The sequence below is a fragment of the Epinephelus lanceolatus genome, chromosome 19 (genome assembly GCF_041903045.1).
Source record: "Epinephelus lanceolatus isolate andai-2023 chromosome 19, ASM4190304v1, whole genome shotgun sequence".
Taxonomy (NCBI): Eukaryota; Metazoa; Chordata; class Actinopteri; order Perciformes; family Serranidae; genus Epinephelus; species Epinephelus lanceolatus.
Window position 1 is genome coordinate 16,283,839 of NC_135752.1, and position 71,676 is coordinate 16,355,514.

General features: G+C 40.2%; 1 protein-coding gene and 10 non-coding genes across 11 annotated transcripts; all 11 read right to left on the reverse strand.

Moving 5' to 3' along the window:
• Positions 1-6,506: 6,506 nt before the first annotated feature.
• tmem38b (transmembrane protein 38B) lies at positions 6,507-24,115 on the reverse strand. Its single transcript, XM_033646052.2, has 6 exons — positions 23,667-24,115; positions 14,137-14,293; positions 13,551-13,735; positions 13,363-13,450; positions 9,281-9,398; positions 6,507-7,490 (listed from the first exon to the last, which is right to left on the reverse strand). Exons 1-6 carry the CDS (start codon positions 23,788-23,790, stop codon positions 7,188-7,190), a joined length of 975 nt encoding a protein of 324 aa, XP_033501943.1. The 5' UTR covers positions 23,791-24,115; the 3' UTR covers positions 6,507-7,187.
• Positions 24,116-27,922: 3,807 nt separating this feature from the next.
• Positions 27,923-28,011, reverse strand: trnay-gua (transfer RNA tyrosine (anticodon GUA)). Its single transcript is given in 2 exon segments — positions 27,923-27,958; positions 27,975-28,011. It is a non-coding gene; the product is annotated as a tRNA-Tyr (tRNA).
• Positions 28,012-28,651: 640 nt separating this feature from the next.
• trnay-gua (transfer RNA tyrosine (anticodon GUA)) lies at positions 28,652-28,740 on the reverse strand. Its single transcript is given in 2 exon segments — positions 28,652-28,687; positions 28,704-28,740. It is a non-coding gene; the product is annotated as a tRNA-Tyr (tRNA).
• A 251-nt stretch (positions 28,741-28,991) lies between these two features.
• trnay-gua (transfer RNA tyrosine (anticodon GUA)) lies at positions 28,992-29,080 on the reverse strand. The gene is given in 2 exon segments: positions 28,992-29,027; positions 29,044-29,080. It is a non-coding gene; the product is annotated as a tRNA-Tyr (tRNA).
• Positions 29,081-29,359: 279 nt separating this feature from the next.
• trnay-gua (transfer RNA tyrosine (anticodon GUA)) lies at positions 29,360-29,448 on the reverse strand. The gene is given in 2 exon segments: positions 29,360-29,395; positions 29,412-29,448. It is a non-coding gene; the product is annotated as a tRNA-Tyr (tRNA).
• Positions 29,449-29,560: 112 nt separating this feature from the next.
• Positions 29,561-29,649, reverse strand: trnay-gua (transfer RNA tyrosine (anticodon GUA)). Its single transcript is given in 2 exon segments — positions 29,561-29,596; positions 29,613-29,649. It is a non-coding gene; the product is annotated as a tRNA-Tyr (tRNA).
• A 279-nt stretch (positions 29,650-29,928) lies between these two features.
• Positions 29,929-30,017, reverse strand: trnay-gua (transfer RNA tyrosine (anticodon GUA)). Its single transcript is given in 2 exon segments — positions 29,929-29,964; positions 29,981-30,017. It is a non-coding gene; the product is annotated as a tRNA-Tyr (tRNA).
• A 2,089-nt stretch (positions 30,018-32,106) lies between these two features.
• On the reverse strand, positions 32,107-32,195 carry trnay-gua (transfer RNA tyrosine (anticodon GUA)). Its single transcript is given in 2 exon segments — positions 32,107-32,142; positions 32,159-32,195. It is a non-coding gene; the product is annotated as a tRNA-Tyr (tRNA).
• A 252-nt stretch (positions 32,196-32,447) lies between these two features.
• trnay-gua (transfer RNA tyrosine (anticodon GUA)) lies at positions 32,448-32,536 on the reverse strand. The gene is given in 2 exon segments: positions 32,448-32,483; positions 32,500-32,536. It is a non-coding gene; the product is annotated as a tRNA-Tyr (tRNA).
• Positions 32,537-33,019: 483 nt separating this feature from the next.
• On the reverse strand, positions 33,020-33,108 carry trnay-gua (transfer RNA tyrosine (anticodon GUA)). The gene is given in 2 exon segments: positions 33,020-33,055; positions 33,072-33,108. It is a non-coding gene; the product is annotated as a tRNA-Tyr (tRNA).
• A 252-nt stretch (positions 33,109-33,360) lies between these two features.
• Positions 33,361-33,449, reverse strand: trnay-gua (transfer RNA tyrosine (anticodon GUA)). The gene is given in 2 exon segments: positions 33,361-33,396; positions 33,413-33,449. It is a non-coding gene; the product is annotated as a tRNA-Tyr (tRNA).
• Between the last annotated feature and the right edge of the window lie 38,227 nt (positions 33,450-71,676).

Here is a 71,676-nt window from a genome sequence, read left to right on the forward strand (position 1 = left end):
CTTTTTGATGGACTCAGCCTTTGTTGCCACTCTACGTGTCACATGCACCGACACAGAGGAACTAAAGCACACACACATATCTACATACAATTACCTGGTTTTGCTGTACATAAGAGGACTTTAGGGAGGTCCAGCACACAGTAGAGTCCCTGAAAACCAGTATTCTGTGTCAGAGGACTTTCGTAACATCTGGGAGGTAATTGTAGATGTTTTGAAAGCCATTTTGGATTTTGGTCCATCACAAGAAAAAATGTCCTCATAAGAATAGTGAACAGTCTACAGACAATCCTCACAAGCACAGCTAAACCAGACCACACACACTCACACACGTGCAGGCAGCTACCATTGGCTCTGCAAAGAGGGTCCCCTCCTGTCCCCATCCCTTCTTGCCTGCAGCTGCTGGCCAGCCTGTCAGTTCCCAGGCATCAAGCCATCAGAGATGACGCCTCCTCACGCCACCAAGTGGTAATCACCTGTCCTGCACCTCTCAGCAACAGGGGCTCTGTCCTCCAGGCAGCAGAGGAAGTCAAAGATCCCCTCCACTCAAGAATGGGTTTTTCCTTTGCTTTTGTCCCCTAAAATGTCTGACCTTGACTAGACTGACTTGTAAAGTTTGTCACTAGAGAGGTGTCTTCACATCCCTCAATACTATGTGAAACTTTTATTATATGAAACTGTTTACGCTGCTATTTTGGCCTGAACACCATTGGAAAAGAGATTTGAAATCTCAGTGGGAATATTCCTGGTAAGATAAAGGTTGAGAAAAAAAATCAAATATAAAGGGGAAGATATCTGTGCACTTACCTATATCGTAATCAGGCAATCTAGATTAGGTGCATCACTAATTTAAAAGCTAATCACTGTCTAATATGCAAATGCTGGCAAAGATACCAGCGCAAAGTTGACTTATTACCCGTAATATAAAAATCTCAGCCATGGAATATATCCCTCCGCAAACTTATTACTTAAGGTATAATAGCAACGTGACAATGTGAACATATCGTAACATCATAGCAGATATTATGGTATGTTTCACAACCACTAACGCTGTGTCAGCCATTGCCGACTACTGGTAAACAAACAGCATAAACAAATAAAAGATGCTAACTAACTGATTTTGGTGCACAACAGACTCCTCATTTGAGTCTGGGTCTGTCTGAGGCTCAAACATGTAAAGCTGAATCTCTCTGATGTTTTCTCTAATGCTAACAATTTGCCATCTTGATGCTTACTGCTCTTTCTACAGTCAACAGGGCACAAGACCAGATGCAGAATGAGAATTTTATTTTTGCTTCCAACCCCCTTTCAGTTATTTTTTTGTGTTAAAAGTCATGTTAACCAAAATATCAATCCTAGCAGAGTATTTTTTACACACTTGAAAAATGTGTATGGAGGGAACTTTAGGTTGCCACCACAAGTGTTTATAGCTTTGAGTTTGAACATTAATGTGTGTGTTTAATCTTGGATTAGGGGTTCAACAATATGAAAAGCCACATTATTAAAAAAAGACATGTAATTAGACTGTGTAATAAAGCCATACTGTTACAGCTTCATGTTGGTTGCACCATGGTACCTTTATTACTTTGTGTGACATTTTTGGTAAATCCATCTCTATTTATTGACAGATAAAGACAAGATGTGCCGCTTCGAAGTCATGAGTGTTTCCATCCAAAAAGAGCTACAATTATTATTTTGACCTAGAGTTCTGGGGGCAAATGAATTCTTTTTTTTTTTTTTTTTAATCTTTATTTCAAACATAGATAAAATAGAACAAAATGTAGGTGATCAATAAGGTAATCAGTCATACAAGAAAAACAAAAAACAAACAAACAAAAAAAAACAATCATAGTAACAGAGGTAAATATTTAGCGTTCGAAAAGGAGTAGGTAGAAGTGGTGCACTTATCTTGACCTACCCCTTATTTCAAGTAATGTTGCTACAAATAAATATAGATTCAGAGATGCATAATAGTATGCATACATACATAATCAAAGAAATACAATCACAAATGCGAGTTTATTTAAAGGTGAAAATGAGTTAATGAATGAGCATACTAAAAAATGAAAGCAAATTAAAATTAAGAATTAAAGAAGGCTGGGGATGTTGTAATTTTTTGAGGGTCAACAAATTCTATGAAAAGACAAGCCACCTCTATACTTGTCTGAAACTCCTCTGTGGCTCCTGTTGGGGACATAAATCTGTAAAAATGGGTTGCAAATATAGAGTTTAATAAATATATATATTCAAATTCCCCCTCAGTGTTTCCAAGTGGTTTAATTGTTGGCGCCACTGTCGCAAAGACAACTGGATCGCTTTGTGTTTTCCTGAGAGCCTAGCAAATATTCATACTATTATCTGGGTTACAATTACAAATACCAACACACTTAAGCCTTCATGGAAAGCAATGAACACAGTTAGTATAGGTGAATTGTGAAAAACGAGAGAGAAAGAACGCAGTTGTCTTAATATGATCCCCAACAAACAAAACTGAAATGAAGCCTCACATTGGTGGCTTGATAACGCAGCAGCTCCAATGACATCACCTGGTGACACGTCAGAAAAAGAACATTACTATCGGAATGAAGCAAACAATGTTACATACATACATCAACATACATCAGTACACAAAAGAAGAAATACAAAAAAGAATCCATTGGTTCAACTTTAAAAAATTAAGTCAACAATTTGCATGCATCTTTTTAAGTAGTTCCAACTCAACATTATTGAGCCAATCCAATGAGTCTTATATAATCTGAGAACCTCAGTTAGTTTAGTACAACCAACATGATTTACTTTGACCTCGAAAAGCTTAATTACGTTGGATCAACTTAATAATTATCCAGATGTTGTTTTTATATTTAGTGGTCAAACTATTTTATTTAAGATATTCCAACTTGTTTATTTTAATTCCATCCAACTCAAAAATGTTTCTGATTTTGACCAACTTCTTAAAATAAGTTGTCAACTGACTAAATAACGTTCATGTATCAAACGTAATTTTTTTAATGCTGAAAAAGTTCCATATTTTTAGCATTATCCACTAGCCCCATGAATCATGTTTTAGAGTGAACTCTTTCTTTTGTGCTGTTTATTTAGCCTTTATTTTCCTGGGAGATTGTTCCCGTTGTCAAACAGCATAGTGAAATGCATAGCGAAAATGAGGCTTATAGAGAACAAATCTTACAATTTGCTATCAACATTCACTCCATCCTAAGTTGAAGCAAAAAAACTTGTCGATTTCCACTTTATAGGATGTGATTTGCTGAAATGACTGAGCGCTGTAGTTTCTGACACCAGTTACTCAAACCAAGTAAATGGCGCATCATTGGGTGCAGATTCACTGGTGTGAATTTATGGCAGCAGGATGGTTTATATCAAAATGAACTACAGCGCCATTTCAACAGTAATGAAGGATCCTGTAAGTGGGATTCATTCACTGATGGTTTTGCTCTTTCCATTGGATTTGTTGACATGAGAAAAAATACAGAATATCTCTAGATTTATCCGTAATTAAAATGGTGTGAGACAAAATGAAAAGCAACAACAAGGTCAGAGACTCAAGCTGTCTGTGTCAGACGTACCCTGATGGCCTTCCAGTATTTAGCCAAGCTGTCTTTCTTTCTACTGTGTGCCAGTGTGTGTGTGTGTGTGTGTGTGTGTGTGTGTGTGTGCGTGTGTGGTGTGGGTTTGTTTGTGAGTAGTATGCCATGGTCTTGGTATGTCCCTGACCTCTCCTTAGACTGTGGGTTCAAAGTTGTGTGTGTGCATTCTCTATCCTTGCATTGTGTCTAAATGCATATGTTGTATGATAGTGTGTGTGCTGTGGTTTGAAATGAGGAAAATGTGATATTTCTGAGCCACAGTACGCCACATCCTTGCTATATCCATGACCTCGACTCAGATGCCACTGTGGGTTCAAAGTCAAGTGTGTGAACCAGTTTATTTTAAGGATTAATTTTCTGCACCTGAAAACTGGAAAACAAGCAGAAGTCTAGGGATAAGAAAGCGGGTGAGGAGATGTGCTGTAGAGCAGGTGAAGCGCAGGCGAAAGGCGCAGGGGCTCGGCGGAGGGGGGGCTGCTCAGTTCAGTGAGTAATTGTGGTGAGGGTCACACAGGTCTGGACCTCATTAAGAGAATTGTCTGGGAACTTTCAGGCTCTGAGCTGTCGTCATGTCACCTGCCTTCTTGTCACGGGAGGCAGCGTAAGGAAAACAGCGGCTTATTAACGTGTCTTTCACTTTTCCAGGTCACACAGTTCACCATTAGAGTCAGGGAGATCAACACGCACGCTAACAGAAGGCAGTTTTGCAGCAAACACTTTGAGATACAAGCCTGTAACTGACATGCATACATCTGACGTCTGTGGACTCGAGGCGTATGAAAGGCAGGTACATCATCTCAGCTGCTATCGCTTTTGATCGTCTTTGAACGTCTTCTCTCTTCTCTTGAACACCCCCCACCCCCCTCCCTCTGTTCTTAATTTGTATTCACTGGGGGGTTCTTCGCCGTCTGAGGTTACATAGATGAGAATTGGGGGGGATTTGGGGGATCTCTCTCCAGCAGCTTTTTAAAGAGGCTGAGGTATCAATCAGGTGCTGATGTTACACTGATGCAATGTTTCAGCCTATAGAGGTTACTCCTGGTCGCTTTGCTGCCTTATATCAACTACCCAGCAGCTAATTTAGATATCAGTTACCATTTGACAAATGATACAGTGAGCAAATGTGCTACGACAGCTACATGATGTTTGATTCTGTATTAATTAGGAGCTTCCTTTTGGGGACGCACACATTATAAAATGTGACTAATGATTTGTTTGATGCTTTGAAGGGATAGTTCGGATATTCTGAAGTAGAGCTGTATAAGGTACTCATCCATAGTTAGTGTATTACATACAGTAGATGTCAGTTGGCATGCTCCCAGTTTGGAGAGGAGTATGGGAGTACCACCACTGAAGATAAGCTTTGTACAGCTGTAGATGGGGGTCGGCAACAAAACATATTTTAGGCATCTGAAGAAAAAAAAGGCCTAACAAAAAATTGAATATCAGTCTAAGTGGATGCCATATTAAGAATATTTTCACCACTTTACCTTGCCGTCAGACAGACTGCTCCTCTGGCACTACATTTTCTCAAATGTAGAACTTCCATATTCTCACACATAAGTGCTGCTGTGTGGTAGATTGCGCCTCAGGTCAGCTGTTTGGGTCAGACTTTCAGCAGTTTATGGAGGAGACAACAAATACAAGAAAACCAAAAGACTGAGTGATTATGACAGTGACAATGATGCCGTTCACTGTGGAGACAAAAGGATACCTTAGACATCCAGGTTACAGTAGCCTATACAAAAATTTGCGGAGGGAGGCTGAAAAAGACACGGACCCAGAGAGCTACTGCTGCCATGAATGGGACTTGGTTACAACACAACTTCAGGATCTTTCTGAATCTGAAGATGCCAGCGCTTCACACTTTACTGGTTGTTTCATTTATTTGGAGGTAGTAAGTTATTTAAGCTGATGGTTGGGTACAGCAGTGCTTCAGCAAGTGTCTCTCTGGATTATTTGCTAGTGGTTTTACATAATCCTCTTGAGGGAGATGTTTACTCCCAATACCGAGTTGTCTCAGTCTTGCGGGTGGAGTGTTGATGTCTATATTCAGTGTAACTCGCACCTGCTGTTTTCATTGCTTTATTTGTTTGAACAGCCCGGAAAAACACAAGCACGCACCATCTTTGAAATCCTCAGAAAAGAGAAGATTCGTTTCAGTTTGATCACATAACAACACTCTCTGACCCTGACAGCTGACTTGCAGCATAATACAGCGCACAGCCTAGTTCGGCTTTTGTGGAAGAATATGGAAGTTCTATGGCTCAGAATATGTAGCGTCAAAGGAAAGGGCTGTCTGACGGCAAGGTAAAGCGGTGAAAATACTCTATATAGCGTCCATTTACACTGATGATGATTTTTTTTTAATTTAGGCTTTTCTAAGTAGCTAAAACATGTTTCCCTGCAAACCCCCATCAACAGCAGTACATTGCTCAGCTTCCCTGGTCGTACTCCTGCCTGCTTCTCCATGAAAATGTAATGCACCCCAATTCGCACATATCCTATGTATTTTGACAGGCTGCAATCACGTGACCAGTGCACTGACAGGTGTAAACAAAGAGGCAGGTTAGGGTGGTGGATGGGTCACAAAAACCCAGACCTTCCCTGGGACTTTCCCCTGGAGTTGCGTGTTCGGAACAGTGTGAACTTTGAGTCATGTCATGTTTTTTTTCCTAAACCTAACCTATGTAAGTTTACATCAATTACATCACTGTACGTTGAGGATATCATTTGTGGGACACTAATTCATAGGATATGACATGAACTGTTGCGCATGTTAACTTACAAACCGTTCTGTGAGAAGACGTTGACCTCATAAAGCCCCACTTAAAAAAAACCCAACTATCCCTTTAAAGTGAGGTAATACGGTGCTGCCTCCACAATAGAAATCATCAAAACACATTTTACAGAGCATTTATGACTGTTTATTCTCATGCTTTTGAGTGTGGTTCAAAGCATTCACTAACAAAACAGACACAATAAAAAAATTTAAATGTAATTTTTTCAAGTGTGCAATTATTCAGTATAAATAGAATAAAATATCTGAGTGTCATAGAATATAATCTCTTTTAAAAAAATGTTTTAAAGCATTTCAGAGTAGGAAATATAGCATTTACACGAAGCAGCAAAAGATACATAGACATTCATAGATCAGCAGGTGCACAGCACTGTTCCCGAAACCCAGAAATAAAATCCTCAACAGCTTGTACTCATTATAAATATATATTAAAAATTAAGCTACACATTGTACTGCAAGTGTGCAATCAGAAAGAGGATAGTACGATGTTCACATCCAACAGCATAAATATCACAGTACTTTAAGGACGGGGTGATTATCCCTCAATAAGGTGCAGGGTTGGTTGGAGTCAGCTCTTATTGAAATTCTGTTTCAGCACTCAGATTTAAATTGCATTCTCAGAAATGAAAAAGAAAAATGGTTTTTAGGTGGCAGGGAAAAAAAGCATATTTTTTGATAAAAGAAAAACAACTCATAAAGTTTCAGTCCTGACGTGACGAATCTGAATCAGAAATGACTCCACAACCCTGCTTAGAGGTGAAAAGGCGCTACGGGGCAGAGGCTGACTAGTTGGTCTTCTTGCGGTTTGTTGTCTCTGCGTTCTCTGACTCCTCTTTGGCTTTGAGCGACCCACTTTGTCCCTTGACAGGAGAAACCGGGGTGTGCTTCCCTGCGGCCCCTTTCTCGCTGGACTCTTTGGTTGTGGTGGTGGAGGTCGACCCGTTGGTTGCGGAGTTATCGATACACGCTTTCTTTACCTCGTCAGTGAGGGCGGCGTAAGAGGAGTGGCCGGTGAAGAGGGTCTTGTAGATGGCCGACTCGATGTTAGCGAATGGTAAGGCAGAGGAGCCTGTCAGCATCATCCTTGACTGAAGAAATAAGAGATAAATATGTCAAGACAGAAACAAAATGTCTTAAAGGTCCCATATTGTAAAAAGGCAGATTTCCATATCTTTTTTAATTACAATTTTAATTTCGACAATTTATTTTTATTTTTAATACAGCAGGTGTAGGTACTTTAGAAATACTGTGAAAGTATCAAAACGCTCAATCCACAGAGAAATGCAAGAAGTGAGTATTCAGAAACGAGCTGTCAGGGCTTCTGTGAAGGTGTGATGTCACAACTATATCAAGCCCAGTTCAGACCAAAGATTTGCGATGAGACAAAACCGTTCTAGAACCTTACAGAGAAAAGTTGCAGCGATGTGACCTGGTCTGTCTGAGCTCAAATCAAGCTGGCTGATGGTGGTGAGGCGGCGGTGACTTAGCGGGTAGAGCAGGCTACAAATTATATTCAGCCACAAAATAAACCTGAAAAGCTGCAAATCAGTTGTTGCATAGAGATGATACACCATCTCATCTAGTTGCATTGGTGTGAACCGGCAGGTTTTTTAGAACGTTGCAGAACGGCACATTGCAAGTAGTTGCCAACTCGCCTTGTCGCAAATCTTTGGTCTGCACTGTGCTTAAAAGGTAGAAACTGCTGCTACAGTAACGTAACAGTCATTTCCCCCAGGTGCAATTATGATGCAGATGCTTAAAGCACAGATTGGGAAGACCTGGAAACACCGACCAATCAGAGTAGGCCGGGCTTTTTGAGGAGGGCTACATAGACAGATGTTAAATAGGAACGTTTCAGACAGAGATGGATACATGTATATTCATGCTGACAATGTGAGAAAAGTAATGTGCCTTTTGAATCTTAAAGCACGTCAACCTGTTCTGGTAGAAACCCAAAATACAAATATGAACCTGAAAATTAGCATAATATGGGACCTTTAGTAGGTTTGGAATAGATGTCTAATGATTTCCAAACTGTGGACTGTCCTTCATCACAGCAGCTCTCTTTAAAGGCAGCTATCATCAATACATTTACTTTAGCAGTGGATCCCATGACTACTTGTATGTGAAGGGACTTGCCTGTGATAATGAACCTACGGAGAAGTAACAGCCGACCATGTAATTTGTCATTTTTTCATGGATAGCCAATGTGCTGTTGACCTATTTTACAGATTGGATTGGATTAACTTTAATAATCCCCAAGGGGAAACTGGATTGCCACCATGGCCACCATATTAACACACTAAGTAAGTGGGTAACATGTTTGTATTTACTTCTCATTAGGGGGATGAGAGTATAACATCTGCATCATCAAGAACACAAAATAATAAATAGCAGGTTTAGACCAAGTCTTTAAATCTGATGAAATGGCTCGGTGCTAATTTGACAGATCAGAGACGGAGGGAGCTAACAGAATGAGAGTTGAAAGAAGACATGGTAGATTTATCTGTGTCTCAGTCAAGAGCACAAGTTTCCCAGAGAAGAGAGGATGATGCAAGCTGATGAAAATGATGCAAAAGCCCATGCCCTACGGGTAATACCGAGCTAATGTGAGTCACCGCAGCTAAAACTTAAAAAAAAAAAAAAAGCAGAAAGAGAAAGGTCATTTAGAAGACAAGACGCCACAGATCTGGAGGGAGCTACGGCGACAAAACATTTGTTTTACCTGAGTTAATATCTAATTAATAAACAAAGAAAGGTATTAAATTGTTTTCTCTGCCGTGGGGAAGCAAATGAACCAAAACACACCATCCTGTTTGGCGTATATTCTCATGGTCACAGTGTCAGGTATGAGCTACACAAATTACACCACACTGACCTTGTTGACGACTATGAATACGGTGTAGATGAGCATCAAGTGGTGCCTCTGGAGAGGCAGGTAGTGGGTCTGCTGCAGAGCAAACAGCACCGCGCCTATCAGGGTGATCTTGGTGGGGCTAAACAGACATTCAATGAGAGAGCAGTTATGACACAATCTGTAATAAACAAATATTAAAACGTCTTCAAACATCTTTTATGCTTGAATTATTATGCACAACTGAACTAAACTGAAGATACACATCATCACTGTGGATGTACTTGGCATCCGCTTGAATAAATAACTCAAACTGGTTTTATGTTAGGCTGTTACGGTTGGGTATATTCCGGTCGGACTATTTCTGTCAGGCAACCAGCCAAAAGTGTGACTGCGCCTGGCCAAGAAACGGTCCGGCACAAAACCAGCTGTAACAGCAACATGAAGTCATGACGCAAATGAGCACACTTCTTAATATGTTAAAGGGACAGTTTGCCCAAAATCAAAAACGCATATATTTCCTCTTACCTGTAGTGCTGTTTATCAGTCTAGATTGTTTTGGTATGAGTTGTCGAGTGTTGGAGATATCAGCCATAGAGATGCCTACCTCCTCTTAAATATAATCAAACTAAATGGCACTCAGCCTGTGGTGCTCCAGGGTGTTTAAAGGAATAAGACAGTTAGATTTAATGCTTTTTAAAACCCTTTCAAGACACCTTCTAACCAAATTAAGAACTGATTTTTCGACAAATCATGTTTTACTCATTTAAACGTTATGTAGGCATATGGTTATTAGAGTGAGTTAAGTTGATGTACATTTTGCAAACAGGTAAGTGCAAGTATGATGTAAAATGACGGTATTATAGTTTGTTTTTTTTAAGATTTGTAACATTAGAAATTTGGACTTTTACATAGAAAAGCTTTACTCATTTTTACAAAAAGAAATTAAAAGACGCATAAATGAAATTAGATAAAATGTTTGTAGCAGTTAAACTAGCTCACAAATTCAAATTTAAGACTATTTAATGACTTTTAAGGCCTTATTGTCACAAAACTGAATTTAAGACAAGGACCTGCAGACATGTTAGTAGTAGCATGTAGCATGTTAGCTAGCTCAGTGTTGCTAGGTGAGCTAGCAACAGATGCACACTTCATTCTGCACAGTGATACAGCTGGCAGGCGTGGTTCAGTAGAAAGAAAATAGTTCCTACATGAAAATGCTCACATCAAGGTCTGTGGATTATCTTGAGTAACTGGGTCATGATTAAAATGATCTTCAGATAGACTTCTCTGTAGAGGACTGGGAGGAGACTTGTCTTCTGGCCCAAACTCAAACTATTAACACAAGATGCAAACTGTTACAGTATAAGTGGTTGCTCAGGACCTATATCACACCTGTCAAACTACACCATTTTAATCCCAATATTCCCGACTGTTGCATCAAATGTACTGAAGAAGTTGGTACCCTGCTACATTGTATGTGGAGCTGTTGAAAGGTGCAGATATTCTGGAGAGAGGTTCTTGAACTAATCTCCAAGCTGACAGGAAGTGTTATTCCTATTGAAGCCAAGATATGTTCGTTGCACATACAGGACAGGCCAAAAGTTTGGACACACCTTCTCATTCAATGCGTTTTCTTTATTTTCATGACTTATTTACATTGTAGATTCTCACTGAAGGCATCAAAACTATGAATGAACACATGTGGAGTTATGTACTTAACAAAAAAAGGTGAAATAACTGAAAACATGTTTTATATTCTAGTTTCTTCAAAATAGCCACCCTTTGCTCTGATTACTGCTTTGCACACTCTTGGCATTCTCTCCATGAGCTTCAAAAGGTAGTCACCTGAAATGGTTTTCCAACAGTCTTGAAGGAGTTCCCAGAGGTGTTTAGCACTTGTTGGCCCCTTTGCCTTCACTCTGCGGTCCAGCTCACCCCAAACCATCTGGATTGGGTTCAGGTCTGGTGACTGTGGAGGCCAGGTCATCTGCCGCAGCACTCCATCACTCTCCTTCTTGGTCAAATAGCCCTTACACAGCCTGGAGGTGTGTTTGGGGTCATTGTCCTGTTGAAAAATAAATGATCGTCCAACTAAACGCAAACCGGATGGGATGGCATGTCGCTGCAGGATGCTGTGGTAGCCATGCTGGTTCAGTGTGCCTTCAATTTTGAATAAATCCCCAACAGTGTCACCAGCAAAACACCCCCACACCATCACACCTCCTCCTCCATGCTTCACAGTGGGAACCAGGCATGTGGAATCCATTCGTTCACCTTTTCTGCGTCTCACAAAGACACGACAGTTGGAACCAAAGATCTCAAATTTGGACTCATCAGACCAAAGCACAGATTTCCACTGGTCTAATGTCCATTCCTTGTGTTTCTTGGCCCAAACAAATCTCTTCTGCTTGTTGCCTCTCCTTAGTAGTGGTTTCCTAGCAGCTATTTGACCATGAAGGCCTGATTCGCGCAGTCTCCTCTTAACAGTTGTTCTAGAGATGGGTCTGCTGCTAGAACTCTGTGTGGCATTCATCTGGTCTCTGATCTGAGCTGCTGTTAACTTGTGATTTGTGAGGCTGGTGACTCGGATGAACTTATCCTCAGAAGCAGAGGTGACTCTTGGTCTTCCTTTCCTGGGTCGGTCCTCATGTGTGCCAGTTTCGTTGTAGTGCTTGATGGTTTTTGCGACTCCACTTGGGGACACATTTAAAGTTTTTGCAATTTTCCGGACTGACTGACCTTCATTTCTTAAAGTAATGATGGCCACTCGTTTTTCTTTAGTTAGCTGATTGGTTCTTGCCATAATATGAATTTTAACAGTTGTCCAATAGGGCTGTCGGCTGTGTATTAACCTGACTTCTGCACAACACAACTGATGGTCCCAACCCCATTGATAAAGCAAAAAATTCCACTAATTAACCCTGATAAGGCACACCTGTGAAGTGGAAACCATTTCAGGTGACTACCTCTTGAAGCTCATGGAGAGAATGCCAAGAGTGTGCAAAGCAGTAATCAGAGCAAAGGGTGGCTATTTTGAAGAAACTAGAATATAAAACATGTTTTCAGTTATTTCACCTTTTTTTGTTAAGTACATAACTCCACATGTGTTCATTCATAGTTTTGATGCCTTCAGTGAGAATCTACAATGTAAATAGTCATGAAAATAAAGAAAACGCATTGAATGAGAAGGTGTGTCCAAACTTTTGGCCTGTACTGTATACCCTGAGGATTTCCCAGCAGCTGTAAAGGAACGTAAGTTACTTAATTTCTGTTTGTTACAAGCCAAACGTATGATTGATTTAAAATGGAAGGAGACACAGAGACCCACCTCTACTCAATGGATTACAGAGATGTCATCAAACTTGGCACTGGAAAAACTGACTTACATGGCAAGAGGGAAAATTAAGGATTTTTACAAAATGTGGTCTTCTTTCTTAATCTTTATGAACGATCTAAATGTGCAAATGCCCAGAGTTGGACAAGGACTGATGCCACTGCCATCACAATAACTTGTTGCACAGCTATAGATTTATTGTTGTGAAGTAGGGAAAGAGAAAAGGAGAATGACCGAACTATAGACTTGTGATTTAAACATTGATTTAGGAATATATGTATGTGTGCATATTGAGGTTCATGGAAATGTATGTGAGCATACTATTATTATTATTATTACTATTATGAAGAATATCATTTTATGTACCAAGGATCTTATGTTATCGAGGGTGGGGGGGTGGGGGTGTTTTATGTTTATGTATGTCTGTTTGCAAAAATGGAAAATCAATAAATAAAGTGTGGAAAAAAAAAACTGGGTCATGATTTCTGGAAAGAGACACTGCTGTTGAGTTTTTCAAATGTAGTTTTTGGCACTTTGAGCACCACAAGCTGAGCGCCATCAAGTTGTATTAAATCTGAGAGAAAGCAGACATCTCTACGGCTGATATCTCCAACACTCAGCAACTCACACCAAAACAATCTAGACTGATGAATAGCACTACAGGTAAGAGGAAAAGTATGTATTTTTGATTTTGTGGTGAAATGTCCCTTACATTATTCCTTTACATTTCACATCACACTCAGTACATCACAATATAGTCAAGACTTACTAAGACATCTTGAGGAGCTCATTAGTCTCTGGTCTCCATACGCCTCGAACTAACTGCTCAAAATTACTTATCAGACCACCTCCAGCACCTAGCGGGGATAGGAAAAGTACATATAGTTCATTGTTACTTCGTAGCTTTTACAAAACGTATAAAAAAAAATCCTTCAGCATGCACCATCAGCTACTGACCTTTAGCCCACCCGATGGCAATCATGACCAGCAGACCGTCCTTGTATTTGCTCTGTGCCTGGGTGACCCCTCCGAGCACCTTCCACGTCCTGGTCACTTCCTTCATCCCTGACAGCACCAGCCTGAGAGGCAGCAGGGCGGCACAACAGTACACCAGGTCCATGGGGCAGTAAAACACTAGGTACCTGTAGAGACACATATGGCTCACATAAAGAGTGCACACACGACACACATCTCAGCTACCTGCTGTGAGTGAACTATGTGTTCATTATACACTTTGACAGTGACCTGACAGTCTCTGTCATGTACCTGACTTCACCAGCAGAGGGCGCTATGTATTTCTGAGAGGAGAGTGTGATTATATGTGTCACCAGCAGAGGGTGCCAAAGCCTTCATATTAGGAGAGGGGGACTTGACAATAACCTGTTTTATTTAGTTCCTTCCACATTTCATGCTCCCTCTACAGCAAATTGATATGTTTCTACACAAGAGAATCTTTTCTTCAAAGTAACAGAGCGCCTCTCATTAACCCTGCAACTTTCTGCTTCCATTCTCCATGTGTGTATTTCAGTCTCATGACATTTACCAGACGATGGAAGCGAGCAGAACACTGGTGCTGTTGGACAAAGGTGCAACAGGTGGCTCGGCCAGCATGACGGCAGACAGCACAGCTCCACCGAAACAGAAGAGCATGGAGCTGAACCAGCAGGCTAAGGGGCTGACTTTGGACACCTCAAGAGCACCTGCATGAGAACAGAGGTATATCTATCAGCAGGGTCACTGTCATGTGGATTTCCTTGAGTTCCTTGAACACACATAAGGCATAAGTATTCCCACTGTAAAGGCCTGGGAACACCCTGCAATCACTGTTGTTGAATGCTTACCATAATAAGCATTAAACATAGTCTTCTGTGCAGTGGGGGGATTTATATAATGACAGTGATAATGCCAAAGACGCAGGCTTTGTGGATATGGCCATTTATGATGTCTACAATATTGGTACAGAAAAGTATCCAACTTTAACATCAGGGCGTTAGAAGGAGAGATGGACTTTTCCCTGCATGCTTTCTTCCAATCACTGAAACTGTATAAATATTAACTAGCTAGAGAGAACACACACACACACACAGAGGTTTGTAAAGCACAGTTACAATATTTGCGTCTGGGCCTTCAGGTCAAAGTGCAGAGCAGCGACATTTATGATTACAAACCATATCAGTTCACTACAGATAAAAATCGCCTGCTCAATGCTCCCTCTGTGTTTCCACCCTGCTTTGAAAGATCACTGTGTTCACTTTTCCACTAAAAAAATGACATTATGTTGCTTGATATTCTTACTGGAAACTATGAAAGGGAGGTTTGTTTTTACGGGTTTCACTGACAAAATACAACACTAAGACAATCCAATACTATCAAAGACCAACTTTTCTGACTCTACCGACATTAACGCCACCAACGTTAAGATATATATATAAGATATATAAGATATATGTGTTTCACTTAACCCCACACAGGTAGCGCTCAGTCAACCCTGAGCCACCTGGCCCCGAGTCACTCTGACCGCACATAGGACCATACTGGTAATCTGAGGATTACAGACAGATTATAGACTCCTGGAGAGAGATCGGTAAACCAGGAGGATTTATAACTCTATCTGCCTCCTCTACACAGTCCCAGCGGTGTCCATCTGCACAGCTTACTTTTTAACTTTGCTCTCACTTCTAAAAGAATCAGGAAGTGGATGGATAAAGAAGCAACTTCATTTACCATCATTTAAAAAAATGTGCAAAGTTACAGATTACTGATTTCTAATTTTCTAAATGAGGCATTTAGGAACATTGTCATTTTGAACAGTTTGGATGATAAAATAGAAAGGAAAAATAATCCTGACAATGCCACTATGGTAGGGCTTGACAGTAACGGTTTCTAGGTTGTCATTGGCAACCACTTTGACAAATTGGTAACCAACTTTTGGCCGCAGCAAACAGTAAAAAACGCCCCCCAAAATAAAGACATTTTCAGTATTTGTTGCATTGGTGATATTTAAATATTGCTGTTACACTCCTATCCAGAACCAGACACTCCACGAGACTACGGGTTGACACATGTGTTGGTGCGTTTACTCGCATGTGCACAAGAACAAGGACAAGAACCAGATGAACTTGAATGCAGAACAAAAAGGAAACTTGTGAAGACTTTCTCATGTCTTGCAGCGACTTGCTGGATTCATTTTTGAGGGGTGTGTGGAGAGCATGATAACACTTAAGGGTGGACACCATAACTGATAACGTCTTAAAGGGAAACTACACCAAGTTTGAAATTCATACATATTATTCCTGTGGTCTAAGACAGTCCAGAGAACATGATCTCTCCCAAATTCAAAAACTAAAGAGATAAAACTCAAATGTGTTATGCCATTTAGTATAAAGCCTGGAGCTGCTCCTCCTTGACAGTGACTCGGGAAAGATGTTCTAGATGGGAATGTTCTGAGTATATGGGTACATTTTGTGTTTCAGAACTGAGAACACTAACACAGAATAAAGCTCATTTGGGTATAAAAAAGGAAACAAATATTCTATGGGTCCACAAAATCACTTTATATTTATACCCTATGATGTCACAAGTTTGAGACTTCTCTGGTTCCTGGCTTTGAGTTAGAGAACCTCATATTCACATATGTTGATTGAACTTTTCCAGGCCATGGAAATAACATATTGGAGTTCTTTATTAAGGTAGTGTCTCCCTTTAAGATTCAAACTAAAATATAAAGCATCGGATAAAACACAAATTACTGTAATACACCTTTTAAACATTATGTCACAGAAGCTGACATATAACTGGATAGTATCTTAATTACTCAAAATACAAGGTGACTAAAATGGCAACCATATTTTCAGTTCTGACAATCAAAAGCGGATGCGTTATGGCCAGCCTGGCAGCCACTTTTAAAAGTTAATGTTGAGCTACAGGATGGCCTATAACCTGCTATACAGCGGTGGAAGAAATGTTCCTTTACTAGCAGTACCAATATAACAATATAATAATACATATTCTCAGCAAATTTTACTTAAGGTGTCAAAAGTAAAAGTACTCTGCAGAAAAAGTCCCCTGTGACTAACACATAATTACACAGTACATGACATTATTAGGCCCCGATCACACAGGAAGTGCTTTAGCAGCTGGAGGCAGCTTTTTGTGTTTGAGAATGAGAATTAAGCTTTTTTCTCATTGTTTTGCGTTGCTGCGCGCCTTGCGTTTCAGCACTCTAGGTGCCTGGCGTTTTTACCAGAGCGCTCTGAATTCCTCGAGTTGAAAAAACTTCATCCCCACGTCATCTCTGCTTTTTTTAATTGTCCAATCGGTTGATTTGAAAGGCGGGCCTTCTGTGGTGGTCACGACAACATGTTTACAGTTGGTCAACAATGGAGGAGAAACTGGTGGTAGCGGTTGCTGGATACCCAGAGCTATACGGCCTGACGATAGACAGCAGGTCGTCAAACTGCCCCAAGTCATCCTAAAATATGCCTGGAAATGGCCATCATGGAGGGGAAGCTCCTGGACCAACTAGTGGTACTCCTCATGATCCACCCTCTTTTTTAGGGTCTCACATGCCCACACAGATCTCCGTTTCCCTGTGCCCGACAAACTATTTGCTGACAGCCAGAGCATGTACCCTCTGCCTGAACATTTTAGTAACTAGCTACTAATTACTGTGAAATAAATAAAATTAAAAAAACGTAGATTGATTACATGTGAAGGTTAGTTGTGGTGCGCCTCACATTTTGCAACCTGTAAAATGCTTTCTGTGTGATCAGGGCCTTAGATTGTTAATAGTAATGCAACAATGTGTAAGCAGCATTTTCCTGTTGGTGCTGCTGGAGGTGGAGCTGGTTTAAACTACTTCATATTCAGTCAGGTAACTTTGTCCCGTGGTTACCTCTTTGGGCTTCAGACAGTTATGTAAGTAAAACTTCTCTTTCGTGGAACTGCTACCAACTCATAGACATCTGAAACATGGAATTGTCAATACCTTCACACCTATTCTTTGATGTCTACATGGTCTCCATATCTTCATTACTAGATCACTATAATAAAAAAAGGCATGAATTCCGACAACAGTTGTTAGAGTTGTATTGACCTGTCAGAGTTATATATAGTAAAACACATATATGAATGGATGGAGAGGAGTGTCAGTGTTTCAGGAATATAAGAACCATGTTGATGGGACATTGTGAGCCTTAGTGCTGTCAAAAAAATGTTCATCTAAAAGGAAAAAGTGGACATTAATGGAATTTGAAACTCATATTATTATGAGGATAACCAGGCTCTAAGTTCTATTGCTACAGTTCCTTTAATCTGAGGGCTTTGGGTGATGTAAACAGGAAGTATAATGTTGCCATCTCACCAAGTGAGTTGGTTAGCTGTGGGTGAAAACTTAAGTCCCATTTTTTGCCTACATTTGATCATATTTTGTCAAATAGCACCACTAAAAGTATGCCTAATTTGATATTAGCAGTTGCCATTTGCAGTGTACCCATGGACCTACACACGACTATCACTGAACCACTTTGATGGGATTATTCTCAGGCAAGTTCTGACATGATAAGAAGCACTTTTTTTCCATGACTTCTATGCAGAGTTCTGGACATTTATTTGTTCATTCTATTAAATTATTCAGAGATAATGATATCCTCGGAAAGTCTAAGTCACACAACAGCGTACAAATATGTGCATCCCATGTCTGTGTTTAGATTTGACTGAGTCATGACTCCGAGAGGGAGAACAAATTGACATGCAAATAGTGGCAATTGGGCACCAAGAGATTTAAAGTACCTTCATAGCCTCCACAAACAGACATTGCTGCTCCTCCAACCACTGATGGTGTTGGTGTGTGGGCCAAACTAAAGTAACTAACGTCTTGTTGTGTTTTTAGTAAACTGGTATGCACCTGTCCCTTTCACATCACTCTGTCTTGACCTTGATTCTCTCACTTCTCACCTCTCTTTAACTCTCTCACCTCGCACTCATAATCTGAAACACTGCTGTATATAAGTGGTAACTAGATGAGTCATATAAAATGCAACGGTTCATCAGCTCAGAGCGGGAAGTGCACACAACAGCAGCATGAAAAGCAGAGTGAAGTATTGTTAACAGATCTTAAAGTCCGTGTAAAGCAAATTCTGCTATTTTCTAAACACATTAAATAGGTCATAAAAGTATTCCTCAAAATGTGTAAAAAAGCCTTTCAACCATTTACAATTGAATTGTGGAGCTAGGCTTCACAAACTGTGTTTCTAGGTTTCTGTGTTCTGGATTTACTGGGCGGGCCTTAAATCATAGCCGCGTTACCTAACGGAGCTATCCCTGGTACAAACACGCCCCCTGAGGCTGTAGCAGTATAAACAGAGGGCATCGCCTTGTTGTGTACAAATACTTCCAGGTAGAAAACCAGCAGAGTTTAGCGATATATATCTCTCACATTTTTCACGTCACTATATCACCGTTTAGACTAACTGATGTTTGTAAAGTCTATAAACACAATGATTGAACAAACATTACTATTTCTGTGTGCACGTTTTGTAATTAATATCATGGTTATCGTAGATTAGCTGGGTTAACCGTTAGCTGTTAGCCGTTAGCGGTGTCTGTAATAACTCAGTAACTCAATAAACGGTCTGTGAAAAAAATATTTTTTCCAGCGGATATCTTAGTTACAACATGATTAAGCTAGCAAAGCAGTTTTGTGTTGCTTTGTGTGGTATTTTATTCAGTTTTGGGAAATCACGATGTCTAGAAAGCATCAGTGGCTGCAGCTGACAGGGTCAGCTAACAGCAGCAGCAAAGCTAACATCAGGACGTCATCTGTTAAAAGCCTCCCGTTGTCGGATACGACATGAAACTACTCCAGTTAGCTCAATCATGTTGTAACTAAGACATCCGCTGGAAAAAATATTTTCAGTCAGTGGAGCCGAACCGACACTCTCCCTCCCTGGATTACATCCTCCTGTTCGGCCGGCTGCAGGTGCTGGGTTTACGTCCTTGTACAGTACACAGAGGCGGCTTCCCTCCTGTGAGTGGAGGCCTCCAGCGTTTCACAGCAGAGAGAAGTGCTTGTTTTTCCATGATTTTGAGAGCTAATTTTATATACTTAGCGATTTTTTAATCTTTCAAATTTGGCTGAGTGATTAATGACACATATTTCTGTGATGTGACAAACTTATAACAGACATTTTTTGTTGCTTTACACAGACTTTAACTGGTTTTTTGTTTGTGTTAAGTTTTGCAAGTGACAACAGCGACACAGCTAGACAGTCCCTATCTCTTGTGTGTAGATGACGCCTGATATGATGAACTTTTGTGGTTTGACACAAACTTCCAGTTAGAAGAGGAGGAAGTTTGAAAAAGAAAAGCACACAAATGTGAGACAGGAAAGAGGGGTTGTAAAATATGCAAACAGTCTAGCACCCTGAGTGTCAGACATATCCTTTCCTCCAACACTAATGCTCAATATTAGTGCTTTTGGTCTTACCACAGTTGTAACTTAATCTCAGTTAACATGTGAGGCGCATTGCTTACATAGTAAACAGTGTTTCTTAAACAGGAACGCCATTTCATTGAAGAAGTGGTGATTTTACAACAGGTGCTTTTCAGATAGTTTGCAGATGGTAAAAAAATAATGCTTTGCTTCAGTCTTGCACTGAAATATGGGACTTCTCTGACATGCTGGGCTACAAACACACCTTGTACCGAATCAAGATCCTCCTTCCTGGTTTGCATTTGAAGGAGACACATTTACAAGTCAAATTTGAGGAATACAGGCCAAGTACATTACAGCTGCAACATGTCATACGGGTTGTATTTTCCACTTCCTCTTTCCTTCTCTCTGTTCTTTTCTCTTTGTCTCTCTGTAATGTGAAGGTAGACAGCAGGCCCTCTCTTCTCCACAACTCCAACTCTCCTCAGAGCCAGCTTACTTAATTGTTATAATCTTAGATCAGTTTTGCCCATGAAGGCATTTTCAATCAGAGCAAATGTATCTTGGATAAGTATGTTTGTTGTACATGAGTCTCTTTACAAAAGAACACAAAGGAAGGGCATATGGAGACAAGTCTCGCAGCTGGGAAACAGTTCACTTGCCTGATCAAAAACAGTGATTAAAATCTTAACCAGGACAGCAGATCTCCTACCATACTCACTTATTATCTACGCCTGTGAGTAAGACATCCCTCCTCTCTCCTGAAACTTGATAACTAGATAAGAAAAAAGTGCCTTATCTATGGTTATTTTTGGGCTTGAAGTGAGATCCATTGATTGACATTCAACCACTGCTCATCTTCCACGTCCCTGTCCTCCTGCGTCCTGTGCAATCCACTCACAGCAATGTTTAGGAATCTGCTTAAAATAACTCCACGGTAAACTGTAGTGACAGTGTTGTAAACATATAAAGGGAACTGGTGAGCTTTTTAAAAATGCACTGTGGGACTGGATGCACTGAAGAGCAGGAGGGGAAGATTTAAAACAGGAAGGAGAAAAGACAGGAAGACTTTAGTGGTTCATGGCATTCCTTTCCTTTTTGGGGAACAGGAGACATGGAGCTGGCTCCTGGTTTGTTTGTGTCTTCACTTTTATTCTGGTTTTACTGAATTTCTTTCTTTGCTGTGCTCTCACTAGTGAGGATTTCATGTTGCACTCGCTGATCTCCGGCCTTTTGTTTGTCCGTATATTAACACTCTGTGTATCTCTCTCTAAGCCGCAGAGAGATAGATGGGAGCAGAGGACAAAGGGTTAAAAGGTCGCAGAAGCTCAGATGCTTCGCGAGGCAAGTTCCAAAATAGCCTGTAGATTTAAAGCGGCGGGACTACAATGGACTGCGTGTGTGTTCTGGTATGTTTGTGTGTGTGGAGAGTCGACTGGCTGTGTAGTTAAAGTCCACCTGTCCCTGTGGACACTATCTCAGTGACATAACAGAGCTGGCTCCGTGCCAGCCTTTGGTCTGAGCTGATACAATCAACTATAGCTCAAAGTAACAGTGTGTGCTTTAAAGTTAGATTCATTTAATGGTGACTCTTTGTTTGGACAGTCCAGATGCAAATGATTAATAGAGTATTTGTAACGTTTCAACAGCTTATTCAATTAAACTGTTGTGCTTTGTTTGTAGACGTTCAACAGATTATCTACAGAGCTTATGTGACAAATCAGGAACATATTCTCTGTAAATTTAGCTCAAGATAGTTCAAGTTCAACTGAATAAGTCTTAGAATATGTAGTGAATTGTCACACTCCATAGACAAACATCTACAGACAAAGCGAAACAGTTGAATTGTTGAGTCTCAAACAACAAAGAAAACCCTGCCTTTGTGGCTGCTGCTCCAAAACTTTGGAGTAGCCTTAAACTCTGAGTCAAATGCTCCCCCTTTATTGACACTTTTAACATGTTTTCAGTGGCCTTTGGGTGTTTGTAGTAGTTTCAATATTTTAGTATTTTATAATCTTTTTACTGATGCAACTGTTCTTACTGGTGTTATTCTGTTTTATATTTGTGTACATGTTATATTGCTATATATCTGTTTATCATTCTTTTAATTTGTACAGCACTTTGGTGGACTGCAGTTGTTTAAATGTGCTATATAGATAAACTTGACTTGATTTAAATGAGCTGATGAAATGTCACAAATAGGCCTTCTCTATAAACTGTGGGTGGACTATCCAAATAAATTGTTACCAATATGATTCCTGTACTAATTCATAATGGCAGAATGTTTCTATGTCCCATTATCACCTACTGATTATTTTTGTTTTAAATAAGCTACACCATAAATGTTGTTCAATAAGATTATAAATATTTGTTTTTTGTTAAAAAACAGTTTTTAAGAAGCGTCGATTAAGTAATAATGAATTCACAGAGGTAAATAACAGCGAGGTAGGGCAGGGCGATATGGAAAAAATCAAGCATTACAATACCATACACCAAATACCTCGATATTGATATTGCGATGATATTGTAGGGTTGACTGTTGGTGCTTTCGTAAAATATTTACATAATAAGATTTTTGATAAATAATCATCAATAACATGGATATAATGACTAAGTGGGTAAGGGCAAATAACAGTTAAAAAAATTACATCACTTTACTGTAATAACGCCTTTAAAACCAGGAAAAAAACAACACTCAAAATATTACAATATCAAAATCTAAGATGATATCTAGTCTGATATCACAATATTGATATAATATGGATATATACTGCCCAGCCCTACAGTGAGGCTAATACAGGGTGTCTACAGATATAACCAAGTTAAATGTAAGACTTTTAAAGACCTTTTTAGTACCACCTTATATGAAATTTAAGACCAAATCTTTTATCAGTTCAAAATGAACAGTAAGGAATAATGACAACAATTGGGTGAGTTTAAATGTAATGTGTTTAACGTAAAAAAGAGGACAAAATCTCACCGCTGTCATAAATGCTATTTATTATTGCAATTCTTCGGTCTGTCCAATGATTGTGAACAGTCACTGGGTCTGTCAGGCTGGAGACATTTTACGATAATGTGACCGAAACTATTTAAGACCCATCAAATCTAAATTTAAGACAATTTAAGACTTTTTGAGGCCTTATATAAGGAAAACTTAATTTAAGACATTTAAAGACTTTTTAAGGACCTGTAGACACCCTATAATAGTTTTTTATGTTTTATCATTGTAAATTTTATGCATTATACTGTATCCCTTTATTATAACGTATTCACTATTTATCTCAGCTTCTCATTTCTCATTTGTGCATATGACTGAATAAGTAACTTGAAGCCAAATAAAGAACAAAGAATAAGGGGAAATGGGGAGTTAAATGCACAAATTTAAAGTTAGCAGGTCAGATCAGATGTTTCCATTGTCTTTTCGTCACCACCCTCTGAGTTCAAGTGTAAATTACAGCCCAACATCCCCTGGGGCTGCGTGGCAGTCAGCTGGAGAGCCTGAGACACCAGGATAGCTGTAGTGGGATTATCGAAGTCACACCAGGTCAAACTTTTGCAGAACAAAGCGAATCGGGTGCTTATTTTTCACAGTAAAACTTTGGTGAAACTGTACACGTCATGCCTCGTCAGCCACTTACCTGGCTGCTCCCTCAGAGACATGATGGACACGATATAGTGCGCCATGTCAAAGTACGGAAACATGTTCAAGTTTGCCAGTCCATGGGACAGCTCGTCCAAGTGCAGCACCCCGAACAAATCCATAGTCTTATCTGAAAACTCTCCAGCACGAGCAGGCTAGTCTGGTTAATCCCGCTGAGGAGTTACAGGGGGAGACACGGCACCAGTCCAACTCTGAGCATCAGGGCTTCATCCGCCGCCTGTAAAGTGTGACACACGCCGCTGGCCCACACAGCTGTGTGTGTATGTTTGTGTGTGGACACACTCCTGCCAAGTTGCTCCCAGCTGCTTAGTTGATCACCGGGCAACAGATCTGTTGGTCATCATCCGTGTTGCCCCATCGACGACGCTGTCATCGGCGCATAGCCGGAATTCCTGCTCCATGTTCCTCCATGCTAGTGATGTGGCAGGCGGAGCTACAGCGGCTTCGTGATTGGAGGAGCGAGAGCGCGGCCAGCCAATCACAGGTCACGGTGTGGCTTCGTAAGGTGATGCTAGCATGCTAACATGCTAACACAAAAACAAACTCAGTGTGGGTCAGTGTTAATCCTTTTTACTTTATCAAAAACCTCATGATTCTACTTACTAATTTTCATATACACACAAATCTAAACTTGCTAAATCACCCCCTGTTTTAAAGTGTTTTTGATAGATATTTTTATTTAAATAGTCTCTGAAAACATAGCCTATAAATATTAAGAAAAGTGTATCTACCACACATCACTATTATCAATTAAAATGCTGTCTCTCGTTTTTTTTATTATTTTTTATATCCTTAATGTTCCATTTTAGTCTCTTTTTAGTCTCATTTAGTTTAGTTTTTTGCACAATTAAAACACAAAAAGGCAAGGAAAAAGAAAAATGAAAAGTGACAGGGAGAGGCAAAAAACCCAGTGGGCTTATTTGAAGCCTCCACCTAATAACATTTTTACAATGTTATTAACACTCAGAAGTACATAGAGATAAAGAACAATACAGAAAATAATACAAGTAAAAACAAACTACTAATAACAAAATATGTTTGACTGCAACAACAACAACAACAACAACAACAAAAAAGCAATAATAGTTTCCATTTAAGAGCAGAAAATGTGAGTTTTTGATGTACATGTCAGTCAATGTTCGTGTAATTAGGCATGCGTGTATATGTGTGTGTGCATGAGGGGGATAGTAGTTTACTGTATTGACCCTTGAGCAATAATAAAAATGTATCACAGTGAGTAAAACAAGCTAAATCATGAACAATAATACAAAAGGAGAAAATTCCTTTACAAAACAGCAGTTAAATGTTAAACATAAACATCTTTTGTAACACTTTATAGACATACAAGTTTTTAGCAGGTGAAAGGAAGCATTCCATAGTTTAGTTCCCCTAAATCTCTATTGAAAATTGACCTCCAAGATGTCAAGAATTTAGGATGGTGAAAATCTAATGATTTACAAGTTAAGTGTGAATGCAGCTGTGAATTAGCTGTAAAATAAGTCATGAAGTGTGGACTTTTTTGCAACAATATGTGGAATCTACAATGTCTGACTTAGTACAATTTACTTTATTTCAATAAAAATGATTTAAAAAAAACTCAGTATGGGTTAGTGATGTACCTGTTGTCTACACAAGTAGCTTACACCTTTCATAACTGGAAGCCTACAGGTAGAAATTACAAACTGTGATATTTTACGTCAATATAATGAGACGGAATAACATAATATTATAATTTTGATGTTCTTTTGATTGGTCTTTGTGATTGATCTATGTTATTAATAATTATTCATTCATTCAAACTTTGTTTAAGACTCCGGAAATCAATTGAGGGAAACCTTCATTTTCAGTGATGCTGAGCATGATCAAAGACATTGAAAACAATCAATAAGCAAACAAAGAACCACCGTGCACATCAATTAAAACAGATATGAAATCATACAAAACAACAAACAACAATAGCTATATATGATCGCTAAAAGTAGAAATACAGGATGATACAGGAAGATCTGGAATAAGGCACTTAAACATCCATAAAGGTGGCAGAGTGTCCAAGTTTAAGGTCTTTTGCAGATTATTCCATGTATAAGGTGCACTGTAAGAGAAAGACATTCTTTCTAGTTCAGTTCTGATAAGGGAGTGTGAAGCAACATCCTATTCTGTGAACAAGTACCAAGATTATGTCAGGTCAGAGTTAAAAGGGATATTATTAATGTGATATTTGTTGATAATTTGGGCTTGAAGTTTGAGGTAGGGACACAATAGTTTCCATTTTCAGCTGATAGTTCTTCCTTGTCAAGTCATATCTAAATTTTTGAATGAATTACATTTACAATAGGCTTTGATAGTAAAACATTTTCTTGCATGTTTGGTCAGTGTGCCATGTTTATATAGCTCTGAGGAGAGATCGAGCTTGTTCTTGATAGTACACATGAAGAAAGTATTTATTTTGTGGTATATCAAGTCCATAGAAGACATGCAAACAATATACAGACAAGTTAACAACATGCCCAATCAGTGTCTTGTAACTGTTAGCCTAAACCAAAAGAAAATAGTTGTTCTTTTTCCTTCTGCCCTCTCAGTCGGCAGCTGTGGTTTGTACAATAAAAGAAAAGAGACACATTTGTAGTGCAAAATTGACTCCCTACACATCATTTAATCAACATTTGTTTGTGTTTTACTTCTGACATTATAAAAGCATTGACCTATGCAATCGCGAGGTGAATGCAAAAATAGTTGCTCAGAAAAGCCACAAAATGTGCAGATTATTAGCCTACTAAAAAAACAAATTGTTATCTTCACGTAGTCTGTTGTCTCACATGGGGTCACATTTTTATTTTGACAGCAAACAGCAACTCAAAGGAAGTGTTGACACAGCAACCAGTTCACTACTATTGGTGTTTTTGCATAAACATGTGAAAGTACATTAAACAGATGCAAAATGTTTAGAGGAGGGTGGGGCTCATTGATTCTTTTGGACTCCTGTGGATAAATCTAGTCAGTATAATCATGTCAGAGTCGCTTCAGCATCAGTGGTTTTATAAGATGTTGACATTTGAATTGTATATTTCAGTTAACCATAAATATGATTATTTGACAGAAGTTGCACAGTTAGTTGTACTGTACATAATTTGATATAAAAACACAGATTTTTTTCAAAGGATGTTTTTGTTCATGAAACGTGTGTCTGTACCTGTGAAACTTAGTCAGCTAGTCTTCTGGCTGGCATGAGCATGACACCTGGTGGTGGTTCCATATTAGTTTTTTTCTTTGTCTGACATTTTTTACATTTGGCCCTTAATTATAGATGAATCAGATCTAGTAATAATTGTGCTGCTACAGTGAGAGTCAGTGGCACAAGTTGCTATGAGACACTAAAACATCCAACCTCATTCAGTTTCTGGAGCAAGCCTTTACACTACCTTGAACCTTGCCTTGATGACTGAAATATACACTTTCTCTTCTGCTTTGGTGCTGCAGCCAAAAAGTTGTCGTCTTCATACAGAACTAAAACTTGGAATGTGAAGAATTTATTATGCCCTTTGATGTCCTCCAGAGTGAATAATTAGACAACAAACTAAAGTTTTATATAATTTGAAAGGAGCACCTGGCTTTTTATATATCATCTAACCATGAGTGGATTACTGAACGGGCCTACCGGGCACAGGCCCAGGAGCCCAAAGTGTAAGGGCTCCCCTGACCTTCACCTGCAAAATGGTATGCAAATTAAAACATACCGACCAGGTAGAAACTCAGAATGACCCCAAAGAGTCACAAAAAGACGACAAAGAGATGCAGAGGAACTTTAAAGAGTCACAAAATAACTACAAAAATGACAAAAACAACCACATAAACACAAATGGACTACTAAGAGGCATAAAATAACCAAAAAAGACACAAAATAACCTCAAAAACACAGTACAAAAAAAAGAGACACAAATCAACAAAAAGATGCATAACAACTACAAAGAATGATACAAAACAACAAAAAAGAGACAATGCCAACACAAAGTTTGTGTGTCTTGCTTATTTGTGGGAGAGCTCGTGGGGCGTTTTGCATGTTTGTGCCCAGGCACGCATTGTCTCATAATCCACACATGCTCGATAACAAAGACAATGCGTTCATCAACCGTCCTTTTGGCAGAGGAAATCTATGCAACCCATGGCTCAGAAAAGGGGGCCCACTCGCATATTTTCATGCTGAATGGTCACATATTGGACACCATGAAAAGCCCATCCTTCGAGCCGGAGTTGAACCAGCGACCTAAGGATACCTGTTGTTATCATCCTACAGTCCTCCGCTCTACCAACTGAGCTATCGAAGGGAACAAACCAGTTAAAAATGTTCAGCCTTTGCACAGATGCTGGAACAGATGCTAAGTCCAAATATATTTTGCAACGACTCCGCATTACAACACTGCATTACTGCATTACAACACTGCATTACTGCATAGATGCAATTTAACCAAGATAATGCTTTTGACAAGTGTCCTTTATTCAGATGAAGTCAAGCAATACAACCCACAGCTCTGAAAGCAAGAATGAGTCACACCTGTTTATTTTGGATGATCACACATTGGACACCATGAAAAGTGCATCCTTCGAGCCGGAGTTGAACCAGCGATCTAAGGATACCTGCTATCATCAACCTACAGTACTCCGCTCTACCAACTGAGCTATTGAAGGGAGCAATGAACCCCCAAATGCTCAACTTCTGCATGGATGCTGGAAATGATGCAAAACCAAGTTAATTTTGCAAAGACACCACATAATAACATTCATAACAAATCTACAAAATACCTGAATAAAATGTGAACAACTAATTGCAATAACCAAGACAGTGCTTTTGACAAGTGTCCTTTTTTCAGATGAAGTCAAGCAATACAACCCACAGCTCTGAAAGCTATGACGAGTCTCATCTTTTTATTCTGAATAGCCACACATTGGACACCAATGAAAAGCCTGTCCTTCGAGCCGGAGTTGAACCAGCGACCTAAGGATACCTGCTATCATCTTCCTACAGTCCTCCGCTCTACCAACTGAGCTATCGAAGGGAACAAACCAGTTAAAAATGTTCAGCCTCTGCACAGATGCTGGAACGGATGCTAAGTCCAAATATATTTTGCAACGACTCCGCATTACAACACTGCATTACTGCATGGATGCAATTTAACCAAGATAATGCTTTTGACAAGTGTCCTTTATTCAGATGAAGTCAAGCAATACAACCCACAGCTCTGAAAGCAAGAATGAGTCACACCTGTTTATTTTGGATGATCACACATTGGACACCATGAAAAGTCCATCCTTCGAGCCGGAGTTGAACCAGCGACCTAAGGATACCTGCTATCATCAACCTACAGTCCTCCGCTCTACCAACTGAGCTATCGAAGGGAGCAATGAAATCCCAAATGCTCAACTTCTGCATGGATGCTGGAAATGATGCAAAACCAAGTTAATTTTGCAAAGACGCCACATCATAACATTCATAACAAATCTACAAAATACCTGAATAAAATGTGAACAACTAATTGCAATAACCTAAATAATGCTTTTGACAAGTCTCCTTTTTTCAAATGAAGTCAAGCAATACAACCCACAGCTCTGAAAGCAAGGATGAAACACATCTTTTTATTCTGGATGGTCATACATTGGACACCAATGAAAAGCCTGTCCTTCGAGCCGGAATTGAACCAGCGACCTAAGGATACCTGCTATCATCATCCTACAGTCCTCCGCTCTACCAACTGAGCTATCGAAGGGAACAAACCAGTTAAAAATGTTCAGCCTCTGCACAGATGCTGGAACGGATGCTAAGTCCAAATATATTTTGCAACGACTCCGCATTACAACCATGACAGCATGAAAATTCCATCCTTCGAGCCGGAATTGAACCAGCGACCTAAGGATACCTGCTATCATCATCCTACAGTCCTCCGCTCTACCAACTGAGCTATCGAAGGGAGCAATGAAACCCCAAATGCTCAACTTCTGCATGGATGCTGGAAATGATGCAAAACCAAGTTAATTTTGCAAAGACACCACATCATAACATTCATAACAAATCTACAAAATGTCTGAATAAAATGTGAACAACTAATTGCAATAACCAAGACAGTGCTTTTGACAAGTCTCCTTTTTTCAAATGAAGTCAAGCAATACAACCCACAGCTCTGAAAGCAAGGATGAAACACATCTTTTTATTCTGGATGGTCATACATTGGACACCAATGAAAAGCCTGTCCTTCGAGCCGGAATTGAACCAGCGACCTAAGGATACCTGCTATCATCATCCTACAGTCCTCCGCTCTACCAACTGAGCTATCGAAGGGAACAAACCAGTTAAAAATGTTCAGCCTCTGCACAGATGCTGGAACAGATGCTAAGTCCAAATATATTTTGCAACGACTCCGCATTACAACACTGCATTACTGCATGGATGCAATTTAACCAGCGACCTAAGGATACCTGCTATCATCATCCTACAGTCCTCTGCTCTACCAACTGAGCTATCGAAGGGAGCAATGAAACCTCAAATGCTCAACTTCTGCATGGATGCTGGAAATGATGCAAAACCAAGTTAATTTTGCAAAGACGCCACATCATAACATTCATAACAAATCTACAAAATGCCTGAATAAAATGTGAACAACTAATTGCAATAACCAAGACAGTGCTTTTGACAAGTCCGCTCCTCCGCTCTACCAACTGAGCTATCGAAGGGAGCAATGAAACCCCAAATGCTCAACTTCTGCATGGATGCTGGAAATGATGCAAAACCAAGTTAATTTTGCAAAGACACCACATAATAACATTCATAACAAATCTACAAAATACCTGAATAAAATGTGAACAACTAATTGCAATAACCAAGACAGTGCTTTTGACAAGTGTCCTTTTTTCAGATGAAGTCAAGCAATACAACCCACAGCTCTGAAAGCTATGACGAGTCTGATCTTTTTATTCTGAATAGCCACACATTGGACACCAATGAAAAGCCTGTCCTTTGAGCCAGAGTTGAACCAGCGACCTAAGGATACCTGCTATCATCATCCTACAGTCCTCCGCTCTACCAACTGAGCTATCGAAGGGAACAAACCAGTTAAAAATGTTCAGCCTCTGCACAGATGCTGGAACGGATGCTAAGTCCAAATATATTTTGCAACGACTCCGCATTACAACACTGCATTACTGCATGGATGCAATTTAACCAAGATAATGCTTTTGACAAGTGTCCTTTATTCAGATGAAGTCAAGCAATACAACCAACAGCTCTAAAAAGCAAGAATGAGTCACACCTTTTTATTTTGGATGATCACACATTGGACACCATGAAAAGTCCATCCTTCGAGCCGGAGTTGAAGCAGCGACCTAAGGATACCTGTTGTTATCATCCTACAGTCCTCCGCTCTACCAACTGAGCTATCGAAGGGAGCAATGAAACCCCAAATGCTCAACTTCTGCATGGATGCTGGAAATGATGCAAAACCAAGTTAATTTTGCAAAGACACCACATCATAACATTCATAACAAATCTACAAAATGTCTGAATAAAATGTGAACAACTAATTGCAATAACCAAGACAGTGCTTTTGACAAGTGTCCTTTTTTCAGATGAAGTCAAGCAATACAACCCACAGCTCTGAAAGCTATGACGAGTCTGATCTTTTTATTCTGAATAGCCACACATTGGACACCAATGAAAAGCCTGTCCTTTGAGCCAGAGTTGAACCAGCGACCTAAGGATACCTGCTATCATCATCCTACAGTCCTCCGCTCTACCAACTGAGCTATCGAAGGGAACAAACCAGTTAAAAATGTTCAGCCTCTGCACAGATGCTGGAACGGATGCTAAGTCCAAATATATTTTGCAACGACTCCGCATTACAACACTGCATTACTGCATGGATGCAATTTAACCAAGATAATGCTTTTGACAAGTGTCCTTTATTCAGATGAAGTCAAGCAATACAACCAACAGCTCTAAAAAGCAAGAATGAGTCACACCTTTTTATTTTGGATGATCACACATTGGACACCATGAAAAGTCCATCCTTCGAGCCGGAGTTGAAGCAGCGACCTAAGGATACCTGTTGTTATCATCCTACAGTCCTCCGCTCTACCAACTGAGCTATCGAAGGGAGCAATGAAACCCCAAATGCTCAACTTCTGCATGGATGCTGGAAATGATGCAAAACCAAGTTAATTTTGCAAAGACACCACATCATAACATTCATAACAAATCTACAAAATGTCTGAATAAAATGTGAACAACTAATTGCAATAACCAAGACAGTGCTTTTGACAAGTGTCCTTTTTTCAGATGAAGTCAAGCAATACAACCCACAGCTCTGAAAGCTATGACGAGTCTGATCTTTTTATTCTGAATAGCCACACATTGGACACCAATGAAAAGCCTGTCCTTCGAGCCGGAGTTGAACCAGCGACCTAAGGATACCTGCTATCATCATCCTACAGTCCTCCGCTCTACCAACTGAGCTATCGAAGGGAACAAACCAGTTAAAAATGTTCAGCCTCTGCACAGATGCTGGAACGGATGCTAAGTCCAAATATATTTTGCAACGACTCCGCATTACAACACTGCATTACTGCATGGATGCAATTTAACCAAGATAATGCTTTTGACAAGTGTCCTTTATTCAGATGAAGTCAAGCAATACAACCCACAGCTCTGAAAGCTATGACGAGTCTGATTTTTTTATTCTGAATAGCCACACATTGGACACCAATGAAAAGCCTGTCCTTCGAGCCGGAGTTGAACCAGCGACCTAAGGATACCTGCTATCATCAACCTACAGTCCTCTGCTCTACCAACTGAGCTATCGAAGGGAGCAATGAAACCGCAAATGCTCAACTTCTGCATGGATGCTGGAAATGATGCAAAACCAAGTTAATTTTGCAAAGACGCCACATCATAACATTCATAACAAATCTACAAAATGCCTGAATAAAATGTGAACAACTAATTGCAATAACCAAGACAGTGCTTTTGACAAGTCCGCTCCTCCACTCTACCAACTGAGCTATCGAAGGGAGCAATGAAACCCCAAATGCTCAACTTCTGCATGGATGCTGGAAATGATGCAAAACCAAGTTAATTTTGCAAAGACACCACATAATAACATTCATAACGAATCTACAAAATACCTGAATAAAATGTGAACAACTAATTGCAATAACCAAGACAGTGCTTTTGACAAGTGTCCTTTTTTCAGATGAAGTCAAGCAATACAACCCACAGCTCTGAAAGCTATGACGAGTCTCATCTTTTTATTCTGAATAGCCACACATTGGACACCAATGAAAAGCCCGTCCTTCGAGCCGGAGTTGAACCAGCGACCTAAGGATACCTGCTATCATCATCCTACAGTCCTCCGCTCTACCAACTGAGCTATCGAAGGGAACAAACCAGTTAAAAATGTTCAGCCTCTGCACAGATGCTGGAACGGATGCTAAGTCCAAATATATTTTGCAACGACTCCGCATTACAACACTGCATTACTGCATGGATGCAATTTAACCAAGATAATGCTTTTGACAAGTGTCCTTTATTCAAATGAAGTCAAGCAATACAACCCACAGCTCTGAAAGCTATGACGAGTCTGATTTTTTTATTCTGAATAGCCACACATTGGACACCAATGAAAAGTCTGTCCTTCGAGCCGGAGTTGAACCTGCGACCTAAGGATACCTGCTATCATCAACCTACAGTCCTCCGCTCTACCAACTGAGCTATCGAAGGGAGCAATGAAACCCCAAATGCTCAACTTCTGCATGGATGCTTGAAATGATGCAAAACCAAGTTAATTTTGCAAAGACGCCACATCATAACATTCATAACAAATCTACAAAATACCTGAATAAAATGTGAACAACTAATTGCAATAACCAAGACAGTGCTTTTGACAAGTGTCCTTTTTTCAGATGAAGTCAAGCAATACAACCCACAGCTCTGAAAGCTATGACGAGTCTGATCTTTTTATTCTGAATAGCCACACATTGGACACCAATGAAAAGCCTGTCCATCGAGCCGGAGTTGAACCAGCGACCTAAGGATAACTGCTATCATCAACCTACAGTCCTCCGCTCTACCATCTGAGCTATCGAAGGGGAACGACATATGTTGAAGTTTAGCCTGTCGATGGATGTTGAAGCAGCCATTTGACCAAACTTTTCAAAGACTTTAGGTTACAAGGACTTAAATGTGACAGTTACGTGTCTTTGTCTACATAAATGCTCATTTAATATGGTTAGGTTTTAACATTGATACATTCATGACAAAGACACTGATTATTATGTGTTCAACAGGCATTATTTTGTCTGAAGAAATCAAACAAAGAAACCTACAGCTCTGAAAACAAGGCCCATTCACACATTGTCATTGTGAATGGTCACACATTGGACACCAATAAAAAGACCATCCTTAGGGCCAGAACTGAACCCAAAACCTAAGTATAATTGCTATCATCAATCCACAGTTCTCTGCTCTTCTAACTGTGCTACTAAAGGGAGGGCGTTGTTCAGCCTCTGCATGAATGCTGAAACTGATACTTAACTGTTTATTTTGCCAAGACTAAAAGAATGTAACATTATGAACAGTTACAAGGCTTAGTCTACGTATAGAAACTATGCATGGATGCAGAATCTGATGCTTTGCTAAAGTTTATTTGGCAATGACTCCATGTTACATAGAATTTACTGTGACAGTCACGTGTCTTTGTCTACGTATGTGGTCACTGAACACTGGCACATTCATGACCAAAAGTACCTCAGAGACACAATAAAACCACAAGGAGACACAAATCCACAAAAAATGCATAATAACTACAATGAGGCACTAAACAACAAAAAAGAAACAAAGCCAACACAAAGTGTGTGTGTCTAGCTCCTCTTTAGGAGAGTGTGTGAGGCCTCCTGCATATCTGTGCCCAGGGGTGCACTGCCCATGCATTTAACGTCTCTGTATGTTTGTGACATTTGTCATTTAAATCAGCAGCTCTTACACTTTAAGAATATTATGTTAGCCAAAAAAGATACAGTGTTTAAAGATACAGTATTTAAGAGCTCTGGGGAAGCTGTAATGTGAAGTAATAGCCACTAGATGGCAGCAGCCAGCCTCACAATGCTAATGCCCACTGTCATCTAATCTTACTGAATCATAACCATCCATCAACACTAACAGTCTGATAATCAGAAATATCATATTCACATTTTATGTAGTCTTATTAAAAAGATAATCAAGTAAATGATCGGTCAAAAAGAAGAATTGTTGATAAAGTTAATTAAAGGTTTGTCATCAAACTTTGGGCTTAATTGAGGTGTGGACCAGTGAAAAATGTTGGTGTTCACCTTTTTGTGACCTTTACTACACAAGCCATTGTATTTGTTACACGGCTGTGATGGAAACTTCTATTAGAGGTGGTGTGATTCCAATGCCATGATGAACATGGACTGATAACATAGGAGGTGCATAATACATAACATGGCCAAGCGATGATGTAACCATGTATTCAAAACCAACTTTACAGTGAAACTCCACCCGAGACCACTCCTGCATTTGTGTTGGTACTCGGCAGAGTGCTAAGATGTGTATCAGCTTGTTGAAACCTCTGACGCGTACAATATGTCGTCATTGAAAGCGTTATTACTAGGCACAGCATTTTAGATATCACCAAGCTATATTCTGTGACATTTCCCATAAATATATTATAGGACCATGGGTCTTTCAGGGTCAAGGCTCAGTGCTTGTCAATGCTTTCAACACTCACACACACACACACACACACACACACACACACACACACTCCCTCCACCCGCTCTGAGCACTTCTCATCAGTATTCTCCCAGTGGTGCAGGATTAAACTGTGTCCGTAGCGCAGACAGCACAGGGACGGCCTCTCATTCCTCGGATTTCTGGGGCCCACCTCAAAGACCCAGAGGCTAACACTGGGGATTTCAGAACAACTGGAATCTTTATTCAATTATGTCTGTGGCCGCCAAGCCTGTCACCAGAGTGTTACCCCCCAGATCAAACCCCACAGTGCTGTCTTCTCAGGGGGAAGTCATGCAGGGGTGAAGCCAAATGAGGCTGTGCTGGTGTTTCTAATGAATATGTACAGGGAGCCTTTGCTGCTCTTGGAACAGCTCCTGTTACATTCATGTGAAACAACTGAAGGTCAGGTAAAACTATTCAATGAAGACTTTGTACACTGGCAAAGAAGAGTTTCAGGCAGCATAAAAGGCATTGTGAGTGTGGAAAATTTGATTTCTCATCAATGTTTTTCTACTTAAAAACAGTAAGATAACCATGCAGTGACATAGTAAGACATCTCACTTAAATCATCAATTGTTGACATGGCTTCTATGAATCTGATTGTTTGTCTGTATTCACTGTCAATGGCAGCCTTTAAGGGTGTTTGCCGGCCTTCGGCTCTTTCATTTCTAAGAAAAGGTCTAGTGTGTAGGATTTAGTTCTGGGGTACTGTAGAACAACATGGTGCACTCTGTAGAAGAGGACACACTCTGTATATAGATATAAACCTCTCATTCTAAGGTAGCAAAAACACAACAATTCTTATTTTCAGGTGACTATAAACTAATAAAAACATAGTTATGAATATTATATACAATTTCTACCAATAGATGCCCATAAATCCTACATACTGGACCTTTAACCTCCTGAGACCCGAGCTTTTGTTTGGTATGCATTTGTATTTCTCCTAGCTATTTGAGATTAGTGGGACCTGATGAATAAAAATTAAGCATTGTCTTTGAGCAGTATGTAGTTTTGGAAAAAAAATGCTTTCCTCATATGAGGACAATGGGTTTATTTTTGATAGTAACAAGTGTGTAATCAGGTAAAAAGCTATTTATTTCAATAACTGAACATTGTCGTGCAAAAACAAAATGCAAACAATGCAACATTTGTTCAGTGTTTTATATATCAGTTAGGGGTCACTGTTCATGTCTAAAACTGTTAAACTGTTCATTTCATGGCTGTGCAAAAGCAAAATTGCAAATAATGCAGCATATCTAAAAGCCTCGTGATTTGTTCATTCACTATATGAATTTTCCTTGCTCTATATTCCAAGTTAGGAATGTCCTTTTTGTCTGTAGGAACAATCCCTCACAGCTAACTGGCCTGTGTAAAATGCTGTGATAATACAAAAGTAATGTTTAAATGTCCTCAAACAAGATGATTATAAAGTCCAGATGTCCTCAAATGAGTAGCTACTTCCTATTAAACAGCGTCTCAGCTTGTTACTTTTTCTCAGATTGGTCAAAGTTGTATACCATATCAAACCACAAATGTCATTAGTCATTAATGAACATGTTTTAGCAATAAAATTTGGTCAGGTTTTGCACTTTGGCAGAATTGGCTGCCGCCTTGTTTTTACATGGATTAGTGTATTGGGCTTTTGCTACCACTAGATGGCACAAAAAAGTGTCAACGGCGGAGGGCAATGGTCAAAGTTAAGGTATAAGGTCAAACGTTGAGGTATATTGCAGCAAACCCAAAATGTGATGTACTTTTATGAGAATGCAGGGTTTCATGAGACTAAGCCAATGAGAGTGACTATAAAGTGTAAAATACAGGTGAAGCTAATTTTGGTAACATAATCTACATCCTGTATACTTATACGGGTCAATTTCTAGATTAAATGAAATTAATTCAGAAGACTGAGTTACTTTCTTTAGACAACAGTCAATTATTTTTCAGCTTTTTGTATATAGTCTGTTTAACCTGCATTAAGTGCTTTCTTTTCAGCCACTTGGGGGCAGCGCAGCGCAACACCGACATAGCGTCACTTCATAGTTGTTATGGTGGATGTGTTAGCAAACACTTGCCTATATATGCCTTCAGCAGTGACATGGAAACATAAGGTTTAATTTGAGTCATGATTTGTCTAACTGATGAATTTGAATCCAGTATTTACTCTGCTTCTAGCTCTGTTTGGTCTCCACCAACTGCTGATGGACATATCTGGCTCCTTGGTTGCCAAATGCTCCACTGTGGAAGACCAAAGTTGCCATCTAGTGGCTGCATCTGGCAACAATGATGACAATAACAGCAGTAAGACAGAACAAAAACAGTAGAAGCAAAACACCATGAGAAATCCCTTTACCACACTAACAGTCACTGGTCCTATTGTTAATATAAAAATATTGATTATAGCAGCTTGGAAGGATATGTCTTAGTATGTTAGACTGTATTAACAGCACAGAGGAGGGCTATGCAATTGTGTAAAATAAAGCCTTATTTTTATCATAATCTAACACACTATAGCTGTCAGAGGGGTCTCGCCTGTCTGTTGGATTGGGTTGCGATAGACAAAAGATGCATCATAATGCAACAATAGAACACACAGCCTTTTGTTTTTAGTGTTATTCTGAGGAAGAAAACATAGAGAGACAAAGGTGGAAGCAGACACAAGCCACACCTTATGAAAGATGACATAAAGAGAGAATGACTAATCAAGAATGTGCCACACAGCTGTTCTGATTACGCTGTTCAGGTGTTGTTCAAGTCCCGAAGTTCTTGTGGAATTCCCCTGAAATGTAACCTGGCTATGACACACAACTGGTCTTGAAAGACACGACATTATTACAGAAGATGAAACTGGCACATGAAGCTCTCTGCTGGTCTGCATGTTGTTGTGTAGCAACAGAGCGAATTCCTTGGTATGGTGAGCATGATGCAGTGTAGCAGCCCATTAATCAAACTGAACCACTGAGCGGATCCATTATTTGTGTGTTCGTGTGTGACTCTCTCTTTACTCTGCAGTAAATTACTTTCCAAGCAATATAAACTTGTAGGGACAGAATTTTTCCCATTGACACAAGCAGAAGGTCAGGGTCACAATCATGGTTTCACGTTTATTTGAACAATGAAAATACATTCGAGAATATAACCTTTGGTTTTTAAAACTTCTCGACAAAAGATGAAAAGACCAAAATGTGGCTTTAAGTGCCAGCGAAGCCTTCTTATTCATGTCCCATATTCAACCATAACCGAGCCTCCATCTGAGACTTGATGCTGAGATTGCTTCACAGCTGTGGCTGATTTCTCCTCCACCCGTTCTTGGACTCTTGTGAATCATTCATTCAAATGGCTTTTAATTATAGCTTGAAACCCTAATCTTCCTAAACTGCCTGTTTGTGTTTCTGCAAACAATTATTCTTCAAAGTTGAACCCTATTGTCGATGATGGATGAGTTCTTGACAAGAGCAAGACATTCAGTAAACGCATTTACAGCACATGAAAACATGTAGTTTAGTGTTTTGACAAAAGCATGATCCTGTAGTTCCCTGTTTGGGACAAATGAGCTTTTCTTCCTGAATAAAGTCAGTGTAAAATTGATGTTGAGCTCAGCATAAGCACTACCAGTGATGGAGAGGAATTAAGTAGATTTACTCAAGAACTGTGCTTGCACTTTACTTGAGTGCATTTTATGTAACTTTATTCCCTTTTATCACTTTTTTATTCTACATTTTACTTACATTACTTTGGTACTTGTACTTAGACTTTCACCTGTATGTAAAAGGACAGTTTTTTCCATCTTTTCTATAGTGCTGTTTTCTCAATCTAGATCATTTTGTTGCTAGTTGCCGAATGTTGGAGACACTGGCCGTAGAGATGGGCTGCCTTCTGTCCAATATAATGAAAGTAGATGGCACAGATGTGGTGCTACAAAAAAGCATTTGGAAAAACTCAAAAGCAATGTGTACAAAATTGACTCACTGCTTTCTAGAAGATTTCCATTTGATGCAATGGTGCTGCAATAAAAAAGGGGAGTTAGGTTCGAGAATATCACTCAGTGCAAACATCAAGTAGTGTCAATAACATCATCAGATGATTTCCAAAAGTCATGACCCAGTTACTCAAGATAATCCACAGACCTTGGTGTGAGCAGTTTCATGTAGGAACTATTTGTTTTCCACCAAACTACTAACCACTAACCACTAACCATATTGCCATGCCAAAGAAAGCGTGCGTCAACTCATGGACGAGGAGCTTGTGCTCGCCACAGTGCTTGGTGTCCTCTTTGGCTGACCTGCAGCATTAGCTTGCTCAGTGGTGCTAGGTGAGCTAGCAGTAGATGCACTTTCCCTTCAACGCAGTGATACAGTTGGTGGGTGTAGCTTAGTAGAAAGAAAATAGTTCCTACATGAAACTGTTCACAACAAAGTCTGTAGATCATCTTGAGTAACTGGGTCAAGGTTTCTGGAAAGAGACATTGCTGTTGAGTTTTTCAGATGTATTTTTTGGCGCTTTGAGCATCACAAGCCGAGTGCCATTTAGTTCCATTATATTAGAGAAAAGTCAGACATCTCTATGGCTGATATCTCCAGTACTCGACAGCTCTCACCAAAACAATCTAGACTGATATATCACACTACAGGTAAGAGGAGAAACATGTATTTTTGGTTTTGGGGTGAACTGTCCCTTTAATCGTTTATACATTGTGGCAGCTTAAAGTAAGTGTAAGGTGAGAGTATTTCTTCAGTTTCATCAGACTCTGCCTGTCTGCCCTGACTGGGAGAGCAAGGTAAACAATGTCACAGAGATTTGTTTACATAAACATCTATCGTAGACCTGGTGACTCAGGCGCTGTGACACATCACCTTCAAATGTTAATCCCCAGCAACACTGCTTAAAACAGAACCTAACCCTAAATTACCTTGGAACAACCACTGGAATTTTTGTGGTTAGCTAAATATGTCAAGTGATAGCGACGTGAAACCAGTCATATAGCGTTACAGCTGTTTGAAGAACATGGGTGGGGGTGGTTATATTGGACCTTTACCTAGTTGTGTTTGGGTCTACTGAACTTTCTTTACACAAACACACAAGCAATTCCTGTTGGGATCAACTTCCAAGAAGAGGAATAACAACAACAATGTTCCAGCTATAAACACAAAGACACACAGCGTGATGATGCTTTGTTCACGTCAGCAGTGTGATGAACTCCTGAGGTTCCTCTCTGCCATGGGTCTCATGATCCAGCTTCCTCAGCAGACACAAAGAAGCTGGTCACACAAGGACTCTCTTGTCTGTATCCTTTGGACTGTGTTTATATAAAAACAGAAGTGCGGCCTGTGTAATGACTAAAAAGGTCAAAAGGTGGTCAGGATCAGTTCCCTCAAGTAATCCCACCGCTCCCCCGACACTCCTGCCCACATCCAGCTGAATAAAACAACAGCAACTAGTTTCAATCAGACAGTCAATGGTAACATTGACCTGGCTTGTATCAACATTGATTTCAGATGCTTAAAGTTAAAGTGTAAATGAGCAAACTCCATTCATGAGCTATAGCCACGAGCACTTAATCATTTCACTCACACTAATCAAACACAAGTATTGGATTTGTTTTTCAAAATAAAATAGCCAGTAGAGAAATGAATTAAGCCTCAGTCTGCTGTAGCAGAGTGTGTTAAACATCAATTACGAATACCATTTAAGCTAAAGAACCATAACATTAACATTATCTACGAAAATCTGCTTCATAAAGTGTCTTTATGAGCGTGATTTTACAGTAAATCTCTGCACTGCTCATTTACATTTCAGACATCCCCCATAATTATTTTCATGTGCGCTCAACATTATAGTAATCAGATAATATCATAATGTTGTATTCAGTCTTATCAGTCATTGCTTCAGTTGAAGCTTGTCTCTGACTGTGTTTACGAAGAAAAAGAGCAGCCACTGTACACTGACTGCATTAACAGAAGGCCTGACTATGCATTATGTATATGTGTGTGAGAAAACGTGGAGTGGGTGGCCACTCTGGACAATCCATGCAAATATACATGTAAACAGTCCATAGGGCAGTCCTGAGGAACGCATACTGTTTTGTCATCAAAAGAAGTAATCAGTGTAAAACTAAATGTATTAAAACAATATCACCAAAACAATAGTGCTGCATTGTGGATCAACTAACCATCAGACTGGAGGGAGTAAACATCAACCTTAAGATACTTACTTTGCTACGTGCCTAGCATCTAAACATTGCCAGACATAGTTCGCAATCAGCTGGGGAACTAATTGGAACATTTAGAGGCGAGAGCCAGATGTCTCCCTTTGAGGTTGGTGAGGACGAAAGCGCCCCAGTAGCTCACCTGCTAGAATGTGCGACCTAGCACCTAAATAGTCCTTGACAGTGGTTCGTGTTTGAGTCCAAGCTGCAGGCATTTTCTGCATTCTGTCCCCCCTCTCCCCCCTTTTTGGTTGCTATATAATAAAGGCAAAAAAGGCCAAGTTAAATCTTTAAATAATCTTTGAAAGAAGTTGGAGGAGACCAAAACAGAGTAAATATTTGACTTACTTTCATCAGGTGGACAGAAACATGACTCCAAATGTTGCTAATGTTGCTCCATGTGTGCAACATGGGTAAAGAGGCACTTTGCTAAGATTTTCTATATATCAGTGATAATAATTCATTCATTTTCTGTAACCGCTTGTCCTGTTGGGGGTCGCGGGGAGGCTGGAGCCTATGCCAGCTGACATTGGGCAAGAGGTGGGGTACAACCTGGACAGGTCACCAGACTACTGCAGGGCTGACACATAGAGACAGACAACCATTCATGCTCACATTCACACCTACGGGCAATTCAGAGTTACCAACCTGCATGTCTTTGGACTGTGGGAGGAAGCCGGAGTACTCAGAGAAAACCTACACTGACATGGGGAGAACATGCAAACTCTGCATGGAGGGGCTCCCCCACCTGTGAGGTGACAATGCTAACCACTGCACCACCATGCTGCCCTAATTATAATACCTATTAATGTTAATAATAATGAATTTTGATAATTACAGCATTATTTAAATTATTCAGATGGCTTAAATTTTTGTTTAATAAAAAAAATTGCACTGTCCAACTAAATATTTGTACAGTCTGTGTTATGCTTTCTAGAATATTTCCATTTGATCCATTTGATAGAATGGTGCAGCAATAAAATACACTGAGTCTTGGGTTTGAGTATATCTCTCAGTGCAAACATTATTTGTTTTCAATAACAAAATGATACATTATATTTATGATGCCATCAGACAGTGTGGAAAAAGATAATTTTAAAACCATGTAAATAGGAAGTTAAAGGAAACTGGATATTGGGCATGATGGGTACATCAACACTGATGTGCTATCAGCTGTATCAATATGATAGTCTGATTGATATACTACTGTAGTTCCCAATGCAGTAAATCATCTCACTGATTCAAGTTTTAGCCAGAAAAGTTGTTAAGTGACAAACGCCTGAAGTGTACCTCTCCCTGTGACTGTGACACATGGGACAATGTGGTCCACAGTAGATTAAATGTACATAGAGAGACAGTCAGTGAGTCAGATTGTTGTTTTCCGCCCCAGGAAACTAGATGTATGTGGGACATTGGCTGCCTCTGGGTCTGGCTGGAAAAACCTCTCACCCTCGAGACCTTTCCACAGGGCTCTCAGCTGCCAACTGCACACACACACACACACACACATACACACACATACACACACACACAAACAACTTGGACACATAAATGCGCTGAATTCTATCTACAGCATCCTCAACCAAGCTGGTGTGCTGGTGTGTGTCAGTGTGACCACACAGCGATGCAGGGAGTCGTGTGGCTGGCGTCACTCTGTGGTAAATTAGTAGTCATGTTATAAACAGATTATTTTAAGTCTCTGATTACGTGCGTACCAAATGATGGCTTAGCTTAAACACCAGTGACTCTGCCCAAGTGTCCTCTCTTTGATTACATAGAGGAGGTCTGAACGGTAATTATTATACTGAAGAAAGTTGGGCAGAATGATTTCCAAAAAGGATAAAGGTACCACTAAACCATCTACCACTGAGTCTTGTGTAAGTGCGATGACAAGGTTGTCAAATAGGATTACTAAAGCCGCTAATGTTGGAGAGAAATTCATAAAAATATACTCAAATAATGTACTTTTTCAAAACAGTACTTGCACTTTAATGTGATTTTATACCTCTTACTCACTACATTTCAAATGGAAACATTGTACTTTTTGCTACACTACATTGATTTAGCAGCTATAGTTACTGGTTACTTCTTAGATTTTGATTTAACGTGAAAAAACCCTGCAGAATATTTTATGAAACAGTGGTTCCCAACTGGTCCAGCCAAGTGGTCCAGATTGCTCCTTGGCTGTTAGTTCAAGGTCCACACAGTTTAATATATTCAGTGTCATACTTGCATTTAGACATGTCATCAAGCTAGTTTGCTGTTCCTATTATGTAGCTGTCCATTAGCCACTCACTCTACAGCAGGAAACAGCACTTTGAAATATAAACTCTGTGCTGGAAATTTCATGTGCTTCAAATTGAAGTGCGTTTTGTACGAACTTGACACATTCATGATGAGTCACTTGCGGTCCATTCAGAATGGACCCACAACCCACTTTTGGATTGGGACACCTCCCCCCCAGTTGGGAACCACTGCTATAAAATACTTCTAAAATGTAAAACATACAATACAAAATGAAACCAGTGTCTAGTTGGGGCTGCCATGTTATCTTTCCAGATGTCTTTGAGTTGTTCGTCGTTTCACCAAAAGAGACATCTCACATGGTTTCTTTCCAATAAATGTTTGAATCCCGAAATGGGAAAACTTTTGAAAATTTCACAAAAAAGCAAAGATTCAGTCCAAAGTCCAACAAATTTATACAAATTTGTTCTTCTTTTTTGTTCTTTGGATGTCCTTATGAGGGGGTCTGACCACTAAGTTGGGGACCACTGGACAAAACTGCCTAACTGTATATAAAGTAGTTAAATCCAGCTCCAAGTTGATCTGCTATCAAAATAAAAATGCTGCTTACACGTTGATGCATCAGTATGAGCAATCTAATAATGTTATATATTTTAACATATCGGTCAAAGGCACCATAGGTTTACATAATGAGTACTTTTACTTGTAGTGCAGTGTTGTCTTTGTAGTTTTACTTAAAGATATACATGCAAGACATTTCTAAAAATCAATACAGAATGAATCCCTTTCAATCATCACTTATGATCCACTGGAAGTGTGTGATGGTGTATTTTTCTGGATATTTACAGGTGTGTACCCCCACAGCACTCAGGTGAGGTCAGGGCTTTACATAAAGGTAGAGACCAGGTGCCAGACCGTAGGCAGCAGGCATGGAGACAGGAGACAGAGCGCTGAAAAAAAAAAACCCAACAAGAGTGAATCAAGGGCTGGTTTTTACTTTGCTTTTCGCTGGCTGCTTACACACAGTAACTGATAATTCCTGTGTATTGTGTACCTTTAAGTGAAGGGTCTGAGTGGCCTACTTTTTCCAGCATTAATGCAAGTAATATTTCAAGTGGCTATAATGGCTTTCTGATTAGTTTCCGGAGTGCACCGTCAGGCATTTTCAAGATTTCCCTGTCCATTTCCCTCTCCACCTTTCTCAGGATGCAGCCGATGTTTCCGTGTACCAACAGGAAATGAGGAGTGTTAAATGCTCCTGTGTGTCGCACTGGGGTAACGCTAAGGACTACATGCCTCAGTTTTTCTGCTGGACCCCGTCCAGCCATTAAAACAAATGAAATCACCTCTGCATGCATCATACACTCAGACACAGAGGGGAAAAGGGTGGAGGGTGAGCTACACCCTCTTTGCAAACCTCACCAGCCTCCTGAGTCTCATAAACACACGTGCACTTTCTCTTTGCTACCAGGCTACACCGTATCATTTTGGGAAGGCAAAATGTGGGTGTAGTCTGTCTCTGGTGCAACCACGGCACAGAGCTGGTTGGAGACATGGCTGTGGCAATGCCTTAATAGGAACTATGACTGTTTGTGTTAGTCAGAGAGAGTTCAGTGGAAAGAAAAGTGGCGATTAGAAAAAAAAATTGCATCACCAAAATTGCATGATGTATACTGTGGCGGGGGGGACTGGTGGATCACAGGGTAACAAAAAATACTGGAGGTTTAACTAGAAGACACATGTAAGAGTGAGAAAGCAGACATCATAAAACACGTGGAGATTATAGAGGTCAAGCCAGCATTGACCTTTCACGCTGACCTTTAACTAGTTGGCCATCAGTGAGAGAGGGTGACCCACAACTTTGACCCTGTATAGGCCATGCTGTTCCCATGACAGAGCCCCTGAGGTTATCCTAAATGATCCAAAACAGCACTTCATATAATGTAAATAGCCTATTTCACAGTTTAAAGATGAGAAAGTCACAGATTAGAGTCTACGTTTAACAGTATGTCCACATTCAGCCAATTAAATTTAAAAACACATCCCAGTCCGTCATCCTCACTAAACCTCTCACCCACAAATGGAGCTCACCCAAAACCAATGTGAATAAATCTGAAAAGTCTGGCTTCATGTTTCAGTGTGTTCTGAGGGAAAATAAAGCTTTTGCAAAATGCAGATCGAGGTTAAGAGGAACTTTCTGTTGTTTTAACCGTCATTTTCAATGTCAGTTAACATATATCAACTTTATCAGACGGCATTGCAATTAGAAAATGTTGATTTTATCACTGCAGCTCTGAAATTTGAGGTGGGGGAATTTTGTCATTATTTTTTTCTAATTGAATGGGCTGCTCAGCGGGCAGCAAGAGACAAAAAACAAAGAATATAGGGTTTACTTTTACCACACCAGAGTTGGTGTTTGTTGGAAGTGTGTTTTACCATGATTTAACAAGGCAATTAAGCTAAAGTTTCTTAGTTCGGTGCAAGAAAAATCTTGAATTCAGGAGGTGCACAGTTGTATTTTTCTGTTTAATAAGGAACTAAGCTAGGTTGTTTAGCTTTCAGTTTAACTGTGTGAAGAAAAACACATTTTTCAACTCTCTTTTGCTGCCACTGGTGTGATTCTCTTTCTCTCTCTGTCTGTGATTGTGTGGCGTATTCATTTGGACCATAGTCCAGTGATCAATCTCTCCCCTTTCTCCTAAAATCACCATTAACAGGGTGCCAGACTGCAGGTCAATTAAAACAGCTAAACCCACTGAGAGACTGCCAAAGGCTCTGCCCGCTCACTGTTTGCTTTTAACTGGGGAGGAAAAAGAAGTGTTTGTGTGTCAGTGTGTGCAAAGATCCACGGTGGGAAAACTGGTAGTGTTTTGCACTCAGTGAAAAGATATGGGCTTTCTGTGTGAAACTCAAGGCCAAGTCCCGACTAAAGGATGCCTCCTTAATCCTGAGTGACATAACATGTTTATGATTGATCGCAATAAACAACCTGTTCCATTATTTTCTTGAAGATACACACCACCCCTATGTCCTCAACATCATTTGGAGTTCTGCCTTTCGAAATGAACTTGAATTCACTATTTCTGCATTTCAAGACCCAGTAATTTCCCGTGCTGCTTCAGACAGACATTTAAATTAATCAAGCCTGACTTGAACAGTTGTCATGCTGAGGAGGAATGCTCCTCTTGACTCTCTTCGTGTTTGAGGATAATTGGTACTGATGACCGCCTCTTACTGTGTGTACTCACTGCTCACTGATGAGGAATGGCTCAAACACACAGATGCTCACAAACACATAGACACACTTTGTTGTCCCTAAAAGAAACACTCATTGTACAGACAAAGGCCCATGCGTGTTGATACACACAGTTCCCCCCATTATCTGCTCTGGCACATACCTGTAGAGGAGGAGGCTTGTTTATTTGAGCTGCTGTGTCTCTTAAAGACATTCCAGTGTGGTTTTCCCACGCTGAGGGTGGTGCTGGTAGCTGGTGAGGGTGGTGGAGGTGCTGGTGGTGGATGGGGCTTGGAGCAATGGCCTTTTGGACTTTGTGTTGATAGTCATTGCACGAAGGGCCGAAAAAAAGCCCCGTCTGTCCAGCACAATACGTAAGGCACATTCCTCTGAGACATGTCCAGACATGTTGAAAAAGATATGAAAGGACGCACTCACTTTCTCACTGATGGAGGTGTTCAGAGAGGGGAATGTGAGTTTAATGCAGGCATGCACATGAATGTATTTGAAAGAGGGGATTTTAAGGCCAAGTCCACATGTACACAGGTATTTTTTTTTTAAAAACAGGGTTTTTCTCTCCTTCGTTCCCACAAAAAAAGTGTGCAAGCACTGTTTTAAAAAATCTCCATGCAAAGGAAAATGCAAAAACACAACTGAAGTGCTGTCCAGACCCTACCAAATCAACAGGCAGCAATATAACCCTGATGTTGCCATCACACCAGCATGAATAAAACAATTAGTGTGAGTGAATTACATGTAAAGTCAATGTAAAGATGCAATTAGATGCAAATTCTCACCGGATAGTGCGATGGCTGTGATTCCTGCAATGCTAAATACCCCAAATTAGCGTCGCAAATGAAGTTAGTAGTGTGATTTCATGTAATTTGGTCATATGCTTTTTCACAAGAGTTGAAAAATCTGAACTTCAGCAACCAATTTTCACCGTGATAGCCAATCAGCATTTAGATCCCCCAGGGACATTTGACACAAAGGATGGACCAGTCGAAGTTCATTCGTTGATTCAGCAATTTCACAGGCGTATGACGCAAGTTATTTGCGCATAGGAAGCAAGTCAATACAAAATATCCTAGCGTTCAAACTTGAGCGAGTCGCATCAACATAATGCTAAACCCACGATGGACAGTCATGCAAAGAAGAGGAAGATGTTGGCCAATCAGAAGCCTGAAAAAATGCTATTACTGGAACGCTAAATGGCTGCAATTGACAGCGTTGCCAGGTGTACAATATACGATCAATAACACAAAAAAGTGTACTGTAATGTACAATAATTTGACCATTTTGTGACGCCTGTATATTAGAAATTTTTTAAGTCTGCACTGTCTCATTTTAATTCACATCCTGACATGATCCTGATAGCAACATATGGATCTTACATCTGTACTTACGCATCTCCTCTCACATGACATACACCAGTAAGCCAGTAAGTATTTGTTTCATTATCTTAGCCTAACTTTTTTTATGCAGATTATGAAAAGGCTTTCAGTTGTGTTGTTTTGTAATTTCATTCTGCAATAGTAGGCTATCACAAAATATCGGACTTAAGGATTCATACAGCCTTCCAAGCATCATAGCTACATCAGCTTGCTTTAGAAAATGACGTAGGTTGATTTATAGGCCTGTCATAAAGTCGTTCAACATTTATGCATATTTGTTCTTGTGGTTATGACTCATGTACAATAATTTTCCTTAAAATACAACAGTTTTGAGCCTCTGGTACCATAGTTTAACATTTCCTATCTGGCAACACTGTGCATCAAGAGATGTGTGAATCATGTGGACTGAGAGTAGAGTTATTCCTCAATATCACACTTGAAAGTAGTGAAAGTGTAACTGTACATTTATGTGTTAACCTGTATAAAGTAAAGCACTATTTTGGCCACATCTGCCACAGCACAAATTTTTGTCTCATTTGTGACGCCACACCCTTTACAAAGGGCAACACTGTGCATCAAGAGATGTGTGAATCATGTGGACTGAGAGTAGAGTTATTCCTCAATATCACACTTGAAAGTAGTGAAAGTGTAACTGTACATTTATGTGTTAACCTGTATAAAGTAAAGCACTATTTTGGCCACATCTGCCACAGCACAAATTTTTGTCTCATTTGTGACGCCACACCCTTTACAAAGGGTGAAGATCAGTTAGCTAAAACGCAGTTTGCACTCGGATTAAAAGGCCAAAATGCATTAAAAAAAAGAGCTGTTATATAAAACCTGTGTACGTGCAGATTTACTGTTGTTTCCCCTTTTGTGTCTCAAATCAACACGCTGCATCTAAACATGGATGGAGCTTAGCTGCGTTTGAAAAGAGGGCAGCAACAGTCAGGCTTTAAAAAGGACTGGATAATCCGGCTATCATTAGAAACAGTTAAAACAGAGAAGAAAAACACAAGTGTAGAGCTGCCCGTACGTAACTGTGTGGCTCCAAAATAGATCTTATCAGTGAGGCTCCTGTTGCCAGACAGGATCGAGGAAAGAAAACGGTTTACTGTCTATTTATGCATAGACATGCATGGGCATACACACACACACACACACACACAGAGTTCACAGTCAAGGCCCACTGCAGCATCCCCAAAGCCCCCATTGTCAATGTATATCAGCAGCATTTTGGTGAAACCAGACTCCCCAGACATCAGAGGGCTAAAGAAGCAAAACAGAAAAGAAGGACACCCCCCTTTTCTCTCTCACCCCCAGCTGCCAGGGAGGGGCTCTGTACCCTGATTTATACCCTGCAGGTGTCTGGCATGTTCATGTGCACGCATGCAAAAGTCCATGCACGTGCAATGTCAGAACAAATCGGCCCCTTGTATTTACCATTGAGATAAGGCGGTAAAGTGAAACACTGAGATGAATGCTTCACACTTTGAACCCGCTCCATTAATTCTGCACTGTAAAACTCTGCCTCTGAGAACCTCTTTCTGCTGTGCAATGGCAATCAGATTTAGTATGTGCTTGTAGCCACTCCACAATGCACATTATAAATTTCTTTAGAGGCCGTGCACCAATAGACATCAACTGTTATTTATCGGAACTAAGTGCTTTATAATATTTTGTCGTAAAAAGGTATAAATAAACAGCACGGCCACTGAGTTTTTGTTCATGTAATCGAAGATAATGGACTCCAAAAGCTATAAATGCCAACTGTAGTAATGTATTCTCAGATCAAACAATAGAGCCATCTATCTCCATTTGCACACTGAAAGGAACATAGGGAACAAGTATTCTCAGTTGTTTTCAAGTGCAGTTAAAGATTGTTTTATGTCTGAGTACATGCTCTATATATACATATATTGTCAATAAATACCAAGAGCATAGCAAATAATGAACTTAACCTGGTAACAAATAAACACTTTAATGAGCCACACTATTAACTGCATGACATGTTCTGTCAGTAACATGAACAGTGGCACTATAATTTACATTGAGTCAGTCCTATATAAACCGTCCTCCTGCTGTAAAATGTGTATCAATCCGCAACTGGAAATACTTCCCAATTTTGCTTCTTTTTGAGTAACGTTTCCGAAAAACTACAGCAGCCATGTTTTTGAAGTAATAACATTACCTTTTTAGAAAAGTAAAGTTACGATTATTCATTTATTCATCAATAATGGGCCAAGAGATGGACAACACATTGTTGGTTTTAGTCTTTTCACAGGATCTGAACACAACAAGAAAAATATGGAACGGTTGACTTTTCACTACTTTAGTTTCTACCGACATACAAATTGTTTATGCCATTTAATTGTGCTACATTAGGAATACTTGGCCCCCAAATGACCATTTGTATATAACCCTATATGACAATTATAACCCCGTGTTATGTTGAATTTGTGGGTTTCGCATGCCTCTGGTGAATGAAGAATCCAAAATTGAGAAAATTCCATTTTATAGTATAGTAATAGGTGGCTGTGTTTGCACATAGCAAAACTGTATTAAAAATTTGTTTGCAAACCCTCACACCACTCGTACAGTATAATTCAAGTCTCATTTAGCCAGCTGTATGTTAAGTACTTCCCAGACAGACGGCCCTTTCCAACAGGGAACTTAACTGAATCTCTTCAAAGCCAGACTCCATTGACAAAAGCAGTAATTTTACCTCACTGAACACGGGAGCTGCTGGTCTACCACTGCCGTGATCAGTTAGTTTGCATTATTGTGTAACTTTGGTGAATCCAAACTAACCCTATGAAACACCAAAGTCACACAAACAAACAAACTGATCCAGTCAGTGGTAGACTAACAGCTCCCATGTTCAGTGAGGTAAAATAGCTGTTTTTGTCAGTGGAGTCTGGTTTGAAGAGAGCGGAGATACGTTTCACTTCAGTTCAGTTCCCCGTCAGAAAGGGCTGTCTGTTTGGGAAGTTCTGAGCATATGAAATGAGACATGGATTATACTGCATGAGCTGTATGACGGTTTGTAAACAGGTGTTTAGTTATTGTTTTGATGTTGTTTAACATGGACCCCTATGACTTCAATTCATCAAGAAAGTTCTTCTTTTTTTGTATTCTTTGTTCACCAGAGGCATGCAAGAAAAACAAAGTTTTCTTAACAAATTTAATGTAACATGGGGTGAGTAAATGATATACAGATTATCATTTTGCAGGTGAGGTATTTCTTTAAAAACAGGACTTGGGCCTGGGTGTAAACACCTGAAACAAATTGCTGTATACAGGCTTGAGTCTCATCTGCTGAGGAATTACAGTCAGATTCTGCAAAGTACCTGTTTGCCTGCATGTCTGTGACATTCACAGGAAGCACAGACTGTGTGCTGTGGGTCTGTTGACACATGCCCACACAGATGATTGCACATAGAAATGTAAACAAACAGTATGTCTTTTCTTCGGAACGTGTTGACAAGATTACGACTATCAGATGCAGAGAGAACAGCGAGCAACAAAGGGAATGTTTTCACTTGTGAAAATCTGGGAAAGACTTTATCAATTGCATTGTTTTTATTTTTCAGCAATGCCTTGTTTCTTACAGCAGCACTCTCCTCTGTGTTTTGATGGCTGCCTGAACCAGCCCCTCCCTCCCTCTAAAACAATGACAGGGTCTCTTCTTTCATGTTCCCAGAGGGATAGTCTTGATAAAGGGTGTACTATTAGAAAGGATGGAGGGAAAAGTGATGGGGTGATAAGAAAGAACAGCAGTGTGGTTGGCAAAGGGGTGTTGGGGGGGTCAGGTCAGTGCACAGTGCTGATTCAGCTCTTCCTAACACCCATAACACGATCTATTCCAGAGTTTCCCCAGGGAGCAGTTACGTTCTCAAGGCCCCATGCTCTATATAACAGGAACATTCATTGGACAGCACTTAGTGACAGGGATCACATTACTGGGATGGGGTAGCTTCATGTAACTGTATGTAACAATGAGTCAAAGCAAAGCATGAGTCAAAGCATGAGAAAAATCTCAGCCCATGTGATTTCAAATATAAAGATCTGAACATCCTTGAGGGGAAATGTGCAAATGATGGCCCTGTGATAGCTGATGAGTTTCCATGTGAATGCCTGTGAGATAACAGGCCAGGCTGGTGGGATGTTGTTTTTAGCTGTGTCACCGTGCAGTGTTATTTCCATCCGTCCCAGAAGGATGGCATGAACTTAAGTCAAATACACTTAAATATAGTTTAATACCTTTCCACATCTGTCAAAACAGCACTGTTTGTCCTCGGCTCTGTCTTCCTCCCAGTGCCCCAGATTCAGCCCACTCAGTGCACCTCTACATTCAAACAACAGAGAGAAACCTGGAATAGGTCAAGGCTGTCAGAGACATCACTTAAAAACCAGCTGAGCTGACCAAGAAACTGATGCTCAGATACGACTCAGACGACCGTTTGTAATTGGCTAACAGGAAGGAAGCGGATGAATACCAGGAAGTGAGGTTCACTGGAAAGACCCAACGGCTGCACTGGCCTTGGCTGCCAGCGGTGTGAAACATGAAAAATTTCCTGAGTCTGCCCAAGTCTGCCTGCTGTTGCTTAGCAACCCTGATTAAGTTTAATCACAGAGAGACCTTTATCTGCTTGTGACTGCAAAGTATGCCCTGCCCTCTAGAGAGGTCATCTCTGATAGCGTGTGTGAAGTCATGATATGCTGATGTATCTGAGGATCACCACATCAGTTAATTATTCTATTCAACTCTAATCTGATATACAGATGGGTCATACTTCTTTACCTCTTACTTCTTCTAATTAGTTTAAAAGACTGAAGCTAAAGGTGCATGTCTCAAGCCAAAGTCAGCATCCTAATCTTAATGATTTATGTAGAAGACGAGGAAAAGATGCTGCATTATGACTGTATTGCAGTGAACAGGGGCAATATCTTCAGTCAGGCAACAAGCCTGGGAGGAAGGTAGAACTCTCCCAAAAAAGAAAAACAAAAGTTGATGCCCACACACCTTGCACAAAGTTATTGTACCGGCTTGTTAAAACTGGGGGTGAGCCAATCTGATACTGATGTCAGATATCAGGCAAATACTGACTTAAATAGCTGCATTGCGCTTACAGCGTCTTTTTATTGTTGCCAGGCAACCACCCTGTCATGTCCTAACAGTAACCTTATCGTGTAATCAACCTACCGTTTTTTTAAGTTTCACAGTAATAGTAGTAGCTAGTTCTTAAAATGTTCAGGCAGAGGGTTGCTGTTGCTCTGGTTGAGGGTGAGAGGCTGTCAGCAAATAGTTTGTTGGGCACAGGGGAATAGAGATCTGTGTGGGCACATGAGACCTTAAAAAAAAGAGGGTGGATCACAGGGAGTACCACCAGTTGGTTCAGGAGCTTCACCTCGATGATGGCTGTTTGCAGGTGTATTTTAGGATGACTCAGGTGCAGTTTGACAACCTGCTGTCTATCATCCGGCCGTATAGCTCTGGGTATCCAGCAACTGCGACCACTAGTTTCCCCTCCATTGTTTACCATCTGTAAACTTGTTGTGACCACCACAGAAGTCTCAAATCATCCAATTGGACAATGGGAAAAAGAGATGACGTGGGGCGCTTTTCAGCTCTAAGCTGAAGTTTTTTCAACTTCAGGAGTTCAGAGTGCTTCGGCAAAAATGCCAGGTGCCTAGAGCACAGAAATGCAAAGCGCGTTGCAATGCAAGAACAGGGAACAAAAGCATCATCTCATTAAAAACAATTACAAAAAGCTGCCTCCAGCTGCTAAACAATTTCTGGAGGTGGATGCGGGTGGTGGATGGGTCACAAAACATAGGACTTTCTCCAGGAGACCATTGTTTGGAACCCTGTGAACTTTGAGTGAACTCTAAGTCCTCTTTATGTTTTTATTTACCTAAACCTTACCGCTGTAACTTTACATAAGTTAGGTATCTCAACGCTAAGGACATAATGTCATTTGTGGGGCGGTAATTCTGAGGATATCATTCGTACTGTTGTGTGTGTATTTTTGTAGGATATCATTCAAACTGCTGCATGAGGATAATAATCTAAAAAAAAAAAAAACCTAATTACACATGCGCATGTATTGTTCTATATGGGAAATTTAATTCCTGTTATAAGTTTATAAGTTTTACCAATTTGTTGCTGCAGTTAAAAGTTTTATACTTGAATTCTAAATCCCTTTAATTTTGAAGATTTCTTTTTATAAAGTTTCTTTTTTAATAATAAATATCAATTTGGTTGATTTATAACTATGTATTTATTTGTAAGATTTTGTTTTGTTAAGTTAGTAAAGCAATGTTTAAGTCAAGGCTGATGTTGCCTTACACATAACAGAATGATCCCAGTCCCTTTCACGCAGTGAGGCTTACAGCTTATCAATAAAACACTGGTATTGGATCTGCACTCACTATCGGCCGATCCTTAGAGCACTGATATTGGTATTGGGACTGAAAAAGTTTGATTGGCGCATCCCCAGAAACGATCAAACACTAAGTATTTGTGTATTTTCAGTACCCGCAGCTACATGTTGGACGTTCAGTGAAACACAGAACACAGTACCTGGAGCGACAATGACCATGTGCCAAACCCTAACTCGGCAGCAGTTGGAGTTGCTAAGCTATGATTAGACAATCAAATCAATTGTTTGATGGAGGGGTTAATTCACAAAAATGTATCTAAGTTATTTTTAATATCACAGAAGCCAAAAATAAAACTGAACACAAAACAATGCACACACTCGCTTGTATAGTAAGTAGATAAGAACAAGTAAATCTTCTCCCTCGGGCAGTGTTTTCATTATCTGTTTATCAGAAACACATTTCTTTCTGTTAGACCGTCTACGTCTCCACAACACGTTTCTCACAATCAGCACTACACCTCAGTTTTCTTTCTCTCACACTCTCCCTTTATCTTTGTGCTCCTATCTCCTGTTCAATCTGCTTTCCCCTGCTCTGCCTCTCATTGTTTGTGTGTGTGTGTGTGTGTATGTGTGTGTGTGCCTCACCTTCCTCCTCAGTCTCATTCTCCATCCTTATATGGAAACAACAGGTAAAAGCTTTTCTTACAAGGTTCCCTGGTCCTACAAAGAGGGGCGAGACAGGAGGGAGAGAGAGAGAGAGCAGCTATCTTGTACATATAGAGGCCATAAATGATTTATTACAGGTCTGAGATGTGTTCATTTCATATTCATATCTCCCACAGGGTTTTTCTTTCTCTTGTACATCTAATGTAGAAGTGGAGGAACAAAGGAGATGGAGGGAAAGAAAAGAGGACACAGAGTTTCCATTTTTCATGAGTTATATAGAGACACAAAAAGTTGTGCAGTGTAATCAAATGCCAAGATTATGAATTAACATTTAAGACAGGGTTTTCTAAATGCTCCTCCTTCATTACTCTCCATTGATTACATTAAAACATATTTTTAGGCTTTGGGTACCTTATTCTGAAGGTGTCTCAGTTGTACAAAGCGCTGTAACCTCAGGCACCTCATTTATCAACTTCACTTATCCACATTTTGCTCTATGTCATCAAAAGCATTCTTGTTTCTAGATTTTTCCAACACAGCCTGAGTGCAGCACAACTATGTGAGCCAACAGCGTTTTCTGTGTTTCTGCTTTAACAGGCAGAACGACACTCACAGACATATACTGTATAAACACACTGTGCCAAGAGACAGCTACCAAAACCACCGTAGTTATTAATCAAACCACTGATACGAGGAGACAGATGGCAGGATGTACGTGTGTGTGTAAGACAGCTGTGGCTGTCATACTTCCTTGACGTAGACCTTCCCAGGTGTTGCCTCCTGGGCTTCGCAAAGGGAGGCACAGTGGGCACTGCATTTTTCTGTGTGAGTGTGTGTGTTTGTCTAGATGTGCGTCTGTCTGAGGGCAAAGTAACGCTTTCATGAGTGTGTGTTTTTCTACACTCAGGTTTCGGTGCCAGTGTACAAGTGTACGTGTCATGTCATGCCTTCGTCAAAGCGAGTGTTTGCAGTAAATCTCATGCTGTGCCTCAAAGCAGTTGGCAGGGAGAGAGACAAAAAACCTTTCTTAAAGCTGAGGCAGCCCTCACGTGTGCATTCCTCTCATACCAAGAGTCGGCCAACGCCAAGATTAAACAAAAGAAAGATATCTTCAGGAAGTCCAAGCGAGACCAAAGTTAATGAGACAAGGGAAAAAAAGCAATCAATCATGCAGTTTAATGCTTTTGAAAAACTGTTTATGACATGTATGCATGCTCACTCGATTATCTAATAACAATAGAATATATTGTATTGAAATATTCTTAAAGGTCAAGTGTGTAGGATTTTGTGGCATCTAGCAGGGAGGGTTCAGAACTATAACTTTCCCTGTATGCCAAGCGAGTAAGAGAACTATGGTGGCTGATGTAAAAATGTGAATGGCCCTATCTAGAGCCAGTGTTTGTTTTGGCTTCACTCTGTGGGAGAGGACCTGCTCCGTATGTGGATATAAACAGCTCATTCTAAGGTAACGAAAACACAAGAATTCTTTTTTTTAGGTGATTAGAAACTAATGAAAACAAAGTTCTGAATGTTAAAAACCATTACTGCCAATAGATGCCTATAAACCCGACACATCCGACCTTTAAGTTGCTTCATTTTTATGACATGTGCTCTCAATTTTTGCATCATTTTGGTGAATTTGATCGCAGTTTGTCAAATTTATACATGAAAAGAGCACTCCATTGATTTAGCTGTCCTCATTCACTGTCAGACTCACAATGGACATTATTCTTAAAGTATCAAAGTAGATGCAGCAGACCAGGCCCCCAGGAAGTGTGCCAGGCTTTGAAGCCAATTTTTGTAGTTGCCAAATGGTGGAATGTCATCCATCACATGATCCCAAAGCACGGTCCCACTCCGAAGTTGTCAAAATCCGGCACTGCAGTGACTTGCAGCATCAAAAGGCATCCTTTAATGTCAGCATGATACGCGGCCAGTTGCCGTTATAGTTTAATGCCGTCCAGCGGCGTCAGGGGGAAACACAGCAGGACAAGAACAAAAGTTAAGGTGGTGAAAGTCCAAGGCCATGTTCACAAGAAAACGATCCACTGAAAACAGAATCGTTTCTCATTTTCGTTTTGAAAAAAGTTTTGTGTTTAGACAACAACGTTTTGATAACAATCGCTGTGCACAGGGATCTGCAAAAATGACCAAAAACGCTGCAGTATACATGCCAGGCCAGTAGTTGGCGGTGTGACGCTTACGCTTCCTCCTACAGAGTGGCGATGTAAAAACAAACAAAATGGTAAATGCATTAACGTTTGTCGGGACGTACGACAAGGTGGAGTTGCTACAGTAAATTACAGTAAAGTAATCTTGAAAGAAGAGAACTTGACACGGTGTCCCAGATCATCAACAACCAACACACCCAGGGTACCTTGCACGTCGTATGTGGACGCAGAAAGTCCATGACCAAAAACATCAATATGTGACGAGAATCCCACAGACTTACATTGTGACAGAGACGTCTGTAAATCAGTGGATACATTTTCTAAGCATCACAACCCTCCTGAAAGGAATTGTTTTACCATTAGACTTTGATCCATTATGTCCAGTAACATTTGGAAAGTCCCCATTCAAGTTAGCGGAGTGGTAAACTGGAAGTAGACGGCTAAGGCCAACCGAAGTGTCTGGTGTGGGTGCTGCACAGGCCACACAATGTGGAAGCAGAACCAATCATCCAGGTAATTTTATATGCGCCCATTTTATTTATTTTTTTTTTTTGGCTTCATGCTTCACTGAGCAACTTTCATGAGAAATGAACAGGGCCCAGTCTCCAATGTTGTATCCAGTTCTCTTTACACATCCATGCAGCATCCAATTTATTTGGAAAGAAATGTCAGTGATGATCTGTTATTTTATGCATATAAAATGCAAACGTACAGTCATCTGACTTTAATTAGTCATACATATAACCCATAAGCAATTTGAAAAGCCCTGAGTTGGTGCTCATGTGAGTCATTTTAGACACTAGCTCATAAAGCCAAAAGGTGCCGTGTCATTCATTTGCGTTTTTGTCATCACCACATTCTGGTAAATGGCTGATCATGACCAAACACTTGAACAATGAGGCAAGTGTGTGCATCTATGTGTGTGTGTGTGTGTGTGTGTGTGTGTGGGGGGGGGGGGGGGGGGGGGGGGGGGGCAATGGGTTTTCGACTCTGGGCTAAAGGTTCCTGTGGACATGATCTAACCGGACCTCAAAGAGAAGTAACTGTCACTTGCTGGCATCACGCATACAGGAAGCAGATCACTGACTGATCTCGTTTCAGTTCTCCTCTCAGCTCAAAAGCAGGAAGTCACGCTGATAAGCAAGAATGGCCACAGACACTGAGCACCTTTAAAACATATCAGTAAAGAGGACCACATGCTGACACACGCAGACATATGCACACTACACAACTAGCCTGGACTGTGTGCATGATTATGAAACATGATTTATGACCAAAAAAAAGCTTGCACTGTTTTCCTTTGAGCGCAGCACCCTAAATGAGCTTATTGTTTCACTATCTGCAGGAAAAAAAACACACTCGGCAGATTCCTCATTATGACCAAAATTTATCACATTTCCCAGAAAAAAGCGTGATGGAAACAAAGGGCCATATTCTGTGCTTGCAGTTGGAGCTGAACTGCAACATTGCTGTTTGGAAATAATAATGCACACATTTGGATAATTCAAAGATTAATCAAAAGGAAGCACCGGGAAAACTGCTGCAGTAGAAACCTCAGTGGCCTAATTTAGGCTCTCACATGTCTATGTGCGACTTTGGAAAAAAAAGGTAAACCTGTAAACTGCTGAACAAAGTGAGTAACCATCACTAATCTTATACAGCAGGGTGGTAGCTGAGTATTTTCATGCAACAGGAGGCTCTTCCTGTCCTTCTGTTGCATTCCTGAGCTGTGGGTTTGGATGACACACAGCTCAGGATGTCCTGCTGGTAGTAATCCTCATAAAGGAAAGAAGGAGATGAAAGGTCAGCACGTGATGGTATTTTTGAGCAACAGAGACGGGAAGTTAGCATCTTGCGTGTTTCTGTGTGTTTGTGAGAAGTTCTGGGTGCCACTCTGAAACCCTTTCTCCACCAAATTAACCCCTTTTTTCAACCAGTTCCATTCAGGACTTTTGGATCCTTGGCACTATCAAGCAAACCAGCCAGTGTTTCCACCAGTTTTGTGCGGAACCATTATAATCAAGGTTGTGTCATCAATGGAGGATGTTGCACAATACACAGCAGTAGTAAAAACTGTTGCCAACAAGATGCCAGATTGTATTGATTACCTGCAAGTTTTGTTCTGTTATTACAGGTATTTGTTTTTATCCAAAAAACATGCATGGACCAACTATTAATGGTAAAATCACGTAGAAGACTATTACGTGTAAGACTCGTTTAGTGAAGTCATCATAGTTTGCACCTCTAGTCAAGGAAAACCTACTTCTCTAGTTCTGAACCAATTTATTCTTCGTCCAAATCCTCCGAATGGTTCAAATTAGGTGGAACAGAACCCATGTTGGTGGAAAAGGGGCATAAATGAACTTGAAACCAACCACTTGATAAATCCCTCCTCTGAATATTGATTATACAATCATAGCCTTGCAACCATAACTTAGCATGGCAGACCTTTCAGTTTGGGTTGACCTATTGGACTAACTATGGCATTACAGCTTGCAGGACTGTCATGTGATGCCCTTGGGCTTAAAAAGACTTTTTCCCATAGACTTACATTGTGAAAGAAACGTCTGTAAATCACTGGACACATTTTTTGAGCCTCACAACCCCATGAAATAACTCTGACTATCAGAACTGGATCAGCGCAGTAACATTTCGAAATTCTAGAAAAGCAGCAGGATTAAATAATTTTATCCCCATTCAAGTTAGCACAGGGTTAAAACAGAAGTTAGCCGCTCAGCCGGCGGAAGTCTCTAGTTAGATTTCTCTATGGAGCCTGGCCTTACTTCAAAGTTGTCGAAATGTGACCAACGAAAAAAGGTATCTTGTGACATCGGCATGATACGCGGCCGGTTGCTGGTTGGCGCCTGTCAGCGTCAGGGGGAAACGGAGCCGGACAAGGGTGAAAGTTAAGGCAGCAAAAGCCAGAATGGGGCGGGCAGGAGGGAAGGTGGATGGGTCCAACAAACGCCGACTTTCACCCAAGAGAACAATGTTTATGTCCCGTCAAATTCTAAAGCCAAACCCTGTTCTTTTTTCCTAAACCTAACCACTTCCTTTTGTTGCCTAAACCTAACCGTGTTTTTGTTGCCTAAACCCAAGCATGAGTTTGTTGTTGATGGGAAAAAAAAGTGAATTCGCAGTAGTACCGAAGTAGTGTGTTTATTTTGATAGAGAGACTGTATAAATGTTAAATTTCCTGTGAAAACAGAAGTGTATCTTGAAAGAACACAACTTGACTTGACAACCAGGAGTGAGAATGTGTTGCTCTATGGACCCAATGATACGCCCAGGAAGTCGAACTTTTTTGGCTTCGTGCACCACTGAGCAAGTTTAATTGGAATTAACAGGACCACCTCCAATGCTGCATCCAGTTCTCTTAATACATCCATGGACTTATGGAGCAAATGTTATCTTAATTAGCAAGCCAGCTATAGCTAGTGAAATCTGCAAGTGGCAGTTAATTTCAGCCAAAACTGTTTTAAAATACAGTGCAATAATTTCAAGTGGTGAATCTGCCACCATTATCACTGTCAACTGCATTGTAAATGTGATCTGGGAAAAACAGAAAGCTTGACTAGATTTCCCAAAACACAAATGCATATGCGTATGCACAAAAATATTTCCTGTGCTGTTGACACTCCAGTGAAGTGCACCTCAAGTTCAAGGATTTCAAAGAGACCCAAATAGTTCTGCACCCTCAACCAGCGCTCTGCAGCGGTGACAAGCCTAATGACTAATCCGATGGTCATCTCTCTCCCCACTCTCTCTTTCTCTCTCTCTCTCACACACACACACACACACACACACACACACACACACACACTCCCCTCAACACCACAAACAGAGCATAGCCAATTAAATAAGATGAGCAGCAAAGCTTGGGGTTACTGGAAGCACACAAAAGGCTTTTGTAGAGCTGCCCCAAACTGACACACACTGGTTGAATGTATGGGAAAAGATTAACCATGCATACATTACAATGTGTCCAGCAACCATTGTGGGCTCGTGTGATTCACACAGATTGTGCCTCCTTTCTATATCTTTGCACTGCTTTACAGTAACATCCCCTGGACCAATTATTTTGAGAACTGAAGCATGTGAAAAAATGTGCCTCAAACCCACCCCCCCGGAGGTCGAACGTTTCCATGTATATTCAAATGCCTCAAATGATTTTGCCAAACTTTTGAATGTTTCTTTCTTTCATTCATAAAGCGAAGGTGGAGAGAAAATGGAGGAGATTAAGCAGCGTCGGGGAAATAGTGGGAGAGAGGCTTGGACAAAGACTGACCCTCACACTGCAAAAAAAAAAAATCATTGTTCAGGCAAAAAAGAATCATTATTAAATGAGACAAAGAAGAGGAAAAGAAAAGGAAAACAGAAAGAAAAGAGAGACAGGACAGAGGAGCAGGCATGTCTTGACTCATTCAGACAGACAATAGTTGAATGACACAGTGTCTAACCCGGTGATAATTCAACATATTGTGTTATTGTTGGTAAAGAAAAGCAGAGAGGACGAGTGTGAAGCAAGTGATTATGGTTGGATTTTTTTTATTGTATGTCTGTGGGAATTATTGTTTATTAAAATGTCTTGTATACTGAGAGGATTTGTATATGTATAAGTGTGCAAGGGAATGTGAGGTAGACAATGAATAGACAATACCTTTTGCGCATACTGTGAATATTTAGGTCTTCTGGTGTATTGCAAATAGCTTCAGTTAAGATTCAGTTATGTTCTTTATTAAGTGTTATATTCAGTACCCACCCTCCTACTTATTAAGTTACTTTATCTTTTATCCCGGACACCCCCCTGCTCACAAAATACATACCTGTATTCCAACAGATGCTGACATGCATTCAAATGAAGACAGTTGTTTTGATTGCTTCACACACCCCCATCCGATATCATGCTTCAATCTGCAGAGCTGTATGAATTTGAATAATTCAGTAGCAGGGAGAGTTGCTTTTCACCGCCCTTCTAAAACACACACGCAGACACACACAAACGTACAGTATGTAGCCAATGACTCCATGCCTTCATGCAATTCCCAAGGGCAAACCTATCTCTATTTGATGAAGACTTCAAGAGATTTATAAAAAGAACTGTTTGAGAGCTGCGAGATGGTTCAAAGGCTTACTCACCTTTCAAGAAAAGCTATTTATCTTCTCTGTATAAACTAATTGACCATCTAAAAATGACCTTACTTAAAGGAAGAATCCGACATTTTGGGAAAAAACATTTTCATTTCAGAGTTAGATGAGGAGATTAATACCACTCACACGTCTGTTCACTGAATGTGAAGCTACAGCCGGCAACCTTAGCTTAGCTTAGTGTAACTATTGCAAAAAGGAGGAGGAAACAACTAGCCTGGCTCTTTTTAATTTAAACATAAATCAAGTGTACTTCTAAAGCTCAGTAACTGACATGTTATGTCTCATTTGTTTTAAATGGTTAACTGTGATTTAACAGAGTTTACGTACTTGACAAATCCCAAACTTGAAAGTACTGCTGCTACACTTGGGTTCAAGTTCAACACACCAAAACCAAAAGTCATGAGGGTTAATAACAGGAACACTGCATCAATAATCATAGATCATACCCAACTAGAGGAGGTAGACAGCTTTACATCTGGAGCATAATTACTATGGACAGAGGCATATCTGAAGGAAGTCAAAGCCAGACCAGGAAAGGCATTAACAGCATTTAACATCCTAAACAGGTTCTGGAAAATGAAGAAACTTGGCACTTATAATTCAAATATCAAATCCATTCTGTTATATGGATCTGTGACATGGAAATATAATGACAAACATAGTCAACAAACTACAGACATTCAGCAACCACTGCCTCTGACACCTCCTAGCCTGACACCATCACCAGCACCAACCTTTGGGAGTTGCACCAAGCAAGTACCCATAGAACTTAATATTAGCAGGAGGAAGTGTACCTGGATAGGCCACACTCTCAGAAAACAAAATAAATCAATCACTAGGCAGGCAGTGACATGAAACCCACAAGGCAAGAGAAAGAGACGAAGACCTAGAACCTCCTGGAGAAGAAGATCAGAACAAGAGATTAGCACTGAGGGGACCGTCATGGCAACTGGCTCGAAAGGCACAAGACTGGAAATGAATGGAGAGCTTTCGTCGATTGCCTATTTTCCTTTGGGAATACAAAGACCTAAGTAAGTAAGAATGTACCAGACCAGGCTACCAGCCAGCATTTCCCCCTGTCTCTTGACTCCTTGCGAAGCTTAGCTAACCATGTCGTGGCTGCAGCTTCATATTTAAGGGATTCTCAAAGTCAGCTTCTGGCCTGTTGTTGCTATGCAACTAGCCTATGCCGTGAGAGAAAGATCCCTTCCAGTACAATTTAAGAGCAGAAAACTGCCCGGAAAAGCAGCAAATTAAGATCATGACATCAACACACCAACATGCCAAAGAGCTGCTGCGTTATTGGTTGTAAGACTAAAAAGTCTGCAGTTTAATATCATAGCTACCAGTTGAGAAATCGCAAAGTAAAAAGAGGGTGGTGGCAGCCATTAAGAGGGCTCACGTAAACACAGACCCTGGTCCTCTGAGTTAAATCACACTTATGTCTGCTCTTCCAATTTTCAGGTGACAATAAACAAATATCACACTAATAAGGCATAAAATAGTCATGTAACATTACTTGAAACCTGAGTGTTTGGTCTTGTATTTTGGTGGCAATTACAGGGCCCAGGCTTGGCTAGTTTTAAGTATTTTACTCATGTCCGGAGTTTACTCATTTTTTAAGCTAGCACAAAGGTAGCGGTGTCATTTAAACCTAGACAGCCTAAGGCAGTCAGCAGTTATGATGAGTTTTCTCGCACATTTAGCCTTAGAATCAATAGAAATGTGTTCAGAATAGTAAAACGCCATGCTGGCCTCAATGTTTTTTAATCACAATGCAACTCAAGGTTGTAAATTAAACAGAAAGGACGAAAAACTGTAGCTCACTCAAGATTTTGCAGTGTCAAACCAAAGAATACGCATCCCCTTTTCTACCAAGAAAGATGGCGGTGATCTTGTGATGTTATGTTGACTTCAGTAAAAGACTGGTATCAATCTTCTCATCTAACTCTTGGCAAGAAAGCACATACCCTAAATGTTGATAAAAGAGGAGGTTGATGTTTGATTCAGTTGTTTACTTCTTTGGCATGTTGTATGTAATTATCATACACAGTATAAAACACAGCAAAACACACATCTGTCATTCATCTGCAATCAGTATTTTATAGATTTCTTTCTCTCACATATTCAAACATGAAGTGCATTTTTAATGTGAAGCATCAATGATAACACATTAATTCTCTTGGTCTCTGTGTAAACTTGCCCATAATCCTGAACACCATGCGAAACAGGAATCAGTGTGAAGAGTTCAAGAAAACATAGGAGGAGACATGTGTTCATATCCCCTCTGAGATTTATGTGACATTTACAGGGGAATGTTCCGTCCGTGCCCTTAACAGAGCTGTGAGTGCCATCAGATTCTTCAAGTTCCTTCCCTGTTCAGAGCAGGATAAAGGGGAAAAAATCTTTGAGGCTCGTTGGTTCGTTTTCTGTCTCCTCTTTGACGGTGACAGCGTCAGTGTGGAATGTAGATCTAATCATCACCGTTGGGAGAAAATGTTAGGGACAAAATAGTCATTACACTTTCCACTTTCCCCTCGCTGGAGATAGTTTCCACACTGAGAGAAAGAGTGTGTGTGAGTGTGTGTAGCAGGTGTTTTTCTCTCTGCTAAACTGCGGATTTGAACAAGACTTAAGTCCAACAGGACGAAAGTCTCTTCTGAGACCACTGATCAAGCAAAACAGGATTATGATATAACTGTCCTTTGAGTTTTTTTTACCACTGCAGAGTTCTTCCGCTTCGGGCTAAAAATTGAATATTCAAATAAGGGTTTCGGTACAGATGTAGTTTGAGGCTTTTCCTTTGAATAATTTACTCATTAGTGAGATGCTGATCTTCCGAAGTGGCTCAAAGGTCTTTCACATTATGGCTTCATATGTATCTAGTGGGATACTAATCCAGGAGTCACTGTTTGTGACTCTTTTAGTAGTATTTAGTAATTAAATATATGAATTCTGCATTTCAGTACACTTCTCCTTTGTTTTTAATGTATTTGAATAAGAATTATAGCAGCTGTTTTTTCCCTGTTAAGGGTTTTTCCTTATCCACTGTGAGGGTCCAAGGGCAGAGGGATGTCATATGCGTCATATGTGATATTGTGCTTTATAAATACAATTGAATAAAACTGAATTGAATTTTGGTTTTTTGAAAGAGGAATGTTTGTATTAAATAAAATCTCCTTGAACTGTCTGATAGTGCACAGACCTCGTGTATGTCCTTGTTTTCATACAAGTTTTCCTCCACAATCAGTGACAAAGTGCTCAAGTGCTGTTTCTTTATTCTGCTGAAGTCATTATTTCTGCACAACACACCAACAGTTTATTGTGTTTAAGGAGGACTCTTTGAAGGACTCTTTTGGAAAGACATTTTGCTGTGGCTTTTTTTTTTTTCATTTCATGTAAATACTGCCACCGAATGAACTTCTAACTGAGTGAAATGACAGGAAATATGAACGGTTTAATCTATTCTTCAACATCTATTGTCCTTGAGAAGCTGAGCATGTCACAGTTGATAACAGTTGTTTGGGATTTGCATCTTTACAGTTACATTCAATTTATGAAACAGAATACTGATGGTTTCCAGTGCACTATATTATTTGTAGATATAAACTCTTAGTGACTACAATTAAAATTCTAATGAATGCTAAACACTAACAAGCATTTTATTCCTCTTTTAATGCTGCAGTAAAAGCAATATTTTCTTTGCTGCTCAGCTCTGGAAGATCACTGAAATCCCTGCATAACTTCCAACAGCAACAGCAGCCTGGTCAGTGGCCCCAGGCTTCAAACTGTGACCTTCTAGGTACCTCTCTAGGATCAGTTTCAGATGTGTCAGTTTCCATGTTTACTTCCATTCTTAACATGCTGCAGTGTCCTCTTAGAAAAAAACTTCCATGTTTACAGGAAACAGGTTTCATCACCAAAACTACTTTAGTTTTAGGGAACACAACAACCAGGTTAAAGAAAACAGATCATGGTTTAGGTTAAAATAACTATGTTTTTTTATGTAACTTTAGTTACTTAGTATGCCAAGTGATGTGTGTGGCGTAGCATACGTATGTCACGTGATATACATCATGCCACATATGCCAGGTGAGGGTTTTTTTTGTGTGTGTTTTTTTTTTTTTTTAGATTTTAGATTATTTTTTTGGCTTCTGCCATTATTGGATAGGACAGTGTTTAAGCATGAAAGGGGGAGAGACAAGGGGATGACAACAGGGACACTGCCACTGCGCATGGGATGCCTGCTCCACCCATCGAGCCACTGAATGCCCCCAAGTGTTTTTTTTAATCATGTTACATAGTTTAAAAAAAAAAAATTCAATGTTGACTTTTGGTTTCACATGGGACACAAACAGCAGTCTCTTAGGTGAAAGTCCCATGATTCTCAGTCTATATGACATCATTGCTGCAAACAGGGGCGGACTGGGACTAAAAAACAGCCCTGGACTTTGACTCGGCCCAGCCCACAACAACCGGTGCGCATACGGTATGCGCTTCCTTCTTCTTCAATTTGATTGGCGGCCGGCCGGCTCATAGATATCTATGGGTCGGCTGGGATCCACCTAGCAGCCTGGATGTGGAACAGTAGATTATCAGGGAGAAAAAGAAAAAAAAAAAAAAAAAATGGTGATGACTGCGTGGCGGCCGCCAGCTGTCCTGGAGTACCGGCCGTTCTGTGATTCTCCAGAACCTCCAGATGGCCAGTCCGCCCCTGGCTGCAAATAGGTTAACTTAACACTCACTTTTGATGACACAGTTGCTGTTACAACAGTGACTGCTTCCTGAAAAACAACCAGTATTGTTGTTTGTTGGTCTGTGGTTTGCAGCTTGGCAGCCGTCTCGCCTCAGTGTCATGCCATCCACCATCCCCTTGACCTCCCAGTGACAAAGTCATCATACACAGTATACATGTATGCAGAACTACGTCACTTTAGAAATATTGATATCATATGCATGAGACGTACAAATGTAACATTTCTTCTGGTTTGCAGAAATGTAACATGCCAACATTTTCCTCTGCCGACTTAGCTACATACAGACTCTAAAGGGTGCCTTGTGCTTTGGTAGCAGACTCCAAGGACCACTGACCAAGCTGCCTGATTTGGGAACAAGAATGAGTTGTGAATTCCTATAAAATTCATGATCATTCACAGTTGCTGATCTCTGTGGTGCACTGGTGTCCGTTTTAAGTGATAACTGAATAATAATAAGTTTTAAAAGAGCATCACACGCCCCAAAGTAAGATGGTAATAGGAGGACACTGTCTGAAGGCAAATGTTGGACATGCTAATTATCCATCATGTTGCTTGCACTCATAAAAGTTTGTAAATCTGGGACCTAAGCCAAGATCTGTCCTGTCATATACCGAGGTCATGGAAAGCTAATAAATGAAGAAAAAAATAATGGAAATGTCAATATGTTCCCTCATCCATGAGTTGTTAAAACAATTAAGGAGAGAGTTTTCTGCCCTCTTCCAAACGGCAGAGTCAGTCTCTTTGTCTCTGGATCATCTATTATTGCTGGAGGCTGGTGTAATTTCACAGAGCACCATTTTCTGATTCAGCACTTCCACCGTGTAAGAAAAGCAATCAGGATTGTCCCACAGCGATCGGCTTTATTGCTCCGCTCACTCCGTCTTATTTCAGATGATGTGGACTAAAACACAGCACAATGTTCAGTTGTGCTCTGAGGCCAAATTAGGCGGAAGTTTTTCTCCATCTTGTCAAATCATTGTGTGTGTGTGCACACGTGTGTGTGTGTATGTGTGTGTGTGTAGAAGGGACATCCTCACTGCTGAGGTTTGCACAACAGGAAGATCTTGTCTATTGTCTCATAGCTCAGGATTTTCTTCATCCTTCTTTGCCTTCTTCTCCTTGCTACCTCCTCACTCTGCCCTGCTTTCTATCTTCCTCTTCTTTCCTTTCATTTATTTGTATATTATAGTTGTTTACTCTTAAACATATTCTCTCATTTTTTTGTATATAAACCTGCTAAATTAAATATCTTGGAAGGATGGAGTGTCCACAGAACAGGTTCAGTCTCTGCTTGTGGTTCATTGTTACAAAAGAGAACTAATAAGTCATAGTGTGAAAATATCAATATTGCATTCATTAAATAACTATTAGAAATGTATTCCATCACATTTGAGACTTATTGGGCATGTCTGATACAGAGGGCTCATTTTATTGATTACAGCATGAGAGCAAATTCACCTCCAGAATACAAATCAGACCTCTGTGTGTTTAAGCCCACAATCACAGACAACTGATCAATTAGGAGCGTTTCTATTAATACGTGACTCCGGTATAGAGATCAGCATTAAGGCCAGAAAGTGGCATAGCAAATATTCTTTGACACGTGTAGCCGTCAGACCATAGAGTTACTCAGATGGCCGCTAACATGTTATCCAGCCAGGCTAGCGCTTGTCAGTCACAATATTTCACTGAGCTTCTATCGTTTTTCTTACTTACTACTGCATTTTGGACTCCCCGTCTCCTTATCTCCTCAACGGTCATTACAGTCAAGATGGCTCGCCAGTAGTCAACTGCACACATTCTTTTTTTCAAAGTTCATTAGAGTTGAACTTGATGCAAAAAAATGTGAGGATTTACTTCACCCTCGTTAATTAGAAATCACAAAATTAATCCAAAAAGCCCCCACCACTCCTGCACCTCTCTATCTTTTTAATTCAGTCTAAAGACCTTAAGACTCAAACCATGATCATTTCGTAACACATCTGCACACACACAAACAAGTTTCACCATGTCTGTCAGTTTCTGGTATTTATCCTAACTGTCTCACAAATAACTTTATCCTCTACACTCATTAACCAATTCTCACCAGTGCACAGTGAAAATGCAGTGTGGAATACCGAAATATGAATACAAATTTTCTGCATGATAACAATGCACGCTGGGTTGAGAGCAAATTTTCCACGTCGCCCTGTTCCATTTTTGTCAAACAAAAAAAAAAAAAGATTTTCCTTCCAGTGCCCATGTCCAGTCCACACAACAAAAACCTACCCAGACAGAGAATGACTAAGGGGCTTACTAAAAGGTCAAGTGTGTAGGCTTTAGTGACATTTAGCAGCAGGGTTGCTGAACTGCAACAACCAAGTGTGCCAAGTGTGTAGGAGAGTGACGGAGGATGATGAAAAAATGCAAAATGGCCTTGTAGAGCTAGTGTTTGTTTTGTCTATTCTGGGCTCCTGTAGAAATAATATGGTGGACTCAGTGGAGGAGGTATGTTCTGAATTAACATATAAACGGCCCATTCTAAGGTAATGAGAACACAACAGTTCTTTCTTTTAGGTGATTATAAACAAATGAAAACATAGTTATGAATATTATGTATGATTTTTGCCAATAGATGCTCCTAAATCCTACACACTAGACCAGCAGTAATTTCATTGAGGAAAACTATGACAACATTTTTTGTCAACGACACTTTTGCCAAGATGACGAGCTAGAAATACATCTTGATAATAAAAACTACGATGAAATCTATGTTTCATTTTCGTTGACGAGATGAGACGTGACGAAAATGTTAGTGGGGCACTATCGGACATTAAAAGCTGAGTACAGCGGTGCTTGCAGTTATCTTCAAATGCTGCATGAGCAACAGGCTGGTAAATTCCAGTAAATAGTCTGCGCCAGGATGTTTCACTAGCTAACAAAAACCCAACACTCACATCGGAGCATCGTCAGCCATTGGTGCGAGTTGTGAACTGTAATTCAGCAGTAAATAATCAGCCTTTTGTGTCTGGCCTCATTCAGTAACCAACACTTAATGTCAGCAAGTGGAGATCAGCTAAGTTTCCATTTTCACTGTATCCTAGCTGACACATAAAACCAAATTAATCATTTTGGTTGCAAGCTAGCAATGACCTGGACATGTGACATTAGTTGTAACTAAGGATTTCTTTGGTCAAGCATTTATGTTTACAATCAGATATCTGTTAAAAAGAAATAAATTTCCATGCACATTGTTTAGATGGAAATACGTGCTTGGTGTAAAATGGCCTTTAAACTGTCATTTGTTCCTGTGTTTAATTTTTGAACCACTTTGCAGCATCATGTGAGGAGAGGAGAGAGAAAGACTGAAGACGTTGAGTGGGTACACAAAGAATCAACTGTTGCCAAACATTTGCCCGCAAATGGGCCACGGCTGAAACTCCAAACTGAGCACGCTCCGAAAAAGAGTAATAGAGCAGGAAAAACCTGCACCTGTGGCTATTCTGTCAACAAATGACAAGCGATCAGTGGTCACCGTTGTGATGGGGCTTACAAGACACACACACACACAAAGACACACACAGAAACCAGACAGGAATTTCTCTCCCCCGCACCCCCAGACAGGTGCTTATTAAGACAGCAAAGCCCTTCTTTTCTTCCTCTTCTTGTGCCCTACTTGGCTGAGGTCAAGAGACTGAATATGAGAGGAAAAAGCAAGATAGAGAGAGAGATGAAGATTTCTTGTCAGACCCCCCACCACCATCCTCAAGATCTCCTCTGCCTCTTTATTGCGCTCACACATGAAAGCAGAAAAGTGGGACATGTTGCCAGATTCTGTCCTGTCTCACCAAGTGTTTGTACTGCAAACGCTGTACAGCTCTGTTTGGGATAAATAAGCAATGAATGTAGTTTTCTATTTACAAGCTGACAGCAGATAAAACCGAGGCTTTGTCAAGTCACAAAGTTTCCTGGGAAGCTGTTTTGGAATTCCCAAACAGATGGAAGGAA

Excerpts from the sequence above, each read along its gene's own strand:
- tmem38b (XM_033646052.2), bottom strand. The coding sequence starts at position 23,790 with ATGGATTTGTTCGGGGTGCTGCACTTGGACGAGCTGTCCCATGGACTG. Across the intron at positions 14,294-23,666 it reads GTCTCTGAGGGAGCAGCCAG|GTGCTCTTGAGGTGTCCAAA; the intron begins GTAAGTGGCTGA and ends GTTCTCATGCAG. Across the intron at positions 13,451-13,550 it reads TGCCATCGGGTGGGCTAAAG|GTGCTGGAGGTGGTCTGATA; the intron begins GTCAGTAGCTGA and ends TATCCCCGCTAG.